General features: G+C 31.9%; 6 protein-coding genes across 14 annotated transcripts in view; 2 read left to right on the top strand and 4 right to left on the bottom strand.

The window, feature by feature from the left end:
• Positions 1-3,124: 3,124 nt before the first annotated feature.
• Positions 3,125-5,391, bottom strand: LOC106752529 (alpha carbonic anhydrase 4-like). Its single transcript, XM_022777155.1, has 6 exons — positions 5,258-5,391; positions 4,159-4,373; positions 3,821-3,927; positions 3,618-3,720; positions 3,293-3,451; positions 3,125-3,211 (listed from the first exon to the last, which is right to left on the bottom strand). Exons 1-6 carry the CDS (start codon positions 5,358-5,360, stop codon positions 3,125-3,127), a joined length of 774 nt encoding a protein of 257 aa, XP_022632876.1. The 5' UTR covers positions 5,361-5,391.
• A 4,627-nt stretch (positions 5,392-10,018) lies between these two features.
• Positions 10,019-18,860, bottom strand: LOC106752567. 2 transcript variants are annotated; one of them, XM_014634277.2, is made up of 12 exons: positions 16,416-18,860; positions 16,040-16,279; positions 15,780-15,909; positions 15,385-15,537; positions 15,022-15,257; positions 14,835-14,904; positions 13,857-14,063; positions 13,418-13,650; positions 12,316-12,394; positions 12,030-12,170; positions 10,574-10,866; positions 10,019-10,475 (listed from the first exon to the last, which is right to left on the bottom strand). In XM_014634277.2, the coding sequence occupies exons 1-11, from the start codon at positions 18,689-18,691 to the stop codon at positions 10,666-10,668; spliced, it is 3,966 nt and encodes a 1,321-aa protein (XP_014489763.1). In that variant the 5' UTR covers positions 18,692-18,860; the 3' UTR covers positions 10,019-10,475; positions 10,574-10,665. The 2 variants fall into 2 exon arrangements, with proteins under 2 accessions (XP_014489763.1, XP_014489764.1); XM_014634278.2 differs by having other exon boundaries at positions 10,019-10,440.
• Positions 18,861-26,063: 7,203 nt separating this feature from the next.
• Positions 26,064-29,674, top strand: LOC106752539. Of its 6 annotated transcripts, none has more exons than XM_014634240.2 (3): positions 26,064-26,221; positions 28,175-28,315; positions 29,143-29,674. In XM_014634240.2, the coding sequence occupies exons 2-3, from the start codon at positions 28,285-28,287 to the stop codon at positions 29,433-29,435; spliced, it is 324 nt and encodes a 107-aa protein (XP_014489726.1). In that variant the 5' UTR covers positions 26,064-26,221; positions 28,175-28,284; the 3' UTR covers positions 29,436-29,674. The 6 variants fall into 6 exon arrangements, with proteins under 6 accessions (XP_014489726.1, XP_014489725.1, XP_014489721.1 ...); XM_014634239.2 differs by having other exon boundaries at positions 29,134-29,674; XM_014634235.2 differs by having other exon boundaries at positions 26,066-26,221; positions 29,056-29,674.
• Positions 29,675-29,823: 149 nt separating this feature from the next.
• LOC106752528 (cytokinin dehydrogenase 1) lies at positions 29,824-33,282 on the bottom strand. The gene is made up of 5 exons (XM_014634224.2): positions 32,601-33,282; positions 32,162-32,289; positions 31,812-32,072; positions 31,451-31,713; positions 29,824-31,178 (listed from the first exon to the last, which is right to left on the bottom strand). The coding sequence occupies exons 1-5, from the start codon at positions 33,259-33,261 to the stop codon at positions 30,854-30,856; spliced, it is 1,638 nt and encodes a 545-aa protein (XP_014489710.1). The 5' UTR covers positions 33,262-33,282; the 3' UTR covers positions 29,824-30,853.
• A 28,157-nt stretch (positions 33,283-61,439) lies between these two features.
• On the bottom strand, positions 61,440-66,708 carry LOC106752521 (protein FATTY ACID EXPORT 1, chloroplastic). Its single transcript, XM_014634218.2, has 6 exons — positions 66,501-66,708; positions 65,043-65,283; positions 62,247-62,414; positions 62,071-62,117; positions 61,947-61,987; positions 61,440-61,823 (listed from the first exon to the last, which is right to left on the bottom strand). Exons 1-6 carry the CDS (start codon positions 66,615-66,617, stop codon positions 61,733-61,735), a joined length of 705 nt encoding a protein of 234 aa, XP_014489704.1. The 5' UTR covers positions 66,618-66,708; the 3' UTR covers positions 61,440-61,732.
• Positions 66,709-67,313: 605 nt separating this feature from the next.
• The window catches only part of LOC106752533 (DNA repair protein recA homolog 2, mitochondrial), a 5,927-nt gene continuing 2,729 nt past the window's right edge, over positions 67,314-70,511 (top strand). Inside the window, exons 1-4 of one of the 3 annotated variants that reach the window (XM_014634230.2) lie at positions 67,314-67,531; positions 68,239-68,299; positions 68,490-68,707; positions 69,730-69,817. In XM_014634230.2, coding sequence (XP_014489716.1) covers positions 67,457-67,531; positions 68,239-68,299; positions 68,490-68,707; positions 69,730-69,817 — 442 coding nt within the window. In that variant the 5' untranslated portion in view covers positions 67,314-67,456. Of the gene's footprint in view, positions 67,532-68,215; positions 68,300-68,489; positions 68,708-69,729; positions 69,818-70,511 lie in introns of all 3 variants that reach the window. The other 2 variants (XM_014634228.2, XM_014634229.2) reach the window with 2 other exon arrangements.

Raw genomic sequence — 70,511 nt, 5'->3', positions numbered from 1 at the left:
TTATTACAAAAGCTTTCAATAATAAGAGATCTTCAATTTGTCTTCTTGGATCATGTGTTGTGCAATTCTGTACATCATCAAAACTCTGTCTTTAATTTTTTGCTAACATTTAAAGTTGTTTTTACTCTGATTAAAGTAATCTTTGATGTATTATCTCTCATTTGAACCGATTAAAATGAGTTTTTGTTGTGTCTTTGCATAGCGTAGTGCACCTTCTCCCTTTGCTAGTTTCCTCGTAAGGAAAACTTGCGTGTTTTGGATTTCTCACGGCATTTCAATCCAAGGACGAACTTGGGTTGTTGCCTATGTCCATTCCGACCGCCAACGAGAAAGTATACGGTGAGAATACACCGCATTCTCACCGTATTCTTTTTCATTGGCGGTTGAAATGGACCTAGGCAACGACCCAAGTTCATCTTTGGGTTGAAATGCCATAAGAAGTCCAAAAGACGCAATTTTTCTTACGAAGAAACTAGCAAAAGAAGGAGGTGCTACTACGTTATCCCAAGACACGACAAAAACCGCACCAAAATACAACGATCACTTCATAGACATCGGTAAATGTACAAATCGACGTCTATGATGTCCCAAAGACGTCGGTTAATGCAATGTTTGACGGCTTTATAGACGTCCCAAGTTTTAAAGACCGACGTCTAAGGTAAGATTAGATGTCAGTTAGCGCATTGTCGGATGTCTTTGTAGATGTCGGGTTTTGAATTTAATCGACGTCTATATCGACGTCGCACCTGTAAAAAACCGACGTCCCATTCACGTCACCCGTATAGACGTTGGTTTTCGTGGTGACGTTAAAAGCCCAAAATAACTGACGTCTAAAGCCTTTTCTGCAATAGTGAATAGAAACCATCCTTTTTTATGCAATTAATTTTTATGATTGTTGATTATTATGATTGTCGTCTATTAAGATAAGTAGAAATTTGTTATCTGAGTTGGTAGATGGGTTGATAATAGGGGTGAGTTTTATTTTAGGGACAAAATTGTTTAGCGTTAGAGTTGCCTATGGTTGGAGAAGTAATATATTTAAATAAAGTTTAGTGTTTGTAGTGTTCCATCATGTAAGTAGTTGCTACAGACATTATGAACACCAACTTTATTTAAATTTATTACTTCTTCAATCACAGGCAACCCTAATGCTAAATCAAATTCTAAATTCAACAATTTTGTCCCTAAAATAAAACGCACCTCTATTATCAACCCATCTACCACATAACTCAGATAACAAATTTCTACTTATCTTAATAGACTCTGACAATCATTATAACACACTTATTTTCACTACTCAACCTTTGGTTCAAACCACCTATGAACTTCGTCTTACAGGAGTGTCTAAAAACTAATTGCATACAAAAATATAGTTTCTATTTAAATACCAAAAAAAAAACCAAACTTTTTCGAAATATAGTATAATCCCACATACTTTCTTCCCTCCATGACAAAATTCACTCTGTTCACCAACTTCCTCCATTACAGCAATACCTATAGTACATCAGATAAGGTCTTCAAAATCAAAATAACACCCAAAAAATAAAGCGATCTCAAAATGATACAAAAATTGAAAAAATTAAAAACAAGTCAAAATAATCTAACAAGAACGAAGGATGACCGGGAAAACTACAAAACTCACATCAATAAAACTCACGTCAATAATGGTTTCGGTCTTAAACAATGCTTCGAAACGATGATTGTAGTGAAACAAACGAGGGTTGAAAGGCTAACAGTGACAGTTGGAGGTTAGGGTGAATAGCGGTTTCTCGTTTCGGGTGAACAACGTCCCAAAACACTCTCTCGCACAACCTGGGAAATGAGATTTTTGAATCCAAAACTATGAAACCTATCAATAACAATACTCCTGAAATCCCTATTTAATCTCTTTCCACATCATTTTCTTTTCTTTTTAAAGTTGACCATCTAGACCAATCACATACTTACACTTGAACACGAAGTTAAAAAGTTGTCAAATAAGATCCTATAATTATTATCCTTTTATAAATGGTCATCTCAAGTATCATATATATCATCTTTCTTAAATATAATCCTTCTGTTTGTTTGGATTGAAAATAGTAATGATAAAAATTGCTTTATTTTAAATTATTCATGTATAAACAGAAATGGTATATGTATGCTTATGTTATGATATTTTTTTTTAATTAAAAACATCTTCTCTTTTTTCTACTATATCTTTACTCTTTCAGAGAAGTAACTTGGTTACTAAAAAAAAAAATCTCTTTTTTACTTACACTTCTTAAATAGTTTACCCCAAACATATGAAAAATTATAGTAAATAGTTATTTTATTAAAAATATTCTTATTTGGAAAAAGGGTTTAAACAAATATAACTAATATTATAACTTCGTTGTAAAAATTAAGGTACTAAATGATTCTAAAAAATAAAGAAACTCAATTGAACAAATTAAAATAAAAAAGAGAGTAAATGTTAATTTGCCATAAACTTGAATTTTTCTAAATTTAGAGAGGTGCTATTTTTAACACATTTTTTTATCTAAAATTAAAAAAAGATTTAAATGAATGAATTAGAAAACAACTATTTATTTAATTAAATAGAATAGGTAAAAGAAAAAAAAAAAGATAAAATATGCAAGATATACTATATTTTTATTTTTATTGCCAATTGCTCTCACTGAAAAGTTCAAGTCCTCATTATATTATCTCCTATAGCAGACAAAACAAACAAATCAAAGACATCTTTATACACATTTAAGTATTATGGTTGTATAACCAAACTTGTCTTCCATTAAGTTCTTGCGTTGGCCTTGCATTGTTCTCGTATCCCTGCGAAACAGTCAGAATTTATATAAGGTTTTTAATTTTCTGTGCTCACTTTCCATCACTTTAGATTTAATAAATATATAATAAAAAATAAACTTTAAATCTAACTTAGTTTTATAAAATTATTTGTTATATATTTTAAATTGATTTTATTTATAAATTCATCTTCAATTAAAAATTTTAAATAACATCTAAAAGATAAATTCACGCCTTTTGTAAAATGCAGCCCAGAGGCTTTTATACTCTAAAGTAATTAAAATTCACTTTATATATAACTGTTAAAGTCATTATATATAATGTGAAAGTATTTTAATTAAATTTAATGGTAAACTTTGTTTGACAGACGGCTTACATGATGAACAGCTTCTTTCAGTGCTCTCAACTGCTCCTTTGATACTGTCTTCACCTGTAATACACATTAACTATGAGTTTACAAAAGGGTGTTTAGTATATATACCTAGTTAAAAAATTATGTGAAAATGACAACCTTCTGCACTATGGTCCAAACAACACCTTCAGTGCATGGTGGAGTTGTAAGAGATCCAACATATCTGTAGTACTTTCTGCATCCAAACTCCATCATTCCTGGGTTAATAACTCCTAAATCTATGTCCTTCTCTCCAAGTGATTGTAAGTTCTTCAGAAGCTGCCCAAAACAACAAAGGTTTTGCTTTTTACAAATAAAAGATTAGGATTCATCACTCATGCACTATACACAATCATTTCATCTGCATAACACATGTCTCAGTAGTCTATATATACTCTCTACAAATATATTCTTTTCACAAGCAATGTTGAGAAATATAGCAAACCTTTGAAAGCAAGCCATCTGGACGACCAATTTTATACCATATTCCAATAACAGCAATCTCTCCTTTGGAGTTTTGATGAACTACATGCAGTTCCAACTCAAACCTACAAAACAAGAGAAGAATCATGTCAATACAATCCTAAAGAGGTTCATCACCACTACACGAAGCAGTTAAAGCAGCTAAATGAAAAACAGCAAACTGACTTTGTTCCATTGAANGTGTGCTCTGAAGGTGTGTGCCAATGACATTGAATCAGTTTGTAGGAAGTTCCATTTATGATAAGCTGCCCTGCATTCCCATTCCATTGCACCTGTCATTATCAAGCAATGTAATGAGTTCAAGTTAATAAGATTTTCCAACGTAAGATGCAACTAATTCGTGGTCTTGAGTTGATTCTGAATTAAAGCATTGTTGTGTTGGATAAAGAATAATACGTTAAAATGATCATAAAGAAGTAAACTTTTGTATGTTTGCAAAAAAGAGTAAAAAATTTGTGTGAAAGTATATTTTTGATATGGAAGTGGTGATAGTTTTGACTCACCATGATGGCATGACCCATATTCTTGAGAAGAGCAGGAGCTGGTTTGTAATATTTTTGGAGTTTACCTAATTGAGGAAACTCGTGCACCACTTTGTCTGAGAGATCAATGGGAGATTGTCGTTTTCCTTTCCCACATACTCTCCATTTTGGGTTGAGACGCCACCAATTCTCCGGCCCATTGCTACTTCCTTCTGTGTAGCCAAAATCTTCATCTTCTGTTCACGAAAAAGAGAAGCCAAGGTCAAGTTCATTAAACCCAAATGAGGAATTGTCAAGGATTCCAGCTGTTCATCTATGTAACCTTGATTTTACGAAATTAACAACAAAATGTTAGAAATGGAAGATCCTTAAAATGTTTCAACAAATGTATAATTTGTCACTTCACCTCTATTTGTTTTCTTCATTTTAAAAATTGCACCACTGTACATGCACTTAATGAAGATATGTAACAAGATATTGTTCATTTAAAAACTCACACATTTGTTTTTTATTACTTTAACATACTTTTTACCAATGAAAATGAAAATATTATATATATATATATATATATATATATATATATATATATATAAATTCATGTCCTTTTCTTATTTTATTATAATGAGACTTTGTATCCTAATAATATAAACATATAAAAAGTGGGAAAATAAAATAAAAGAAAAAGAAGAATATAGCTTCACACATGAGACTACTGATTTTTTATATGGTGAATGATCTGTGATTACTCCAAAAGAAAGGTGTAAATAAATTATGAATGTTCAGTCGTAAAAGAAATGTATAGCGTTTCATTTTATGGTTCTTTTCTCAAGTCCAATTCACATTAGCCAATGGCAAAAGTAAGCCAACTGAATAAGAAAATCAGCTGTAGAAACAATTTGCTGTCATGAACTGCATACAAAGACCAGAGTTGATTATCTTAGTTCCTGAAAAATTCATCACTACATATAATGAATTATAGATAAATGATAATATATCAAACACTTGAATTCTTAATAATAGTGTGATATTATTTTGATACAATAAACAATTTTCAGATCAAGATCTTCAATCACAAGATAAAACTATAGTATAATTAAGATGGTGATTCAATCGCAGATACCAGGTTTAGAATGAGAAAGTGATGATGCAGTGAAGGTAGAGGAGTAGATAACGAAGAGGAAGAACAGAACAAAGAAGAAGTTGAGATTGGTGAGGAGATTCATTGTGCTAGTTGTGACTGTTAGTCTTAAGGTGGTGTAATAGTGATGATGAACACTTATATATATATATATATATATATATATATATATATATATATATATATATATATATATATATGGTGGCTGTAGTTTTCAAGATTTAGAACAATATAGTCTCACACCCTATAACCTAGTTCCATTTGAAGGCTATCATTCACACGTTGCCATTGAATGTGCCTACTTTCAAGAACAATTTACTATGAGCATTGAGCAATGCATAATAAAAAAATGTTTTTATTTTAACTAGTGACTTGTAACTTGTATTAAGAAACATGTAATAACTCTACCTTAAATCAATTATGCCGTGTTAGTATTATGATAAAATAAAGTTATGGAAGCAATATCAACCACTTATATATTTTATCTACCAATATGTTATAACAACCATGAAAAATATTTTGGTCTACATATTTTAATAAATAATCAATAACATTAATGGTCGGATTTATTTAAATTTAAATAAGTATAAATTAATTCAATCTAAGCATGTATAAGTTTAAATGAAAAAGTAATAAAATAATGACTTAAACAAGTTTCATATATCTATTGATAGATTTGTTTAACTATTTCTTAAAATTAAATATAATTAATTGATCTCAAAATATTTGTAATTTTATTAATGGAAAGTTCACATTAATTAGATATATGACTAAATTTGTAATATATAATAATAAAAGTGTAAATTCCTCTGATAATATAGTTTTTTGTGAAATTGAATAAAACTTACAAATAAAATATTTTTTGTGAAGTTGACTTCCAATTTATTTATAAGATGGTATTAGAGTTTATTATAATAAAGTCTCTTAAAATTATTTTGTCACCCATTATCGTATCTCTTTTCATACTCAAGATATTCGATCCTTAGTAGGTGTGTAACGGATTTAATATATCAACTTAGTGAATATATGGATAGTATAATATAGAAAGATAACACATATATACTTAAATCAAAGTTTCTAATTTATTAGTTACCTAATTTGAAGAAGAAGAAAAAAAGTGCTCAAAACAAAAAGTAATTATATAACAGACAACTGAAATACTTTAGTCAAAATTAATATAAATTATTATAATCTAATTGAAAATAGAATACATATTGTTATTTTATTTTAATTTTAACTACAATAAAAATTATATTCTTAGTGTTATCTTTTAAAACATAAATATTAAGTGTATTGTATTTATGTGTTGTAAAATATGAAATTATATAAAATTCATATTTCTATCGTAAAACTTATTACAACGTACCACTGTATTTATATAAAGGTGTGAATATAATAGTTAGGCACTTCCTAACACAAGTTAGGCACCTCCTTAATACAAGTTAGCACTTCCTAGGACAATTTAGGCACTTTTTAAGACAAATAAATATTACATTTCAATATTTTTCTTCAAGTTGATCATACGGATTGTACGAATACACAAACTCAATACAAGAGAATGTTAATAAACTAAATTGGAGTCACAAACCAGTGTAATCCAAAAGACTCTTTAGCAGTATATGGAGAATAATATTGAACAATAATGGACAAGGGCGAAATAACACCATGAAACAAAAATTCTTGAAATTACCGATAGAATTTTACCGGTGGAAATGAATCAGTCGATAAATTTGAATTATCGACTGATTTTACCGACGAATTTTATTTTTTTTACCTTCATTACCAACGGAAATATTATTACCAACGAATTTATCGATGGATTTTTTCGTCAGTAATTATTGATGGAATAAAATATATGTCGGTAAAATTTATCAATAACACTTTTATTGATGGATTTTTTACCGCCAGTAAGTCGTCAATAATTTTGTTTTACTAACGAATTTTATGCATTACCGACGAAATTTGATAGTTGGTAATATCAAATTTTCTTGTAGCTTGGATGACTACCACAAAAGAGATTTCCTATCAAAAGTGGATGATGACCTGTAGCGACAAACAACAACAAACTACACGGATTAGATTGCCATCAGTAGTGGCAAACAACAACTAAACTTCAGGAACTAGAATGCCATCAATAACATATGAGAGGCTTGCAACAACAACAACAACAACAAAACTTCGGGAACTAGATTTCCATCAATAACAGATGGGAGGTCAACAATAACAACAAAACTGCAGGGATTAAAAGGCCATCACTGATTGATGAGGGCCTGTAGAGGCTAACAATAGAAAACCTACAGGAATTAAACTGCCCTGTAGAGGCTAATAGCCACAAACCTACAAGGGCTAAATTGTCCTGCAAAGCCTAACAACAACAAACTTACAGGGATTAAACTATCATCACTGATTAATGGGGCTTGTAGTGGCTAAAACAACATATATACTTGCATGTAAATGACAGAATGTGAAGGTGGAAGATTTGGCTCTTCAAAAGACCATCCTCAATAGGTGCAACTGATGGGGAAATGCAATGGCTGAAAAGTATTCCCCCTCACAAGAAACAATGGAAAAAAGAAGAGGAAAGAATGTGGTGATGGTAGAAACCAAAACACCACTAGGAACCATGGATGGATTGTGTTGAGCATCATAAGGTGACAATTTTGAGGAACAAAGATTGGGACTTATGATGGCATCAAAATGCCAAAGGCGGGTTGGAGGTCCAAAGGTTTTGTGATGGACTACTGCCAAAAGATGATACTTAGCATTGTATCACAAGAAGTACGGGCTAAACAAGTTAAACTCAAGCCCAAGAAGAAAGTGACCAACAACGATTGAAGAAAGAAGTGACGCAGTGGCATCAAGAGCGGGCTGAACATCCCTCTTGAGAACAATTGAGATTTGTCTATGGGTGAATCAGAAACCCCTAACTTCAAACGAGTCAACTCAGCGAGTTAGAGTAGGTCTTGAAGGACAACCTTTGATTTAATACGTGAGTTGTTACAACAAGCATTGGTGGTGCAAAGAGCCTTTCAAAAGAGGCAAGAACAACAACAATATTGCTTGCTTGATAAGACTTAGGGGTTTCAATATTAGAAGGTTATGTGAGACCGAGAGTGGCACGTTCAAGAGTATGCAACAGGAGTTCCCTCGCCAGAGAACGAAGAGAAAATGTGGTGAGGTGGAAACGTAAGGTGAAAATGGACCAAAGAGAAGTTGTGCATGGCAGCGGTGCAGAAGCTTCTGGGAGGAGGATCACTAGGGTTGAGTCGCGCTCCTTGAGGCGCTTTTAACCCTTGTCTTTGCAGGAGAAAAGGACGACTACAACGGCGATGAACATCAGACACATGTGGCGCTCGTGGCGGTGCATGAATGAGAAGTGGCCCTCAGCACCGGTGTAGTCGGTCGTCACTTGAGGAAGCGATCTAGAGCCACTGGTCGCTAGCGAAAGCTGTAGTGGTGGCCGACGGTGGTCAACGACGAAGAACAGCGGTGGACAACAGACTAACAATGAAAAATAATTTTGTAGAAGGCAATGAGAATGCCAATGATTGGGCATTAGAGAAGGGAGCCCATTCTAATGTTGTTGGGCCAAACTTTGGAACATAGCTTGTGTAGCTATTATCAGAGGAAAGAAACTTGTTAGAAATAAAAGTCTGATCTTGAGGTTGAGAAAGACAGGATTTAAAGAAGCTGATGGTTTCGTCCAAGTTAGATGGGCCAACAGAAGTTTAAACTTAGTTAAGGTAATAAAAATTGGACTGCTCATTAAATTACTAAGACATAGGTTGAAAGACAACTTTTTGAGATCGCTAGCAGACAACAAATATTGGAAAAAATTCATATAAACTCTGATACCATGTATAATATAAAATTATATGAAATTTATATTTCTTTCGTAAAACTTATTACAACTTATTACTATATTTATAGAGGTGTGAACCTAATAGTTAGATATCTCGTAACACAAGTTAGATATCTCTTTAACACATTAGACACCTCCTAAAACATGTGAGACACCTCTTAAAATAAATAAATATTACATTTCAACAATATGTCAAATAGTAGGATGAATAAAAGAAACAATAAATAAATGTATTAAGCAAGTTCAATTAATAAGTTACGATATATTTATATGTTGTTCTCTAACATTTTTTTGTTACATATTTAAAATATCATGTAACATTCTCTTATTGAATGTAGTTTTGAAATATATTAAGATACTTATGTATTAAAAATTAAATTAATCTCACATATAGTGATTTGATTAGTGTTTGTCTTTTAATTTTCTTATTAAGATAATCCGGTGATTATAATTTTTATAATTTATATCAAATTATAAACAATGTTAATTGAAAATAATACTATCCCCGGCATTTAGGTTTTTTCACGTAATACATATATATATATATATATGGACGATTAAAAATATTAATCATGATAATTTAAATTATGGTAAATGAATGGTTAAAACTTAGAAAGAAAGAAGAAAAAAACATACTCGTGTGCATTGGGCAGTGTTGTGATGATTGTTGATTAGGACAAAATGTAAGAAAATTTGGAAAGTCTTTTTTTAATTGTGGTTCTAGAAATGTAATATTTGTGGTGCCAATCCGGATCATAAATTTAGAAATGATTTTTAAATAATATAATTTGAATTGTTGAACACTGGAAAAATATTTATTTGGATGAACTTGGTCAAGCATACGATACAGTTCTACAAGCTGTAAAGAATGAATATCAATATTTCATACAATTGTACAAGCTGTTAACTCAATCATATTTTCTGTATTTATTATGACTTGCATTTCTGTTCGGCAGGAAACAATTCCTATTAAGGATCTCAATGATAAAGAATAACAGCACCTGTGACATTTGAGAAAGTAGGGAGGCCCAAATGCATTGGATCCTTTTTTGTCTGAGTTAGCCTGACTGACTTTATCTATGAACAATACCTTTCCCTACGAAAAAAGTTGTCCAGTAATAAGCATGGAGAACGCAGGTAAAGTATACACCATTTAAGTTGGTGATGGTGAAGCACATAAATCACGTTAGTGGGGTCCTGTTCTTGCCTCATTTTCCAAGCCTCGCTTCAGGGAATACTCAGCTTGCATAAATCACAATGCCTTGCTTGCAAATTCTACGTACAATCTTATTTCAGTAATGGCCTGGGCTCCCACCCCAAAAAATAAACAATCATTGCCTGAATTACACCACAAAAAAATTATATACGTATGTATGTATTATTAGTAAAGTTCAGGGTCAGTTTCAGCCAGATTGAGTATAGGAGACATAATTTACCTGCAGAAGCAGATTTAAGCCTCTTTTCATACCATCATGAAACTGGGGCACATCAATTATGGAATCTCTATGTCCATGACCTTAGTATCCTCTTACCATCGAGAATATGAATGTCCATATGTCTTCCAATGATCCCGTCCGTTTCGTCTGTTAGAATTTCTGTCAGAAGAAGATTTGTAACCATCACATGGTCTTCCAAACCCATAAGCATCTGAAGATCTCCTGCTTGTGCCATCTCTGTTATTTAACTTACAAGCTTTCCTTATATCCTCTTCCAAATCATACTCCGAGCGCTGGTATCAATAAAGGTAGAAACTTATCAGTTTCATAAAATTACAAAGAATAGACCCTTGATGAAATTATGGAACTGAACTAGTTTTGAAACTTTAAACAACTTCCACCGCAACCAAAGCAGGAAAATGGATACAAAGGAGAAAACCTTCTGCAGTAATTGTTCGATTCCATAATAAAAGCACATGCATTAGAAGTTATCTTGTGTCCCAAGAAAGCGATGCAGGACATCCCATCACTAGATACAAAAAATTATGCTTTCTAAACGAAAGAGCGTGTAGGCATGTTTCCTAGTTAGCAAGGCCAATCATGTCTTACGGACAACATTAACTGTCAAAGTCACATTTTCACCACAATTCCTAACCCATTAAGAGGAACCTAGTCCAATACTAGCTGAAAGAAGAAAAAAGGCCATCTCAAGGCCACAATAATGCCTAAACTACAGGAAACACCTCGAATTCAGATGTAGAGGAGACAAGGAATGCGAGGCAGAATGCTCCATCACATATTAATAATGAGAAAGAGAGTTAAGAGATATTTTCAAAATAATGCCAACTATATGATTGCATTCTGATTATTAAAGTATTCTGCGAATATGCCTGTATCCCTCACGAAGAAATAAGCTCTGCATAGCCACATGAGCACAATAAATGCCTATCCATAAGATAACCAAAATCAAACTCTGTATGGATGACATCCAACTAGATCAATAAATACATTAATGTTTAGGTTGTTAAAACTCAATAAATCCAATTGAAAACTTATTACAATTATACGCTAAGATAATTGGGTATTATAACCTATCCACTTTATAGGGTTCAATTTCAACCAGAATATAGAGTCAAGTATTGCATATATTAGTTGTAGGAGCAACACAGACTTTACCAAAATTATCATAATGGGCTACATTACACAAGACAACTCGTATAGATGTAAAAGCTCATTAAACTACTGCATAACTACTTGTTAGCTCTGTTGGCAAAATAGCTAGCAACATAAATATGTTTGCTCCAGCTTGAAAGAGAAATGTTTTAAGACAGGAATGAACTTAGGCTTTTAAGAAGAGTATGTTAATGCAAGAATATAGTACAGTAAGCCATTCAATCATTATTTATTAAAAATGCATTCAGATTCATTAACTAGCAAAAATAATCAGGCCCAGAACCTTAGTTGGGTCTGAAAGCACAGCATATGCTTCTCCAATCATTTTAAAAAGCTTATCAGCATCTTTGTACACCTCCTGTGAGATTTCCTTCCAAACTTGGCCATCGTCTCCAACTTCATTTCTTGCCAACAACTGACCAGCCTAGATTCAAACCAAAAACAGATAAAATAAATTTGAAGTACAAAAGTTTTTAAAGTTAAAAGAGTCGCCAGCTCTCTTTTATCCAAAAGCAAATGAAAACAGTTATACAATGATAACTATATTGCAGGTACAAAAAGACTTGAACCTTGTCCGGATGATGTCTGAGAGCTGCCTTGTGGTATGCCTTCTTGATATCTGTTGCTGTATCAACTGATTTGATTCCTCTGGTATTCACATAATAAAACAGAATTTAGATTTGGTCTTTGGAAGAATTTACAACTATCAGCAATAGAAATCTGGAGTTAAATGCATGATTGAACATTGAGACACGTATTGGTATTCATGAGATACAGTGACAATAGAATTGAAAAGAATTTTAGTTGACCAACACAAAATAAATAAATAAATACTCTGAAACGTTGTTCCACGTGTAACTAGTTACATTCGACAATGTATAATACACTAACGGTTTGAGATGAAACTGTGATTGGATCGTGGGATCAATATGATCTAGTGAGAACCAATTTAGTTGCTCATACTCATCACATCAAATGGGTAAGACCTTGATAATTTTGTAAACTTCTGGGAATCCATGACACTTCTACAGGATTGTTTCTTACATTTTACCTTGAGGACAAGGTGATAGCTTTAGAGCATAGTATTGATAGGAAACATCCTACAGTGACAAGGATTATAGCCTGCGGTGGGCAGGGAACTAGAATGACAGTGGGTATCTAAAAACCATTGTAACCATAATATACGAAGAACTACAAAATGGGAGTAGGAAGTAGTGATTATTCAGTGGATGTGAGGGAAAAGGATCACACAGATACCCATTGTTTTTTTTGCAGTCTATTGTAAATCTAACTATACAGTTGTTGATATCAGTGGATTTAGTGAAATGTTACAGTACCTACATAATTTTCTAGTGAAACGATTTAATCTCTACCACATTAGCATCCATGTCCAATGAGGGTTGGCTCAATTAGTATGACCAGACTGTGTCAATGCAAACATCTTAGGTTTGCATTATGCTACTGGTCCTTCATTTGCAGGCTTACCCTCAGTATTACAGTAAACCTTTATTGAGGCTTGAGGCTTGAGCATGCCTTGATGTAGCAATAAAGCAGCCTTCCCTCTTAAACTTTGAATCGATTTACAGGAATTTAGACCACATAAATCACAATTTCATTTGTTGTACGGAAAAAATTTAGGGCAAGTAATCCTTAATTGAATAAAGAACTTACAAAATGAGGTAAACATCCAAGGGTGTCCCCTTTTTGGCTTGATCTTCCACTGAAAGAAGACGTTGACGAGCTTGCCTTGATTCTTTCACACCTTTTGATCCATTGGGTGAGTCAGACTGTTTGTCCCTTTCATTGGATTGAGTTTCAAGAACAGCTATAAGTCTCTTAAGGTCACAAGATGCTTGTTCATAATCTCTAACCATCTCAAGTAAGGTGGCTCTTCTTGAAATTGCCTACAAAATGAGATCAATGAGATCCCCTGTCCCCTCATGAGCAAGTCAAACAGAAAAACAATCATGATTGTTTCAATGAAACTTCTATCCATAATCCATATTACTATAATACACGTATATTTCAATAGGTGAAGCTAGATTTCATAAGAAAATCCAAACAGGCACTCGTTATTTTACCTAATTGAAGGGACATTAGAAAGCCATACCTTTGCATAACTTCCATCAAGAGCAATAGCCACACTACAGTCTGCAATTGCATCGGCGATTTGACCCAAAGCTTGATGAGCAGCAGCACGGTTGCAGAAACATATTGCCATAAAAGGACATGATTTAATATTGCATGATAGAGCAGCAGTGTAATTCTCTATAGCTTCTGTATACTTTCCCACTTTAAAGTTTTCATTCCCTGCCCTCTGTTGTTAAGAAAAATAATAAAGATCAATTTATTAATAGTCATACATTGGGCCCTGAAAATATAAAGAACAGAATTATTGAAATAAAGACATTTGTAAGCAGAGATCTACTGCCTCCTTTTCCAAAATAGCATAAACTGCAAATAATTTCCTTCAAATAACACAAGATTGTCTGACTGACTTTCCACCCCTTTTTAATATTTTCCTCAACAACATCCTAGGTAGTTCTATATTGTTATCAATTTCCGAGGCAATCGTATATGTAGTCAACTTCCTGATAATCCTATCCCAAATCTACATGTCGGAACAAAACAGCAATATATAGCAGTACTTAACAGTCCACAAAGTCCTTATATGAAATTTTGAAAAGAAAAAAAAAAGACAAAGCAGTAATAGATAAGCGTCCTGAATAGACAAAATATTCCAATCTGTTATTTCTTGCTCCACCTAGAGTAGACGTTTCAAACCTTGGGCCTCTGTATCAGCATAATTTCTACAGTTACCTGGAAATACTAAACTAAAATCTGAAAACCATTCAAATGAAAGAATAAGAAGCCAACCTACTTCCTCTATTGTATAAAATCTTGAATTAAATGGATTCAAGATTCAACAATATTATTATTAGTGATTAATAATTTCAAAAAGAACACCGAAACAATCTTATTCATCCAGGTGTCATGGTATTTATGCTTTAGCTCACAGAGAAACTAACTCTGAGGACGGTCAAGATAATTCAGGCACTAATTTAGGAAAAGGGCGTTGTGAAATTACCTTGTGGTCTAGAAGTTCTTTTATTGTAGAAGCTAATGATAATGAGTCTTCAATATTATCAATCACACACCTACAAAATTGAATTGATCATAATTCGCAAGGCATCCCTAGCTTTTGAAAATTAAAACTTATCTTGATTGAAATGAAAAATGAGAAATTAGCCTTGATAAGTAATCAATTGAATTACTTGTCACTGACAGACACGGCATGCTGTAATTGCTCTAGAACATTAAGTGATGCCTCAAGCCTTCCCAAACGAAAGTAACACTTGGATATCAATGACCACCTCCACAATTTTACACCTGAGTAACTATCACACAAGGAACTATCAGAAACCTGAGCATTGTTTGCCAAGACAAAATTTTTCTCTGCAAGATGCTGACTTTGTTCACAAAGCTGAATTGCTGCTTCATACTTTCGTAGCTGCAAGACATTACAATAAACAAACGGCACATTTTACTATCCATTCAAAATAATTCAGAAAAACAACAAAACAACAGAATAAGAATGCAAAAGGATGAGAGGAGAAAACAGTTGGTGTATAAAATACCAAACATAAAGCCTCTGCCTTCATTTGCAGCAATTTTTCTGAGTATAAACTTATAGACAATGCCTTAGAAGCTAGTTCCAACGCTGTTGCAGCTGCATCAGAAGTCCTCTCTTTTAAAAGTTCGGCAGCATTATTTATACACTTGAGAACTTCCTGTTAATATTTATTAACACTTTTTAGACATCTAATAAGATCATGTACACCTTAAAAGTTAACCAGGAGAAATAGCAGAATTGAAGATTAATTGCTCCTTGAAACACTAATAGCTAAGGTAGTAATAGTAGTTGATTGTAATATAAAAATGATAATAATATTAGTACAAGTTCACAAAAGTTCACCAAATCTACAATATCAAAATTGTGCTATCCACATAAAAGACAAAATCATTGAAATACCTGAGCCTTTTGTAAACCTTCAGCTGCTTCAACTATAACCCTCCGATCCAAACAAATAACACTACCTGATTCCATGCACTTATTAAAACACTGCTGAGCATTTTCTACTTCCCCTAGCAAAAGGTGGCAGCTGGACAGGAAAATCATTTCTCGTCACTTGAGTGGGAGAAAAATTCAAGTTCTATATATTTTATGATCTAAATAAAGGTACAAGTACATAAAAAAATAAAAAATAAAAAAAAAAAAAAAAAACCTCCTACCTAGCAGTTCTCATCTGCACTTTCGGAAAGGAAGGATCCAGAGCAGTAGCCATCGTGCAGTCTTCTAGAGCCTCTCTAATTCTTCCAAGACTCATTCGTGTTGCAGCACGATTACTATAGCATAGTAAAAGAGGCTGAAGCGAGCATCCAGATCTTTCTCTTGAAGGTACAGAATTTATTCCTAGTGTGTAGAAACCCTCAGCTTTAGAAAGATCTCCATCTTTGTAGGCCTGGTTTCCCCTAAATAAAATCATGATTTCAGATAAATAAATCACGCAAATTTCAGGAATATTAAACAAAAATCAGCATAACAAAAATCAAATTTCACTAATTAAAATATATTTATGAAGGAGATGATTTCTTTTATGGTCAGTACCTGAGTCTCCACTTGTCACAGGCTGATGACGGAATTGCCTCTGATGATGCAACATCCCCATCCTTGCAATAGCCATTTATCTGAGATCTTTCCATCCCATCAGAATTTGATGACATGTTGGCAGTGCTATGTGGTGAAAATTGTCCGGAAGATACAAACTTCCCATTCACATGAGGCGAGATAACAAAAGAGTTGCACCCCCCTTTCCTCCTAAATTTCTTCTTTTGTTGACGCTTTACTGATGGAGTACCAACCACAGTTGAAGATGCAGAAAACGAAAAATCTTTCCCCTTAGATTCATTCAGACCAGGAACAAAACGAAAAATATCATCCTTTTGCCTTTCAATATTTGAGGTGAAGTCAACACCAGCACCAACTGAAGCTCCTTCTTCACTACCACCGCAGAATTGCTCAGTTTTCAAATTAGGCCAGACTATCTCAGGGCCAGAAGAATGAGAACTGTCAACAGACGAATTTTCAACTCGTTTATTTTTATCCAGATCTCCATGTCTTCTATCGGTTGTACTCATATCTTCTCTCCCCATAGTAGGCAAGTTTTCACCTTTACAATCAGTAGGAATTGTTGAATGCAGATCATTTAATCCTTTAGAAGCATTTACATCTTGACCACTTGCTGTTGTTTCCTGATACGGAGAAAAATCCATTGGTGAGTGGACACCAGAAAACTCAGGGGTTTTGAGTGAACTGTTTTCTTTTGACAAATGATCTGGCCCTGTCTCTTTCTTGTTTAAAGAATGAAGCTTTGATTTTCGCCTTGTACATTTTGATCCTTTTTCCTTACATGATCGACCCTTCTGTGTGGATTCAACTTTTCCATTCAACTTTGGAAATAAGTTATCTTTGAAACAAGAAGGATCCCATATTGGGGGTTTGAAGTCAGCAAAAGATTCTTGGGAAGTCTCTGGAGTACTTGCAAAACAATTATCGCCCTTATCACCATCTGCACTTGAGGGATGGCGCATGGAAGCATAGTTTGGATGGGAATCAAGTCCAGATGATGAGAAGGAAAATGACGCTGCAGCTCCATTCACTTTCGAATCTTCAGACACAAAACATCCTGGATTTTTGCCATTCTGGAAATCTGTGACGCCTTCCTGACTAGTGGATGGCTTAGAATGTATTCCTGTAGAATCAGAGGAAATACCGCAAGCAGTTCCGTTTTGAACGCCAACATTCCCAGAAGCAGCATGGGCACAGAACTGCTGACCACCAGCTTTGGTTTTTGAACTAACACTAGAATAACCAAAACCCATGTCATTTCCTCCAAAAACAAAACCAGCAGTATAACCATTGGCATGTGAATTCTTCGAATTCCTAGTAATATCAGCACCCTCAGAATGTTTGATGTTAAGTTTCTCCATCTCATCTGATAAATTACGCACTGGAACGCCACCAGAAGTAGCAGAAATACCATTAGCACTCCCACATCCACTCTTACACTTAACACCTTTGCCCAAATGATCATACCAATCAGCACCTGTGTCACTATTAGCATTCATTCCCATCTTGACACCAAAAGCACCCATTCCAACATCTGAATTCCACCCACACCCAGCAGGCTCTTTCTTCTCCACCTTAACACTCGACTCCCTACCACTATAGCCACCCCCAAAGCAATCACGTTGTCCACACTCAAATTCATACTTACACTCCTTCCCCGCACCCGAGTCCCCCAACCCCACAAAACATTTCCCCTTTTCTGTACTGAAGCCAGAATCCAAATTATTTATAGAAGCACCAAACACAAACACCCTACTCTTCAACTCCCCCTCCGAATTTGACCCCACCTTCCCTCCCTCACCACAAACCGTCTCCGCTACACTCGCACCGTTCTTTTTCAATCCCTCGTCACTCTTCCCAGCACCAAACACAAATTCCAAACCACCACTCCTAATTCCCCCCTTCAAATCCCTAGCTGAGTCAGACTCAGCCTTCCCAGCGCCAAACACAAAACCATCGTCACCACGAGAGTTCGAAAAACCACCCTCTAATATACTACCATTACCGGTTACCTGATCGGCGCGAAACGGATTGAAGCCAGCGCCACCGTCGTCGGCGCCAGCTCTGTTCCGGGACCTGGCCTGCTGAGACGCAGACTGCTTGCGTAGTTTGACTAGCCTCGGTCGGGGCTTCGTGCGCGCGGCGGAGACGGAAGGGTTTAAGCAGTCAGCATTAAAATGAAGGAAGGAAGAATGCGGCGGCGCCTCCGTGGAGTCTATCGGAGATTGGAAATGGAGCGCGGCGGAAGACGACATTGGAGAAGAGTAGGGTTTGAAATTGTTGGTTCCAACGGGTTTGAGAGTTCAAATTCTCAGTCTCCCACAACACAAGGTGAACGGTTTTGGGGTAATTTATGATTTGGGATTGAATTAGATTAAATAGATGGAAATGGTTTTGGGCTAATGCAATTTAGTTTTAGGATTTATGATCCGAAATTAGATTAAATAGATTTAAATTCAAATAATATAATAGAAAGAGTGAATAAAAAGAATGAACAGACTTTGCGAAGGCATGTTAAAAGGGTCAACCAGTGTGGGACCTACCTAGTTAGATCCTTTTTCTTTTCACTTTCCTATCTTCCTTCTATTTTACTCTTCCGGAGAAAATTTTCAGATTTAAGAAAATGAGAAATTAAAAATATTTATTTTTATTTTTGGTTTCTGCTTTAAACAAACAAATTGAAAAACAAAATATATATTTTTAAGTTAATATATATATATATATATATATATAACAAGAAAAATGTGAAGAAATAAAGATCTAACTTTTCTTAATTAATATAATATTACAATAAAAAATGCATTGGTACTTTTAGTGTATTATTTAATTTCATAACTAATTAAAACATGTGTAAAATTAAGATGTAAAATATGAGATTTTAACCAGTAGATAGATTTTTTTAGTTCAGTGGAGTCAGAAATCCGTTTTAACTTATTTTCTTACGTAACTAATTTTTTTTATTGCATGATTATATATAGCTATGTAATAAAAAAAAGTTTTAAAAGTTCATTTTAAAACAATATTATTTTTATTTTTAAAATAGGATTAAATACGTTTTTAGCTCATATATTTTGAGGCGATTTTGGTTTTAGTCCCAAACTAAAATACAATTTAGTTCTTCAACATTAAAAAACTCTGGTTTTAGTTCTTTTTATCAAATTTTTTAACTTTATTTGTGGCATTATAGCATATGGATGGTTTACAATGTTTGACACATTTTTGTTTCAATGTTAATTGAGAAATGTGTTTGAAACGGTAAATAAAATTAAAAAAACTTGGTAAAAAAAAAACTGAAATCTACCTCTCTGCGGGACAGANAGCTGGAGGAGCACTTTACGAGCGCTTGGCCAGGGGTTCTCTATCAAGAGAGGGTTTCCCAGTAATCAAGTTAGAAGTTAATTCCTCCCTTGCTTTGAAAACTTCTTAGCTTAGGAAGTCTCTACTCAGACGGGGATGGGTTTTGTTGATCCAGGTCGTACTCTATCGGATAACTTCTTTAATCAAAATTATCACCTCTTTCAAAATTTTCAAAAGTTGATGGACTAAATTATACCTTAATTTGATAGAGGGACTAAAACTAAAATAGCCTAGGATTAAAACCATATTTAACCCTCTAAAATATAATAATCATTTTAAGAATTTACCGGTTAAATTCAATTTAGGTTGTTTTTTTAAATAACTCCTTTTAGAACCTTTTATTTTACTGAGTCGAGTATAGTTTTACAACTAGGTTTAGAAAAACATAAATGTTGGTTGAAATTCATAAATATTTGAAAAATTAATGAAAAATACCTATAAAATTTGATAAATAAAATGAAATATAGTACAGAGTATAAATTTAAATAAATATTAGTTTATTTAATTCCAATAAAATTTTCATTTTGGGCCTTAATTAAAAAATATATATAATAAGTAAACTATGTCAACTGATTTATTTGTGGCAGTGAGGAAATTTTCATCAAAGTGTAGCGAAAAAGAAAAATAACTTTCTCTATGGGATTTTCTTCAATTTTATTATAAAAGGATATCATTCCTAAATTTTGACAATTCTACATATTTAGAGTATTATCTTAATAGAACATCTAACTATGACACCTCATAATCAATAATACATTTTAATCAATAATTTTAAAAAATCAAAATAATACACTTAATTTATATATTTAATCATGATCACTAATAAAACAAAAATAAATAATTAGTTAGTACTATATTTCATAATATATAAAAAATTAATTTTTATTTTTTAAAATTTCATTATATATAAAATATTAAATTAATATTTTAATGTCAAGTGAACCAGATGGAGTTTTTTTTTTCATAATAAAAAAAGGTTTAATACATATTTTAATTTATATATTGATTTTTTTTTTCGACATTCGAAAGTGATTTCAATTTTTGTTCAATTTAGTCACTTTTGTTTAAATCATGACACAGTGCTTATGTTAGTAATGAGATGTAAGTTTTTTTATATGTGCGACAATTGTCCATTGAGAGATTGACACATGGCAATTTCATCTTTCACCAAAAAAATTAGGGTTTTATTGTGTTGTTCGAAGATGGAGGCACAAGAGGCCGCGAGATTTGGGATTTTCTGGTCTGGTCTTTTTTCGATTCGCAAGTTGCTCGTAGTGGAAAAGATGACATATGAGATTGTGTGTGGTGATGGCAACTAGGTTTCGTGACGGTTTTGGAAAGGGAGATTTGTGGTGGTGCGAACTGACATTGCGATTTAGGATTGCAAGTTCAGGATGTGATTCGCGATTTTAGGTTTGATTTCTTTTCAAATCTGGAGCTTTCTAATTTGCTAATTTGAAAAGGTGATGGTGGTTTTGTGATGGTTGTTGATGGTGTAATTGAAGGTTGATTGTGATTTTGGGTGCTCGCAATTTTTGAGTTTTTATTTCTTTTCCAATTTAGGGCTTTCTAATTTGCAAGTTTGAACATGTGATGGTTGTTGATGACATAAATGAAGATTGATTACGATTTTTGGTGGGTGTAGTAGTTCACAGTGGTTGATAAAGTGATGTTGTGATTTTATTGTAGGCTGCTCGCGAGGTGGTGATGGTGGCTCGCAGTGGTACTCACGGTGACAAGGAAGGAGATGCAGGTAGTTGTTGTGGTGGTCGAACAATAGGGGCTTGTGGCGTTGTTCTGACATGGTTCGTTGTTGATGGATGGTGATATGATTCTAAGTGGTGTTGTGATTCACAAATTTGATGATGATGAACAATAGTGGCTTGCGATGGCTTTGTTGTTATGTGGTGGTTGACGAAGATGGAAGGTGCAAAGATTGCGAATTTCTGGCGACGATGGAAGGTGTAAAGATTGCGAATTTCTGGCGACGATAGAAGGAAACCACGATGATTTATTGGTGGATACATAAGGTTTTGGGTGGTATGATATTGAAGATGATGAGATAGATATAGACAATGGGTAACCACGAAAAAAAATGAAAAAAAAATGATAACTAATTTAAGCCTAAAACAAAACATTTGAGATATAAAAATATACATAATAAATTTGTATTTAATTTTCATTTTTATCACGTCAAAGGAAGAGAAAAAAAAAATCTTAATAAATCTTTTATTCTTTATTGTGTTTAATTTTATATTTTATTATTTACTAACATTAAATAACATATTTTATAAAAAATAAAGTGAAAAAATCATTTTTCATTTAATTCTCATTATAAATATAGGGTTAAATATGTTTTTAGTCCCTATACTTTGGGATGATTTTGGTTTTAGTCTTTTTTTCAAACTAAGTTACAATTTAGTCTTTCAACTTTAGAAAACTCTGGTTTTAGTCCATTTTACCAAATTTTTTTAACTTTATTTTCTGTTTCAAATGCGTTTCTTAGTTAACATTGAAGCAAAAATGTGTAAAACAGAGTAAACAATCCAAATACTATAATGAAACGTGCTTGAAACAACAAATAAAGTTAAAAAATTTGGTAAAAAGAACTAAAACCAGAGTTTTCTAAAGTTGAAGAACTAAATTGTACCTTAATTTGAAAGAGGGACTAAAACCAAAATCGCCCCAAAGTATAGAAACTAAAAACATATCTAACCCTATACATTATTTATAAAATTTGGTTCACAACATCTCCCAACATTTCTAATAATTTATAGTATCGAATCACATTAGTTTATCCCTTCATTACATATGCTTTTACTTATATATATATATATATATATATATATATTTAATGTTATTTGTAGGTTGATATAAAAATATTTTAAAATTGTTCTACTTTAAATATAGTGACATTGTTTCACGTCATTTATCATTAATACTCCTTTTTTTTTTGTTTTTTTTTACATTATTTTTTGTCATCTTTTCCAAATTAGTCTATCTTAAGAAATTGGATTAGCCATGTTTATATATTTATGGGTTATATATATATATATATATATATATATATATATATATATATATATATATATATATATATATATATATATTATCATTGTAGTTTATTAAAGTGAATTAATTAAGATAAGTTTATAACTAAAGATATACATGTTATGAGATATTAATTATGTGGAGACCATAAATAATTTTGTAATTTCATAAGAATTCAAATTAGAAAAATTGAAAATTAAGGAAATAACTAACGAAAGTTACATAAAAGAGTTATGATCTTCGTCTATACCTACTTTTTAAGTTAATTTTTATAAGAAGAGAAAATCAAGAGAAACCTAAAGTGATCTAGAGTTAGAGATAAGATATCATCCTTCAATCTATGTTTTTTAGTACTCATTTTAATATAATTGAGGATACTTTATTATATGATAAGGTTTGATTGTTCTTCACTATTGATCGGTTTTAGTTTATAATCTAACAATTCATATCAGAATCATATTAAATTTATGATTAAGTTTTGATCTTAATTGCATGAATCCTAATATGTGTTTTTCTCCTAATTTTCATCAAAATCCTAATTATAAAATTTAGGAATTTTAATTTTACATAACCTTATGAATAAATTTAGTTTTGCACTATCTAAGAAATTATATTGGTTGTTGTTACAAAAGTTAAGGTTTGTGTTTATCATATTATGTGTGCATATGGCTAGAATTTGCAATTGGAATTTAGCTTGGTGTTTTTCTTTTAATGAGAACGTGTATGCCTTCATAATGCTTGATTGAATTGCTTTTAGAGGTGAACATTTTTGTGCATCTCGTGTGGTCAATCCAATTCCTATTAGTTTATTCTAACTAAGAAAAAATTTTACCATTTAGGTAGGATTTGATTGTTTAAACATTTGACTAGGATATCATATAACTTATGAAATTTTCATCGTTAAATGAAATAAATCGTTTGACACAAGATATTGTCTAGCCTATGTAAGGGTTTTTACTAAAAGCTCTTCCTTCCTCAAGTTATCTTTGTTAATAATGCGTTTACAACATAACTCATCTGTTTCTACTTGATACTAGATGGTTATTAAAGTATCAGGAAAACCTCCAACGTCAGGAGTCCCAACATCAATTACAAACATAAAATCTCTTTGTGAGATCCTCGGCCAATCTCATATCATGTTCATATTCATCAACCAATTCATCATGCATTATAAATTCCTATCTTATTTCAAAACCAACATAAACCTCCATATTTCATTATAGATTTTCTTACCACTTTCTTAGATATTATACAATCATCATAACAACATATGCATGAACTGTTCGAGACTTTAGAAAGACAATTACAATTTTCACAAAACTAAAATATATATGTTTTTGCATTTAAATTAAATATAATTGAATAAGTAATGCAAACTTAAAAGAATCAACTAAATTAGATAACTATTGAAAAAGTTATGCACTAAACAAATAACAAGGTCAAAGTTATCAACTGTCTAAACTATTGGAATATTATGTAGAAAATTGCCTTAACTATAGGGTTCTAATTAAAGATCCGACCAATAAAAATAAATAACAATATATCTAAAACCCACGATAAAAATTTCAGTTTGATCCTACGGTTAATGAAGTGAAAATCTTATTTTTATCGAGATGGTTTAAAGATAAAACTAAGGTGGTAATCAAGTTCCTCAAAATGCGGAACAAATTTCTCTAAGCTTAGACATCGAATTAATAATCCGAGTGGTCATAGTCAATTAATATGTCTCGGGAACTACATATCCAGATTAATCTAACAGCTAACTAGATAGGAATTAAGGTTTTACTAAAACAACTTAAGGACAAAGTTCAAGTGATTTTCAACTCCATCCAAAATGTGAAATTAATATCTATAAACACATATTTCAAATTAATAATATGAGCAATTAAGATGAATTGACATGCCTTATGAACAATATATCAAATTTTTAAACCAATCTAAAAGTAAATAAACTGAGAATTAAAATTTTAACGAAATAACTTAAAGACAAAATTAAAATGGTGAACAATTTATTCAAAATGCAAAATTAATTCTTCTAAATATATATCTCAACTTAATAATCCAAAGAGTAAAAGTGAAATAATATATATTAGAAACCAAAACCAGAACTCATAACTACCATGTTTCCTTGTTTAACTTCCTATTTTCTTTTATGTAAGTCCTTTCTTCACGTATTCACTTAAAAAAATTAGGTTTAAACTCTTTTTTTGTCTCTAAGTTAGGTTCTGATGTTCAATTTAGTCTCCGCTTTCAAAAATGTCAACCTTTAGTCCCTATGATATTAAAAATATATCAAATAAGTCCTATTCGTTAATAAATCACAAGTTTTTCATTAAGTGATTTGTTGTTCATAACACCTTCCGTTAACAAATCACAAAAATATCATTAAGTGATTTATAAACGAATAAGACTAATTTGATACATTTTTCATATCATAGGGACTAAATGTTGACATCTTTGAAAACGGGAACTAAATTGAATATCAAAACTTAACTTAGGGACCAAAAAAGGGTTTAAACCAAAAGATTATTACTAATAGTAATAATAGAAAAATATTACTATTTATTATTAAATATTAAGGTAATTATTTTTCATGAATTTCCCACAAGTTTTCTACCTTTATTACATTTTCTAATTACAAATAAAATATTTGCTATTGCATATATCACAATGTACAACACCCTCGTAATTAAAAATAAAAATGGACCAAAATATTAATATCATTTGAAGCATGAGGTCTATTCTACCTATCAAAACTATCCTTCACTATTAGTATGCGTTCTCGCATCTTTAATCATTACATATCCATGTTATCTTCGATTATGTAGTTGTACTTAACCCTTATAATATATTATGTGTTGCACAATACGTTTTGGTTTATAACACACACCAAACTAAATAACCATTAAAGCTTATGTTATTTCTCTAATTTATCTAATAAATACATATACTTGTTAATTTAATAAAATATTTTGATTTTTTTACTTTTATTAACACTTAAAAGATATATTTTTCTTTACATTTTAAAAAAAAATTCTACTACAAACAATTAGCATTATACTTTCTTTTTATCTCTTCATGATTTTCAATATAACTCATTATAAAGCACCAACAAAATAAACAAATAAAACCATTTTTATAATATCAAACCAGAAAGATATTTTGTTAACGCAGCACAGCACCACCCACGTTGTCGTGTTTCGAGAGGGTCTCTACACTCACCAGCGTAGCACTGAAGCTGCCCCCGGAAGACACGTGGCGCGTCTCTTTCATTTGGTTACCGACCTTCTTAAACCCTACAATTTTCAATTGAACCCTCTTCTTCTCGCATTTATTTATGCAGTGTATGCTGATGCTTCGATTTGCTTCATTTTTGTGTAAGTTCCGTGCATTATATTTACGATGTATATGCTAATGCATCTATTTCCTGGTGAATCGAAAGTTGCAAAAGTCTGTGTTAAAGGTTCCATGTTCTGTTTTCTTTGCCATGATAGTGATAGATACAAATAATTGAGACAGCTTCTTATTCAAGTTTCTGGGTCTTTAAGTATGTCAGTTACTTTTTGATTTGATTGACACACTTAGTATTTACTTGTTTTTTCTCCTCTAGGGAGTAGTGGTTCTAGTTTCCTCAAAATTGTATAGACAAACAAAGTGTGTGTGTGTGTGTGTGAGCTTTAAATTCAAGCTGGGCTCTCTCCAAGGTGAGTGAAGCTTGCCTATCAGTGTAAAGTAGTGATACCCTATAAGATATTCTCCCAAAAGAAATGGATCATAAAACTGTCTAGATAAACTAATCTGTGAGTGCTCATAGAAGAAGAAAATAAGTTTGTAAAATGAATTGAAACTTTTCTGCGTTTAAACTTAAAACCATGTTATGCTTTTAATAGCAGTTCGACTTGTTTACAATAACAACTTAATTAGTTTTATTTTTTATTTTCTTTTTCTGTTAATATTTGACGAAGATAATTTCTTCATAAATATTGGACGGGGTGATGTATAAATGGATAAACTGGTTTTCCAAACGTAGTTTATCTATTTTATTGAGTTTCGTCCTCTCATGAAAATTGAGCTTGGAGCAATGTCCAACGTTTGTTCAGAATCGTAAGTTAGTTGCACTGCTTATGTTCTATTCTTTTCCAAATTTTTATTCTTAAAGTTGTTGTTGCTAGAAATAATTCAAGTGGGAGTCTAAATCTTTATGAAATAAAAATGAAGTTAAACACCCTATAAAGAAAAGATTCATTATTTTGAGTTAGGCTTATGACTGACACAAACACACACATTGAGGTTTTGGGTTAACACCATAACCACAACAAAGGTTGTCAGATAAATATACCATATGACAAGGATTCGCTTGTGAGAGAAGAATGTTGAGCGGGTAGTTAAATACCATATAAAAGAAAAGACCCATAAATCTATTGTTTCATCCATTTAGGTTTGCATGTTGCAAGCGTCGTGGCCTAATACTTTCTAGTCTGCTTCTGAAAATGACTTGGCAACCACACATTGTTTCTTACTTTATTTTGGAAATTGGGTTTTCTCCTATTACACCTTAATGTTTTGAATATGGCCATTCGTTTAGATGGAGACCCAACTCAATTTTGCATTCGTGTAGGTTATTACATGGGTATGCCCCATATCTTCATATAGGATATTGATATGCAGCTATGATGTATTCCACGGGGTAATTAAACCACTCTAGTGACACTCGCATCGGGCTTGCTGTAACTGACTAAACACTCTTTAGGAACAAATTAAATTTTTGGATAAATCATAGTGAGATAATTCTGTCCCCTTACTAGTCTACAATATTGCTCATCCTTGTAGAGGCATAATGTTCTCATTCCTTTTGTGTAATACACACTTCTATACTTGTTTGCCACCCTAGCAGTAGGGTGAGCCTCTATAACATCAGGAAAATATTAATGACGATTCAAATCCATGAAAGTAAGTCAACATGAGTGTTACCTTTCATCCTTGCGTTATTTATCCCTACAATTCTATACATAGTATTGCAGAATAATTCACTTGTACAACTACATAACTTAAAAAATAAGTACTAATAACTAAAATGGATAGTATTTCAACTGAGGAATCCAACATTCCAATTCCTATTAGTGTTTTGTCTCATTATTAGGCAAATGCCAATACTTTATTATAAATATTGATAGATATTGTAGTCACAGTGGGGTGTTTCTCCCCTTTTACCTTCCATGTCAGTTTTTTCTCCATTGGTTTTGAAAGTCCTCTGTTTTGGAGTAATTGTATTAGGCAATCATGCAACTTGTACGTTGACATTGATAAGTAATTTACTTCTTTCTGTGTAGAAAGACTTAAGAGAATTCTGTGGAACGTGGAGGGTTCGGCTCTATAGAGGCAGTGAATGAACCTACATAGGAATACAACGTAGATCTATTAGTGCAAACTTTTATCTTTCATGGAGAACAAATCAGATAAGATGCTGAATGGTAAGGGCTATCATTATTTTACGTGAGCTCACTTCAACCACTTGTTCATCTGGAATGAATATTTGATATTACTATGTAAAGTTGATACTTGACAGTGCATCCAACAGTATATATTCTGTCAATCAATTTACTCTGTTGAAGCTAGGCGCAAATGTTTGTTATATATATATATATATATATATATATATATATATATACACACACACACACACACATACATATACATATACATATACATATATATATTGATTTTCTAGCAATGTCATGCTAGAATTCTTTTGACCATCCATCTGGAGGCAATATTTGCACTACGGGATTGTTTTTTCTTTCGGTTCAAACTTCCCCTCACTATTTTTGTCTTTTGAATTGTACGAGTTCATTGACATGTATTTTTCCATTTTATTTGCGAGCCATTTGTTCAAATGATATGTAACTGCTTCTCAAAGAGTCAAAGACTATAACTAAAATTAAGAATTTGGATATGCTTTTCGTGCAAACACCTATTTTAGGATTTGGTTTGAGGTAGGGTTATTCTTAAGAGGGAGTGTATAGTCTTCTGCCGCATGATACGTTATTTGAATTTTGTTTCAAATTCAAACTACTTCAGAGACAAGGTTGAAGTGGATGTTTACCTAATACGGCTCTCTCTCTTTAGTTACGCGAGATTTTTTTTTGTACTTTTACTTTCATTTTATGTGCTTGTCATGTTACATGATGCCCTTTGATTGTGAGTTTAACAGATAATAAGGAGAGCTCTCTTGTGGACAATGTATTAGGAGTGGACAAAGGTGTTTTGAAAAATTTTACACAATCTTCAGATGTTACAGAAACAAGGATAGCAGCTGATTGGAAAGGTGGCGAAAGTTGTCCAAAGGGTGCACGTGCGGAGGAAATTGATGCAGCTGGAGATGTAAACATGGAGGCATCCATAACACCTGATGATGTTATAAGGGCTGGAGGATTTGGTGCCAGGGATGATATCAGTAGCTTTCTTCCTGTAGCAAGTGATTCTACTGACTTTGAAGCTTCAATCCGTGATGCACGAGATTATGAAGAACCACAGGGTCAAGTGAGCAGACCCGGCCTTGGATGGACTGGTGCTGCTGCTGAGGGGGAATGAATATTGGTGCTGTTATATAGAACCATTATTCAGAACTTGTTTTTAGCTGGAAGACCATGTGTTTCTGGCTAATAATAGCTGGTAATGGTTAAAAATCAAAGTCCTTTGATACTGAAAAAATCTTGTTAGTACTATCAGCAGATGATTTTTCTCTTAAAAATAGTTGGTTGTTAACCTAATGTTTGATTTGTCTTTGTTAAGTGGGATCTTACATATAAAAATTTCGTTATCCTTGAATCTTTGCAACTCTTTTTATTTTGGTCAAACTTAAATACCGAAAAGTGGTCTACTGCTTCTCCAATTTTTAAGAAGGGAAAGGAGAGATGGAACGAAAATTACGGATTCTATTGGTCGAGGGCTATTAAGGAAAGGTTAGCAGAAGTAGATAATTTTTTTGTTTGTCTTTGAACATGTTTTCTTTTGTGATGTATGACAAAATTTTGTTGTACCATGTACTCGGGTGTTTCGTTATTTTAGGTTAATTTCATAAGGTGATGAAGAATTTAGTGGAATCTTGGTAGGTAGACGAAGTGAGATCCTTTGCAGTTGCATTTCAAAATTGATTGGTCTTAGCTCTTAAATATATGGTTTGTTATATTACATAGTTACTCATTGTGTTAATGAGCCTATTGGATTCGAACTGCATGGAGGACAGTAAAAAAATAACAAAAATTAATGTTTTTCAATGATATAATTATGGTGCAAAAAGTATTACATTATCAATATTTTCTGATTAGATTCTCAATAGATTATACTTAATAATTATTCCATTGAGGAGTTGATAAAATTATGTCGAGATGGTTTGATCACATGATCTAATAGAAAAAGGGAGGAAATAGAAAAATCCATGACTTTTTAAATGACTACTGAAATTTGACTTCTGATTATGAATCAGAATCCATGAACAATATAGCTCACTTTTGGTAGAAAAAGATTACAAGACTCAAGTGCCTAATTGTACAGGCATTTGGGAAGTGATCAATGGAAAATTTGACCAGATGGAGTTTTCCCCCCCTCTCTGAACAAGCTTGCTTTGTGCTATTTGTATGATTATGGCAGTAGAAAGAAAGTTTAAGCAAACGAATGGCTAGTTATTTCAGTTAAAAAATCAGAAGAAAACAATAATTTCTCTTTATTTAACCTTTTCTTTACATTTAATAATAATTTTCTTTGCTGATATTTTTGTCTTACAAGGGTGGCCCTGAATTTAGCCATACAATTTCCTGCAATCAGCTTAAAATATCACCACTAACTGACTATTGGTGTTTTCCTGAGACAATCTTGTAATGATGACCTAAAAAGCAAGCCTCCTTTTGAATAGAAAATGCATTGGCCACGCTCACAATTATTAAGAGGAAGGCCAGGGAAGAAACATACATGATTAATTAGCATTAGTTCACAACCTCACGCACATAAGACTAGCATGAAGCAGACACTGCCTTTTGAAAGATTCTGTGGCCAGGGGCAAGCAGTGCTAGTGGGTCATAGGCCTTTTTTCTTTCCACGAATGCCTCCCATTGTGACCCAAAGTGGGCTTCCCATTCTTCCTGTGTGCTGTAATGGGGAAGGTATTGCTTCACTTTCAGCTGTGCACTGGTGTAGAATTCAATGATCCTTTTGTTTTGGGCTTCAATCTGTTCTAAACTGTTTGCACCAGTAGAATTTGGGACTGCCGAGGATAGAAAAGCCACCAGGTAAAAAACATCTTCCTCTGGGGTAACCAAAGATGTCTTACTGTTCCATCTGTAACAACAAAAAGTACAGAAAAAGACTCGGATCATGAGAGTTCAATTGTTTGACTACAACTTCTTTGGAGGAAATCATATATTTTCAAAGTAAATAATTTTTATGCAACCATCGGATTACAAGTTGCCATATTTGATATGTTCAATGACTCTCATAAAAGACAAACTTTGTAGTTACTCTCATAAACGTGTAAAAAATATTACTCTTAATCCATAGAGTTAAACTGGTTCGTCTGAGTCCTGTCTGAAAAGCCGTATGCATATATATACCTTGTTTGGTTGACGGGGTAAATGAGTATGGGGCCATTACTTGTGTCCTTAAGAATTTTGCCAAATACTTCTTCAGCAAAGTCATGAATCTCACTTCTTGGGATCAGAAGGTTCAGCCAGGGATGGGGGACTTCCCACAAGCCTTTTGCTCTTAGCTTTTTCTCAGAAACATGCACTCTGTCGAGGAATTCCACGTAAGAAACTTCTGATCTGAAGAGAGTTGGTTGGATGTAACTCAGCTTTGATAGTAGGTGATCAATATTCTGCATATGAGCGTAGGAGATGGAGATGAGAACTTTTTCTTTACAACCAATGCTATAATTCTGATCATGCAGTTAATGAGTTGCTTGATGTGGTGTACCTGATTCATGAGTTCTGCTTCATCAGGGTTGAAGTATTTTGCCATCTCAAGACAGTAAAAGGTTCTTCCATCAGAATTGAATTGGCTAGCTTGAAGTGGACTTTTGGGGTCAAAGGATGATCTCCAATTGTTAAGGATGCCAGTTTTGTTTATGATCACAAACCCTTCAATATAATCAAATGTGTTTTTTAGTGATATTAAATGCTCTTGATCCCTAGTAAATATAGAGAATTCTGAGTAGAGCACTCTAATCCATTTCACCTGCCAGAAAGTCATGGATCATGTCATAAATAAATACTAATGGGAACAGATTTTTTTGTCTTACATTAGAGTTGTGAATGTACACTCACCATCTTTGGTGCTGTTTCAAGAGAAATTCTAGCCCTTGTGATGATACCGAATTGACCAAGCCCTCCAAGTACACCATGAAAAAGGTCAGCATTTCGGTTCCCTGAGCAGGTAACCACCTCTCCTTTTCCTACAACAAAATTTTGCAAACCAGATTGATGTGATGAAAACCAAAAGTGTTTGCCACCAAATATGGTTAACTGTCTAGAATGGACCATTTACACTCCAAAGAGGGCACTGCTATTCTCACTAAGCAAGCCAACATGTACCAACTTTTACTATTTTTGAGAAGTAGTTGCTTGTTTTTAACTCTTACTGAGTTATTTCTAACAAAAATAAGTTACTATTTTCAAACTATCCCAAAGAAGCACTAAAACAAAACCTTTCTTACTACAGAATACAGCACCAAATTGAGTAGACCGTGCTTGAGCAGCTAGTTACCTGTGATGACTTCAAGCTGAAAGATGTTATTGATCTGAGGTCCATGTTTGAAGGCTTGCCCGCTTATACCAGCATTTGAAAGAGTGCCTCCAACAGTGAGGTGAAGGTAATCTGTCCATGACTTTGGTGCCAAGCCATGTTTAAGAGTTTGATGCAGAATGTTTATCCACAACTCTCCCCCTGAGACATCCACATAAGGGAACTCTCCAACGTGGACTTTCATTTCAGGACCCTGCAGTGACTCCATGTTAATGACTAGACCCCCATTTGCCTGTGCCTGGCCTTGCAGGGAATGACCATGGCCTCTGGCAGCAACCTTAAGCTCTGAGGCAAACCCCATTTCAAAAACATGCTTTATGGTGCGTGATATATCAGAAACTGTTTTTGGATGCAGCACTGCTAGGGGAGGAAAATGGTGTATGTTGCCAAAGTCCTTGGCAGCATCCTCATTGTTACTTAGGCTAAAGTAGCCATCTAGAGGAAGTGTTTGCAATGATGAGAGAATCTCATGTGGTGGAAATGGAACTAAGGAACTTGAAGAAGAGTTATTGCTGCAGCCTGAGTTGGCTTTGTGAAGTATAGAATGAAGGAGTAAAAGTATGAGGATTTTGATTGATGGAAAGCTCCCTTGTTCATAGAAGCAACCAGGTTTTGACACCATGCTTTCTATTTTGGTGAAACAATTGCTTTGTATGAGAAAAGAAGGTGAGAGAGAGGAGTATTGGTTTGGAAGGGCATGGACAGATTGAAGGAGTTACTCCTTTTATAGCCATTCCTTCTGGTGCTGCATCTTATTGTGAAATGATTCTTTCACACACTTAAATTTTTTACATTCATTTGACATAATTTATTTATTTTTTATTTTTTATTTCTTGAAAAACTATAAAATTTTACACTTTTTAAATCATTTTATCCTTATATCATGTGTCAAATAAGCGTAAAAGTATGTCATAATATTATTATTTTTTAAAAAAACCATTCATTTGGTTATAAAAGTATTATTCTTTTTCCAAAAAAATAGTTTTTAATAATATCTTAAAATATTGAATATTTAACAGTTTAGTCGTGACACAATCCAGTCAAAAGTTAAGGAATTTTTCTTCTTATCGAGACCTCAAATCGAATTAGATAACATTATCAAGATTAATAATCATATTTAAAAACTTATTTATTTTTGAAACATGAAATTTTGTTTTAGTTTTGTCTTAAAAAATAATTTCTAAATATTAAAGAAGAAATATATGTATTTAAATTATTGTTGATCTTGACTTTAAATGATAAGTACCATTAGGTGGTGTTTTGTAAGAGTAACTTATTATTCAAATCTGATTTTGCTTAATCGTTCACCAAAGCATCAAATTTCATTCATAAAAAAAGATAAAAATTAAACCTTTTCATTTTTAAACCTTAATCTTAAATTCCACCTTCCAGTTTTATTAAATCCCTTTGAACTTTTGATTTTCAAGCTTTTTAAAGTTTTCACATTATATATATATATATATATATATATATATATATATATGTGTGTGTGTGTGTGAATGTAAATGTTGATAACAACAATAATAATAATTATTATTATATCATATGTTAGAAAGAACTAATATCTATTATCTTCACATTTAGCAAAAAAATGTTTATTTCTTACCAATTAATTTTTCTATTAATTAATTAAAAAAATATAATAATAGACTTGAAAACTTAATGTACATTTCTTTGTCTGCTAAATGAATCTTTGTTTAATTTTCTTCAATTTGAGTGCATAAATGTATACTATTTTCCTATATCACTTGAGAGATGTATGGTGATGTAATTCCAAATAAAATATACATTTTTTTAACTGAATAACATTATCATGCATGTTCAATTAACACTGTAAAATATTTCTACTTTAAACTTCAACTATAATAATGTCACGGGGTTCAAAATATATTTTACACATATAATTCGATAATATTTATGATAGTTTATTTTGATGATGTATTTCAATATATATATATATATATATATATATATATATATATATATATATATATTGATTTTCTTTTGTCTTGCATGTCGAATCAATTCTTGCAAATTTAATTGCCAACATCAAATTAGTTCTGGCGAGAGAATGATCAATCTTGGGTATTAAACTATGAGAAAAAATGGGCCATGAAATTTTTTGCTTTTTTATATATTAGAAACATATATTTTGAATACATCTTTTACTGGTTGAAATTATAAAAAAAATTATAAATTTTATTGATCTTAATTATCATTTTCTATTTAACGAGTTTTTTCTTCAATTTTCTAGTCTTTAATAACTTATAACTAATATTGTAAAACATATCAGAAACAGTATTTATCATATTCTGATTATAAAATAGAGCTTAAAAACCTATAAAGAGCTATATCCAAATCAGTTTATAGGGACAAAAAGTGGGAGAAATTTTATCAATACTACTGTTTTATCTGTGTTCATATGTGAAGCACACACATCAAATTTTCAGCATTTATCTCTTTCACAAAATATAGACATGGTGGTCTATATATTCTACTACACCAAAACTGTATTTTATATGTTTCTTAAATTACCGGCCAATTTAAACTTGGATGACTCTTTTATTCAACTAAGTGGTTTTAGTTATATTTTGGAAATATATACATATATATATATATATATATATATATATATATATATATATATATATATATATTTAGACACTAATTAAAATATAGCTTTATACATATGTTATTTTAGGTTTTTAACGTCAGATTCCGATTCGACGTCTTTATAGATGACATTAATGGAACGTCAGACTCTATAAGTCAGACGTCTATATAGACGTTAAATTCTATAGGTCAGACATCTAAAACGTCGTCATATTTGACTTGATCTTTCTTCGCTTGAGGCCTCTTAGGTTGCTCTGGCTCATGGTGATTTGAGTTTACAACTTTATATTTTAGTTGAAGAGAATGAATTGTACGTTTTTTTTTTTTGTATTGGATGGTTTTAAAAATGTAGTGGGGGGAATTGGAGGAGTGTAAAACGCAAGAAATCGCCGCCCAAGAATGTCGCCCAAGAACACGAGCAAAATTACACCAAAACCCAATGAAAACGGATTTTAATTGGTTCAAATGAAAGATAACTCATCAAAGAGTAATGTAATCGAAGTAAAATTAATTCTAAACGGTGCAAAAGTGAGAAAACGAACCTGAAAAATGTAGCCCATGGAGAGAAAACGCGAGGAAGATGATGAACAGTGAGTGCGCGTAATTGTTGCCTCACGTTCGCAGTGTTTTAATGCAGACATTTAGATGTCGGTTCCCCCCATAACAGACGTCTATAGAAGTCGGTTCCCGCCACAACAGACGTCTAAATGGTCTTAGAAGTCGGAGTGGCGGGATTAGACGTCTAAATGAAGTCAAAAAATGACTCTTTAGATTTATGGGCTGAGTATTTAGAAGTCGGTTCCCGCCAAAACAGACGTTTATAGACGTCGGTTCCCTTATAATAGACGTCTAAATGGATTTAGAAGTCGGCCCCCATAACCGACTTCTAAATAGTTGTTTTATTTACAGAAAATGCCACCGGTCATTTTTTACGTTGGATATTCGAGGATCAGACATCTAAAGAATGTTAAAGGCCTTTTCTGCAGTGTGGATAAGTTGTCCAATATTGAAAAAAGTCATTCTAGTATATAAAGTAAACTATAGTGATTATTTTTCAGAGACTATGAAAAGCATAATTCAATTTATATAATAAAATTAAGGATAAAATTAAAGATTTTGATTATATATTTTAGAAAGTTGAGAAAACAGTCAAAGTTTAAAAAAAAAATTAAAAAAGGTAATTTTTCGGAAAAGAAGCTGTAACAATTGGATTATTGTCGCATTATATTGAAATAGTAAAGTTAATAACGAAGTGAATATTTAGTATTTGGCTATAGTAATGTTAGAGAAGAAATAATTAGAAAGAAAGTTTGAAGAAATGAACACCCATCACTTTTTCTTTTATCCCATTTCCACTGAAATTTGTTTTCATTTTCTCTTTTCTTCTATCACATCTGTCCCTTTCTTCTTATGCATGTTTTTTCTTTGCATTTCTCTCTTTGTTCCTCTTGAATTCACTCCAAAATAAAGTATACTTTTAACATACATTTTCCAAATGAAAGAAAGAGAAAGAAACATAAAGAAGCACAGTGTAAAGTGAGTGTGAAACCTAACTAAATTCTACCAAAAAGTAATATTCTCAAGTGAAAAGAAAATGTAATGCTTCCCTCACATGAGTTGGATAGGCTTCTTCATCGGGGACCATATACACTTGAGGTTTTTAAGTTTAAGATTTTATGTATGTGGACGAAATACTTATAAACGGTTCTTAGAGTAAAAAAGAAAAAAAAAAACATATAAATGGTTCTCAGAATTTGGCTAGTTTTGGTCAAGAAGAAAAAAAATAGGAAGCATCTTATAAATTGTTTGTGTAAATACTTTATACTTTTTGTAATTTAAAATTTGGATAAGAATATGTCTTAAAAGACTTAAAATTTGAGGTGGAGATAAATAGAAAAGACAAATGTTTTTTTTTTATATATAAACTCATGTTAAAACCTAATTAACACTTGAAGAAAAACTATTAAGAAGCCAAATATAAGTTAAATGTTTTCACATTGAGTATGAATGAAAAAGTTAAAAAACATATAAGAAAAACAGAAAATTCATAAATATTATCCTATAAAATTTGCATTCACTCTAGTATATAATATTGAATATTAATAATATTGACTCGGATAATATGATATGTTGAAGAAACAACAAATAAATCTTGTTAAAATAGATTTTTGGAGGACTCTCATATAAGAAAAAGTAAACTTTAAGTTTAACTCAATATTATAAAACAGATTTGTGAGATAAAACATGCATCACTTATATACGGTAGATCTGTATTATTTCTAATAAATGTGAGTATCTGATATATCTCAAATATAAATCTTGGGTGTTTTCCAATAGAAATTTGCAACATGTGGTAGGGTTTTGAAGTGGGAAGAAGAGGATGAAGGAGGTTGTAGTTAATAACATAGGTGAAGAGAGTATTGTGAGTATGGAAAGAGTGGAATAGAATTCCATTTAGAGTTAGGAGAGTGATTGGCGGGTGAGGCCCCTACTAAGGGTGTTGGTGTTAGAGTTGAGTGAGATAGTCAAATTGGGGTCCCCTACTCTAAAACTAACCTAATCAAAATGTTTCTTCAGTGCTTTTCTTCCTCTTTCTTTTCTCACCATTTCTAACATTATAACTTCTTTCTATGCTTTTAGTCAAACTCTACTTCAAATTCAGATAAACATACTTTCCATTTCTATACTTTTTCTCATCATTCCTCAACAACATTTTTCAACACACTCTCTTCGTCTCTTCACAATAAATTCTTGTATTATTTTTTTCAAAGTAAATTTCAGATTCAAAGTCTTGTAAATGAAAAATATAATAAAAGGTGGGAGACATCACTAAAAACAGCTAATCATAATTTTTGACAAAGATTAATCATTTACAAAAATTAGTACACCAAAAAATTGGTGGCAAAAAAGAATTTACCTTCGAATTGCTATTTCTTTATACTAGAATGACAAGTGTAAACAAGGAAATATTAAATTGAATAAAAATAAATAAATTTGATGAACGAGTGAGAATGATCATATTTATACCTAATTTTTTAAATTTCGAGTTAAATATATATGATTTCTGTTTCATTTGTATATAACTTGTTTATAACATACTATAATGAAGATTTTCTAGTGTTTTATATCCTTTTATTTATAGTAATGTAAAAATTACCTTAATGTTCACTAACAGTGAATTGAAACCCTATTCATGGTGTACAAAGAAACTGTAGACATGATAGAGTATGTTCTAATATCTGGCATCAAATTCTCTGCTATGACTAAGTGATAGACTTTAGATCACTATTGAAGTACAAACAAATTGTGATGGTTTCTTATGAGAATGGAAGTACATATATATTATAAGTCGTGCTAAAATCCAAATCTAATCAACCAAAACAACAAAACTTTGGTTAAGGAAGAACATACACATGAAAGAGACCTGCATGATATGGGAAACTACTCAGACAAGAAGTTTTAAAGAAAAATGTGAGTTATATTAGAAAGAAACTTCAATAATTCACAAGTAATCCATTGATTCAATAGGAAATATGTATCATACATGTATAATTATACATGTTCCGATCCTAGGTTTACTGATTACATTATTAAAATCAATCACTATATATTTAAGATATAGTTCGTTTTAGAACTTTCGAGCCTGTCATAGTTTATCTTTTAAAAAGTTTCTTGGAGGATAAAAAGAGAAATGTGTATTTAAACTATCTTAACTCTCTATTCCTAAACGATAAGAGACTATTGAGTGTGATATATAGTTTTGTTTTTTTCGCAAATGATATTAGATATTGAATCAAATTATAATGAGATGATGAAGATTGAAGGGGTTGATTAGAAGGTGAGAAATTAGGTTGGGTGGTGTGTGATATTTTGTTGTTTTGGTGATGTTGTGTTTTGATGAAGATGTGGATGGGGACATGATTTAGGAATGAGTTTGGGGAAAGGGTAAGATGTTGTTAAGGGGAATCATGTAGGGACTAGAACACGTGATGCTCACAAGGGATCACACGGGCACACAATGGAGTGGAAGAAGAAGAAGAAAGCATCTTCACTCCTAATTTTGATCCTACACAACACAAGTGGACACTCCTGACATGGAGAATACAAAAGGACACCTAACAAGCTAACGTAATCATATACCTATAGCAAAATCCTACTTTTTTTTTTTTATTTTATCAATAATAAAAAAAAATATATTAATAGAACAAATATGTAATACTTGATCTCACCTTCTAATTAAAAATTATTAAATTTTGATCAATAACTGATATATTTATCTTCCTATATAAATATATAAAATGTGCTATTATGAGTTAATCAGAACAAAACTCTATGCTTAGTCATACTTTGCAAACATGTTTATATCTCTCACAAACTATCATGCAAATAAAACACACTAATTAAGCTTCATTCATTTCACATACCAACCATTCTCCTTCTTATATATATCTTACTTTATCACATAATATTAATAAAAAACTATGAACTCTACTCAATTTTATCACACAAAAACAATGTCGTTTTTAGATTTATGTCTTCGTTATATGACTATATAAAGGGATATTAATTCTTTCTTTTTCTTGATTGTTTTTAACTCTATGCATTGTATCATAACTTTATAGCTACATCTCATTGATATATATAGGTGGGTATTCCATGTACTTTTTCTATCAATATATATATATATATATATATATATATATATATATATATATATATATATATATATATATATTTATTTATTTATTTATTTATTTATCGATAAAAAAATAGTTGTACTCTTTCTTTTTAAATAAAATCGTATTTTAAGTATGACCAATAGATAAAACATGATTGAAAATGAAGACTTGGTCGGATATGTTAATAAAGTTAGTTTTATGAGAAGTCGATGAATACATTACATCAAGAACACACTTATAAACAAAATTAAGAGAAAAGAACAGATAAAATTTTGTATTTGAAATATGTTATGGTAGGACTAAAATTTATCTCATGCTGATTAAGTTTTCTCCAATATGATAAATTTACTAGTTAGTATTAGTTCTTCTTTTGCTAGTTGAAAATATTGGAATGACTTATGTGAAAGCCTATTTTTTTTTTCTTTCTCTCTTTTAGTGAATAGAAAAGTTTTATATATTTTTAAAAGAATCCCATTACACTTGATTAATGCACTCAATGTGGCTAAACATGAATTATTTGAATCTATATTTTCAATATGAGTGTTAGATTGAACATACTCGATGAGTGATATGGACAGAAGAAATTTATAAGTTTAAATGTAGATTTGGAATCATTATGAAATTATTGGATTGAAAATGGTTGAGGAATTTAGCAATGATAAATTATTTGTTGGTATTATTATTTTCTCGAACTCTCCCCTACTTTGGATGCTACATGTCTATAGCTATACGTACAAAAGTTTGTATTATATGGATTGATTGAGACAAGAGGCTTAAAGCTCAGTTCACACACTCTTCCTTCTCTTTTAAGAACTTTTCTACGTTTCCCATCCATCTCTTTCTTTATTTGTTCTTCATCTTTCTCTCTTGTTGCCATATTCCCACCGATTGATTTAGACCTCATAATCATAATGCATCTCAATGATGGATACTTCACAACAAGTTCGCAAATAATAGTTACATATCTAGTCGACCGTCTGTAATGTTTTTTATGATTTGTTATCTTTTTATAAAAGTTATTAATTGTTTTTAATTCTTACTTTTAACAAAAGTAACATGATTTTGGATTTTGGTGAGATGCTTACAAGAAATAATATTTTAAGAGCAAAGATAAATGAAATTTTTAAAAATTAAACAAAAAAAGGTTGTTTTATTTCTATTTCCTTGAAAAGTATATAACTAGAACTATTGGAGATCTCATGTGGACTAAAAATATGATGAATATACAATGTATAAGTGGATGAAAATCTCACTTTATAAGTTAGTTTTATAAGATTGAATTAGATTTAAAGTTCATTTTTTAAGATAATATTAAACTCATGTAACACCTATTTTAGTGAGATTCGTTGTTTGCTAGACTTATTAAGTTATACGCGGATCACCCATTATTATAAATATATGTTTGAAATAAATATGTCTTAGCATGAGAGGGTGTTTTGATGATCATTCATAGACTAGAGATGAAACGAATTTACAATCTATAAGTAAATGAAAATCTTATTTTATAAACTAGTTTTGTGGATTAAGTTAGACTTAAAGTTATTTTTTAAGAAAAACCTTGTTTTATTTCCAGTTTATTGCTATCGAATTCTTCATTTACAAAAAATTATATTGAACAAAGTTGCTACAAAGGAGAATTTGGAAAACAAGGGATACATATAGCTAACATATATTCGATCCACCTTTTATTCTTCGTAAGTCTATCTTCTTGTACATATATAGTGTAGATTCTTGTACTATATTTTAGTCTAAATGAATTATTAATCATACAATTATTCAATACTACACAAATATTAAAAAACGATACTTGATCTTACAATTTTATATTATTTAAATAAGTTGGTAGACTTTCGGATGACTTAAGAAGGGTATCTTCCACTCAAAATAATCCCTCCTCCACTCTATGTACTACTCCCATGTATGTATGATGCACCCATCTACCTGACTCTACTATAGCGTTCTTCCTACTTGCATTTGAACTTCATACATAAATCCATGAAGAAAGATATTACATCTTTGGATAGTTCATTATATTTATTTTAGCTAATAGTTTATTTGATCCAATAATCTATTTTTACACCATTTATTAAACATATGAAAAAGAAGACATTAAGAAAGTTGAGCATATTATACATATATATACATTTGCATCACATTCGAATTCTACCTTAAAGCATTATATTATTCAATACAAAACTTCAGATTTACAATTATCATGCTGCATAGTAACTTACATAGAATTGCTATTGTATGAGACTTATTGCTGTCATTCCAACACTGTAGCTTGATTGTTAAGAAAAGATTTATCTCTTCTAATGATGCTTTCTATACGCAAAGAATTCGGTCGGGTCTATACACGACAGCGTGCGATAATATTCTTATCAGATTACTTTTACATTCCTTCTTCTATTTTCAATCTTTGTTTTAACACATGAACGAGTAAGGTATTTATTGGATAATCTAATAACGCATGGAAAACAGATCCACGTATTGCATTACTGCATTTTCCTTTCTCTAATGATTTAAAGGTTGATGAAACTATTAACAAGAATTGCAAGTATGAATTTTCTATTTATAATCGTTGTACCACAATTCTTCCGACCAAATTCACTAAATGGACAGATTCATATACATCGACTATATCAATAGTATTCAATGAATATGGATGAATATGTACCACGGTTAGTGGTGAAGGGCATTCACAAAATGATGGCAAAAAACGAATCATTTTTTCCATGAAAGAAAAAAGCACCATTTTTGTTAAGATAACATTGCATATGGATGATAAGTAAAGTTTGCGACAAAACATATATAGTAAGGCGTGACAGGTGCAAATGCAAATGGAAAAAGGTCCTAATCAACCTTTGTGCTAGTGCTCCTCACATTCAAACTAGATGAACATATTATAACGTTGTTTTTTTCCTTGAAATCATATTATTCAGATGTTGAAGAAACTATTAAAAGTCACATGAATCGAATCTTTCTTTATTTATCCTTGTTGGACCACAAATTTATTTTGACCAAATGTCGCTATATTGACGGATTTCTGTATTGACTATTTTCTTGTCATTACCAATGAGCATGTACCACTGTTAGTGCTAGAGAAGGATATCCATAGATGACAGAGAACAAATAATTTTTTCCACGAAAGTTAAGGTACCATTTTTGTAAAAAACATGGCGCATGTGGTGCTAACTAAAGTTGTGACAAACATAATAAGGTGAAAAGGCAGAAACAAATGGAAAAATTTCCTAGCTAGGTTTTATCTTTGTTAAGATTACACATAGACTAAGTGCTATATATAATGTGACATTATAGTCTTTATAGGGCTTCAGTGCTATTTTACTTGTCTTGCAAGGTAGTCTCGTGTGCAAAGTTGAACTAAACCTTAACCTAAATTTTGTAACTTTGTTTCATACTTTATGTCAGATTCGTGTTATGGGATGATGATAAGTTTTATTGAACAATAACATTTTAGAGGTACTTATAGAAAATTTTACAACCCTAAGTATATTTATGTTTGATTTGGAGAATGTTTAAGAAAATAGCAGAGACACTTACTATTTGCACTTGGTTGCAGTTCTATTAGAAACAGTAACTCTAATGCAGCCATATTAGTAGTTAACAGTGTAGATGTATTGGTTCTTGAAAGTTGAGTTTATATTGTTGAAACGTCTGGTGTGCAATCCTTCTCCACAGAGAAAAGAAGGGCGAAAACTGTTTGATGTGCAAGTAATTGTTGCTCAACTAAGAAAGCTTCATTATCAATCTATTTCAGAGCTTCATTTTAGAGAATGTGATGAAAGGTATGACTCCACTCACTTACAATTGCAACAAAGTCAAGAAACTTTTATTGTCATGACCTATTAGTGTCAAGAACCTTTCGACATTATAGCTTTGGAAGTGATTGTTTACCACTTGTGCCTCACTCCTAGAAAAGGAATCATAATTCAAATATTTTCTACTATAATATCAAATTCATCTTAACAAAATTATTATTCAAAAGGAACCTGCAGCATACCTTCTCCTATTTTATGCACTGCACCAAATCCATCAGTAAAAAAGAAGAAAAGTGGCTTTCACAGCAGCTTCTGCTATGACAGTATCAGATGCATAAAATATCACATCTAAAGACAAAACTTGCAACGACAAAGCAAATGACTGTATTTCAATTTCGTTTCAAAAAGATGCTGTTAGCAAGGTTCTTATATTCCTTCTTATATACCGTATTACATATATTATATCACTCACTTCACTGCATATCATTGAGTTGATGTTATTATAGTAAAATGAATCACCATTCATTCAAAGATTCATTTAGTGGGACATTCATGCTTCTACTTTGAAGTACCTATCTACACAGAGAAAATACTTAAATCATATTATTTTCTCCATAACTAATTACTTCTAAATATTTGATTTCAGAAATTATTAATTTTCACAATTAGTTATAAAACATCATAGAATTTATATTCTTGTTCAAATATTTACAGCACGATACTAAAAAATTAACTTTTCTCGTATCAATATATACAAATAAAAAATAAAATAATTCCGTATTTTTAATTATTTTATAAATAAATATTTTTCTCAAAACCTCTCTAAGAGATGGTAAAATATATTCATATATTATAAATTAAAATAAATAATTTAGAGAATATGGTTCTATTTTCCTCTTGATTAATTATTTTTCATATTCTCTTTTCTGTATTTTACAACTATACAAAATATATTACATTTGTATACTTAAATATCTATCTCTTTTAATCATTTTTTTATCTCTACTTCTAAGTTGAATTTGAATATTTATTTTAAAGAAGTTTTTAATAATTACGAACCTTAAAACACATTCTTTAAATGGTTTAGTTGTAATATATTTCATATATTGAAATGATTTAGTTTTATAAATTTAAATTATATATATATATATATATATATATATAAGATTTCTATCGATTAAAAATAAAATAAATTTAAAATATATAAATAGATGTGAATTTCATTTTAATTATAAACTAATTTTATAAGATTAGTCTAATTTCTTAACTAAATATATATTAATAGTGATTATATATACAGAGGATATATTAAGTTTACATAAAATTTTATACTAATTCAATATCTCATTTGGACACAATAAAAGTATATTTTAGTACAAATTGGTGAGTTCAACCACTATACAGTTTCATAAAGATCTACACTGTTAATCAATTTAAAATAATCTTTAGTATGACTTTTCAAATGCTTTCCATTTCAATGATCAAATTTCAATAATTTGTGATTAGATATTGGAAAAGTACTTTAGATTATTTACATGCATTTCTTATTTTCTCCTGAGGGATTCTTTCTTTGGAAGATGTTTAAAGGAGAAATAGATATGGTACTCTGACTTTGGAGCAAATTAATACAATTCTTGTATCTGATTCTAAATTTTCAAAACAAGTTTTGAAAAGCTTGTAGACCAATTTGGGGTCACTAATTGAAAGTAGTCGAACTCACTAAAAAAGCCATTTGAAAGCATCTTATTTTCTTGCATTTTATTTGTGTTGATGGATTCCAAATATAGAAAAACACATGAATATCCTAAATTGTTTAGGAAGTTGCTTTAAATCCTAAAATGGTTAATGCACCTCTTTTTAATTATTTATTATGTATCATTTTACTAATAAAATAATTTTAGGTTCAAGGAATTGTCCGAATGAGTAATTCATCGTATTTCTTGCCTTCATGTTATTTAATACTTTTAGTGTTATTTGAATTAAAAAATAAACGTCATATTTTTTGAATTATTGGAAGATAAATAGACTTAGTAGGGGATCTTCATTTGTTACCTTTTATTATTATCTTAATTGTTATTTTTTTACTTTGTAATATTATAAGTCACATTTTACGATACTTTTTCTTCAAACTCCTTTTTTTTTTTTTTTTCACAACATGCTAGTTAATTATGTATGTATCATTTTATAATTCATGCCCTATTAAACAAAGTATTTTCTTCGTCTTTATAATGCTTGGGTAACGTATTTTCTACGGGAAACATATCCTTTCATAACACAAGTAATTTCATGAAACTTATTTTAGTCTGATTCATTAACTTTTTTTTTTTTTTTCAAATTCATTAACTTCTAAGAAACTAATTTCTTCAACCCTTGTCTTTCTACCATTTAAGCACTTAACATAAGGATGCCTAAATTTTCCTCATTCAACACCAGTGCAATCATTTTCTTCAGCAAACTATAAAAATTCCTCCACTTCTTTCTTACTCATTAGTTATACGAGCTTTCTTAATCAATATTTAACCCGTATTTAACTCTTATATGTATGAGATGGAGATTTCAACTCACTTCAATTTCACCTCTTAAATCAAGGTGTGACTTGATTCTATGGGTGATGACATACTCTCTAGTCATGATTAAACATTTTCAAGAAAAATTGAAGTCATTTGTGGAAGATGGACCTAAACTCTATCTTTTGGAGCATCTTAGACCATCATGAAGCTTTTAGAATAAGAATAATTTTAGGTCTTGTATTTTAGGCCTAGTAGTCTATGATTTATTTGGACTTTGTATTATGGATCTAGTAGTATAAGATTTAATTTGAACTTTGTATTTTGGGCTAAGTAGAATATGGCTTTGACCACCTAAGTCAATAAAGCGCCAAGGTCTAATGTTGACCAAGGTGGACTTCCAACCCAAGAGTTGACTAAGGGGTCAACATTTTTAGCTAGCTTAGTGGACAAGAAAGAGTGGATGACCTTGACAAGTGTCATCCTCTTATGAGAGAGTTTGTCATCCTGCTATTAGAGACTTTTTCCTCCTAAGTAGTGGCCACATGTCACTCTTAGAATGGAGAGTATTTTCCATAAATAGTGGTCACGTGTCACCTTCTCATTTGAGAGGATTTCCCTCACTTGTCTCCTTTCTATTGGAGAGGATTTCTCCTTGCTCTCCAAGTTAGCCAAGTTGACTATATTTAGGTTAAAGTTTTGCCTATTTTGAGAAACCTTAGCCTATAATTAGAGGTGTCTCTCCTTCATGTAATTACCTTTGAATTTGAGTAAATTTATGTTGCCATTTTTGTGTCATACTACCCATTTTAGGTCACCAAAGGCTAAAGCATCCCATGTGGTCTCCTCTAACCACCTTCCTTTAGAGTTGACCTAACCTCTCTAAGAACACCATTAAACACCACCTCCATCATCACCAAGCATCACAAAACCATGAGCTTAGCTCTCTATTCCATCAAAGCTTCCACACCATATCATCCTTCACACACCTCCATGACTTTTCTTCTAATTTTGATCTAACCTAGCTAAGAAATTACCATCAATTGAAAAAAAAATTATAGTTGACAATTATGTAATTATTAATAAATATTTATTTTCATAAAATTTTGACAGTATTTTGTAGCGATCTCCATAAGACATCAAATGACAATAGTGATATTAAGTCAGTTATACTTAAATATGCATATGAAAATTAATATAAAATGCAATCATCCAAAATTTAATGAAATATAATTAAAGCATATGTACTAATAAACTAATAAAATGTTATCGATCTTTTCAAACTATTCAACCACAAAGTTTAAAATTCAATACAATTATTGCTACTATATCATTTTGTTTTTATTTAAAATAAATAGTATCATTTGAAACTAGATATAACAGTTAATTTTGTATAGAAAAATCCATTTTTTGTACCATGAAAAAAAAAAGAAATCAAAGTCGTGCTATAAGTACGACTTCCATGACTTACTCATTCTCGTAATATGTTTAAAATATATTTCTTTGTCTAAAATACAATTAGAAATATATTTCTTTATCTAAAACACAATTAGATTTGAAACATTTTAATAAATTAAGACAATAAAATGTCAATAAACAAATAATGTAGTAAGAGACATACATGTAATCCATATATTATCAAACAACTTAACACCCTCAACCATTATAAAGGCATTGTTTCCTTTTTGCGAAATTATATCCAAAATTGAATGCTTATACACAACTTCATCCTCTTATAAAAGATGTGTCAAAGTTTGTAAGTTTCTTTCTGAGTTCAAAACCTAAATGAAAGAGTGTGAATAAGATGTTTTAAAAAGTGCCAAAACACAATTATCCTATATAGTACTAGACATCTATAAACTAATTGAATCGAGAGGAGGGAAATGGTTTGACTCCTATAACGTACATGATTAGGAGGAGGGAGGTTTCTTCATCTTTCTTCTATTAGTTTGTCTCATTTTTTGTTTTAAATAATTTCTAGACTCATGTTTTCTTGTGTTTTGTATGGTTATAAGTGACGCCTCCCATTTTGTGGTTGTCACCTTTCTAGAAGAATGAATGAAAAATGAGTTTCTATAATGAGTTTTCTAAGAAGTCCTCTTGGAAGTAGAAAAGAAGAACATCTTAAAAGTGGACAAGAGAGTATCTTGGAGTGGGATCACTATGAGAAGAAAAAATGTACCTTTTTCATGAATTTATAATGAGTGCGAAATATTCTCTCACTCCTTTAACATTAAATTTTAGAAGATATTTTTTTATTTTGCCAAAGTGTCATCTCTCATTTTGTATTATTGCTAAGAAATCTATTACTAGTGTAAAAAGATTATTTAATTTTGTCTAATAGACTTCGATTTTAAGAAAAATGAAACCTTTCAAAACATGGAAGCAATTTTGAAATTATTTGCATAACTATATAGGATAGTGATCCTTTCAAAAGCTTAAGTGATTAAAGAGATCCTTATTCGTCATTCCTTCAAACTTATTTGTAGTGATCAATGACAATAGGTTAGATTTCATTTCCACACACTTGACAGGTCAAACTGTGCTTGAAAATTTCCTTGGTTCCTACTGCTCAACATAATTTTTTAACGATTTCCTTTGTTCAGTACGTTCTTCATTTGTTCTTCTCGGTGTTATTGAATTGGACATAAGGTAATTCTTTTCTGATTTGTTGTTGTTTAAGCTTCCCTTGTTGCTTTTTCTTCCTATACTTATTATTATTCCTCTATGTAGTATTCTCAAAATCAAACAAAAAGGTTGTTTCTTGTCTTCTTCTTTATATATATATATATATATATATATATATATCGTAACATTTATGTAACTATTTATAACATATGGATATATCTTTTTTATTATTTAAAAGGAAGGAAAATTTTTATTTATTCACAATTCTATTTTCATTACCTTATTATTATATTCTAAGTTAAATTAAGAACTGCATATAATCATAAATTTAATAAATAAAAATAATATTTATTAAATAACATGAAATAAAATCAAACAATAAGAGATTTCACCACCGAACAATAATAATTATAAATAACATAAAATATTTAAATAACACAAGATTATGAACATTCAAACCAAACAAGATATATATAAATAACATAAAGTAATTAAATAAGATAAAATTAGAGACTTTGTTCCCTTATTTGTAGACAACTTTTTCATGATTTTACATGTTTGAAATTGAATTTAACTTAGTAATTTAAATGTTGAAAGTCATGAGAGGATTGTTGGAGTGTGACAGAAAAGAAAACGGGATATCCTTTTTTATAAGAAAATTTGTGCACCCCGTTGTCTACAAGATTGAATACAACAAACTGTTCACGATTCAAATTTCAAAATGATCAGTTTGCTACATCACATTATAGAGTTTTTTTTTTTCTTTTTTTTTGTCTTTTTGCATAATTAATGTTCAAGAAATTGGAAGTGTTTAATATTAGTCTTATACGATGGAATATTCGACTATATATTCTCGTAAGGGTGGAAATCAATCTGATTTTGGTATTTAGTGATAGAAAATGTTAAAAACTAAATTTTAAATCTAACTTTTTTATAAAATTAGATTACAAAATGAAGTTTGCTCTTAAATACGTATTAAAATTATCTTATTTTAAGTGGATGTAAATTTTTAACAAGAAAAAATAGAATATCTTAAATCCTTTTGAGTTTATTATGCATTTCTCTATGAGAAAATTTTGTCACAAAAGCAAAACATTATACAATCCAGCAATTAGAAAGTATCTATCTATTTAGTAGAGTGGGTAATTTCTAAGAGTGGGCAACCATTATTGTCTATGAATATTATTAGGACACTTTTGTTATGTAGGTATGTTTTTTCTTCCTTTAGACATGCTTACTTTGCTAAAACATCTTTTCACTGGACTTGTTGCACATGCCACCATCTATTTCACTTTCATATTCCACATAATGTTGCTCAAACACCTTTGCACCAGATCAAAGTAAACAGTAAGATATTTATATATAATATTCAGAAATTAAATCAGCAATGAAAAAATGTGAGTTTCAATGATTTTGCTTTACTGAATTTGGAACATTTAAAATATCACTTGTAAATACATCTTTCCAAAGTTCAAAACAACAAATTTTTGTTTGCATATAGATTTTTTTTTTCTCTTTTCAATGTAATTCCTTCGCATGCTACCATGTAAAAAAAAAAAATTATTTTTCAATTCAATTCTTTTAATAATCATCAATATAGTTTTAATTGCAAATATGTTTATTAAGAAGTGGACTTTGCTTAACTCAATTCCATAAAATCGACTTATAAAGTGAGGTTTGTACCCACTTATATATATATATATATATATATATATATATATATATATATATATATATAATTTTATATATTATAAATTGACCTTATCTTTTATCGATGTGAGACTTCCAATACATCCCCTCACGCCGAGGTATATATATCACGAGCGTGAAGTTAGACATTAATGGGTGGTCCGATAGCGGTTCGATAGTGGGTGGAACAATATGTCCAACAAACAACAAATATTGTTAGAATAAGCTCTAACCATTGCTCTGATACTGTGTTAAGAAGTGAACTTTAAGCCCAACTCAACAAGTTTGTCTTATAGCAGTGCCCTCTAGTATCTCACCTTCACCCCCCTTGACATTTCATATGTTGTTCAACAAGTTTGTCTTCACATGCATGCCCCTTGTGCCAAACACATGCTAGCATTGAAACACATTTTGCGTTATTTTTAGTTTACTCGACAATATGATTTACATCTATATATGACCTCTATTGAGAAAATTATTGCTTATACTAGTGTTGATTGGTGTGGATGTCCTAACATTAGACACTTCAGATTTGGTTAATGTGTGTTTGTTGGTGATAACCTTATCTCCTAGTCTTTAAAGCAACAACACCCTCTTTTTCATTCTAGTGAAGAGACCGAAAACCGAGGTATTGCAATATGTTGTTGTTGAATCTTGTGGCTCCACAATCTCCTACCGGAACTCCATTTCCTCTCCCTCATGCTACCTTGGTATATTGTGATAATGTTAGGGTCATTTATATATTTGGTAGTCCTATGTAGCATTAGCTACAAAACATATTGATATGAATATTCACTTTGTTTAGGAAAAAGTAGCATGTGGTCAGGCATGAGTTTTTCACATCTCTTTCCTCTGTCAGATCATTTGACATCTTCACCAAGACTTACCTCAAGTTCTTTTTTTATGATTTCTAGACCAGTCTAAGAGTCCTTGAACCTCTCACTTAGACTACGCGAGTGTGATAGAATCCAATCATTCTTCTGAAATTAAGTTAATTGACAATTAATCTCCTATAATTAAGCTAATCAAATTCTTACAATTAGGTTATTAAATCTCCTATAATTATATTATGCATAATTACATACCAGGGTTATATCATATTATTATGTATATATTCCTATCTATAATACACAATAAGACACACATTCAAATTATCTTTCTCTCATAATATTACTAAAACTTGATTTATTGACTTCAGCCTTCGAGTTTTTACTTCTCAGGAGAGCTTTTCCATTTTAAAAAATATTGTAGTTCTCTTTTGTGATTATTATTGTCATTTTCTATAGTTATTGTTCCATATAAATTCTTGTAAGTTTGGAGAAATTATTTTTGCCACATATATACTTTGGTATTTTGGTTGTTATGTTGTTGTTTCCATTGTAAGAATGGTATTAGAGCCAATCCTTTAGACAAATACAATATGGGTGTATAAACTTATATGTGAGGGTTTCTTGTATTGAAAGTATTTTTTTTAAGGATTTCAACCAAGGTGTCCTATTTGTGATAAAACAATAGTATAAGAAGGTCATTGAAATACTCATGCTTGAAAATTCTTCCATTTGAGGGAGAGTATATCAAGGTGAAAGAGACTTATCATTGAAAGAGAGATTGTTATTAAAAATTCAAAAGTGAGTTCAAGTCTCACATTGCATAAGAAATGAAAAAGTTAAGCATCTCTCGACCAATTAATTGGTCATAAATAAAATGATGTGAAATATTTTACACGTTTTCGAAGAATAGCATTGTTTGTGAGTGGGGACATAGATTAGAAGATAATACAAGGTAGGAAGTGGTTGTCACGTGGTGAAGGTGACTACAGCTATTCTGAAAATGATTGACAAAGAGATCTCAAACCCTAAAGCTTTTGGCAGACAAGTGCTTGCGTTGATAGAAAATCTACTCATTATTATGCTTTTACAGAAAAAATATTCTGTGTTATGGAAGAGGACCATTTTTACATTCAAAGTCTCTGGACTCAAATTTAACTTGTGATAGCGAAAGGGTTCCTCCTGCTTGTAACTTTGATAACATAATTTATCTGATCCCTGTGTGATCTAACTCACGTACCTATTCTCTTACTCCTCAACATCAAACATATATATTCTGCGAATCTATGTCCAAAATAAATATTACAGAGGTACTTTGGCTAAAACAAAGAATCAAAATCTTCTAAACACTCACTTCTTTCTTTGACTGGCAAAAGAAAATGACAGTTGATAGTGTCGTTATTCTAGTTAATGAGAGACATTAATTAGTTTTAATATTAAAAGATGTGTATGTAGTGATTTAATGTTACTATGGGTACATGATCCAACATCGAATATGATTTACACCATGCTATCTTATCTTGTAGGAAGCTTAAGAAATAGCCCTCTTCTCTTTTTCTGTCATTATTTGCATATCCCATGTGTGACCACTATGTGTTGTTAAAGTTCACCACACAAAGTTTTCAAGAAGAAAATTATGCAATTCTATCGTACTTAGCTAGGGTTTTGCAACTTTTTCCCACAAAATTATTCCTTTATTATAAAAGATAACATTTTTCTGTACAGATTTTCTAAACTTATCCTTCTCGCCTTTTAACATATGAATTTTGCTTCTGGAAAATCACATTTTGATTGCTACATCGAGCATATATATGTATGACATAGTCAAATGGTTAATTATAGGAAGAATAGATGAAATTTTACGAATATATTAAAAGTATTTTATGAATACATTGGTAACTGTCACGAGAAGTGAGCAAGAAATTAAAATGTCCAGACAAATCTTCGGCTACATTTGATAAAGATAAAAACACCACAACTAATTATTAGAAGTGCTTTTTAGACTTAACTCAACCTTACAGATACTGTTTGTAAGGTGAGGTTTATACCTCATTTTTGATAGTAAAAATTAGATGATCCAATAATGGCCCGACAACGGGTGGAAATAGAAATGCCCACTTAGAACTTTAATCATGGATATGATACCATATTAAAAGTGAGTTTTAGACCTAACTCAATTCTACAAAACCAGCTTGTAAGATGAGATTTGTACCTAATTTATATATTATAAATTGACCTTATCTTCAGTCGTGAGAGTTCCAATAATAAAAATTTTCCAATCATTGAATAAAAACCTGTTATTATGATATATGTGTACCTATTTTATTTTTTATCCTTTTAAGTGTATGGAAAACATTGCCGTTAAATTTTACATTGGGAATGAGGAAAGATATAGCGATTTTTGAAGGGAGAGACAATCATGGAAGCCACCTTTAAGCAGAAAAGAATTTCACATCCCATCAATGCTCGAGTGCAGTGAGCAGTGTCAAGCATGAAAACACCAGTTAAAGAGGATAAAGAAGAACAACAAAGAAATAACTCCATCGTTACTACCACTGTACGTTAAAAAATTGACTCTTTTTAAGAGGAGGACTTTAAAAATTTCTCACTTATATATTAATTTTATCTCTAATTAATCATCAAATTCTACAATTTCTTCATAAGTGCCTAGTTACCATTTTCTATCAAACATGCTTTTCAAAAGTATGCAAGACCTGAACTTTCAAACACCTACGCAACTTCAATAGTACCATACTTCTCCTAACCTGATAGTATAAAACCGGACTTAAAAGACCTGATTGTCCCTTTTGCCACTCCTAGTGGGATCCCTATCATCATCTTTTCTTTCACCATCTCCAAATCAACAACATGGGTTACGCATATACATACATATATAGTTGTGTCAGATCTCATCAAACCCTACATATTTTCACAATACATCCACAACAGACAATGTTCTTTCATATATATATATATATATATATATATATATATATTTGTGTACATTATTGTAAATCTTGGTATACAAAAATATAGGACACGCTCAAAACTAAACAAAATAAAATGGTTGATACTTATTACGGACAAAAAAAAACGAAAATAAATGACACTAAACCATTTAAAATCCAATTTATTATCAATTTCAAGATTGTCAAAACATCAACATAGCAATTAACTTCTCATTAATTTAACTTCTCATTAATTGTGCAACAACTATATAATAACAACCAATAAACTCAATATAAAATAAATTCTTAATATGAAGACAAGAAAAGAAGTTGCCAATGTAATCACTTTGACTTCTAAAAATTTACCATAAGAAGTATGACTCAAACACTTACTAGTAGCCCTATCAGTATTAATCCACCCAACTTTAGGCGTCTTACATATCACATGTAGTGACATAATTTCTTTTTAGATATAAAAAAAGCTTCAAAATAGTAAAGGTAGTAATACCATTGTTCATACCTTTTTAACAAGAATTACCAAAGTTTCAAAATAGTAAAGGTAGTACGTAATTAAGGAAATTATTTTGTGGTGATTATAAAAACTCTACGCAAATTAACATTATTCTAAATGATTATAATGAGTTGTTTGAAGGCTGAAAATAGCGAGAAATTTAATTATTTTTTCAAGAAGTTTATGACCTCCACAAATTATCAAAATTTTTCACTTTTTTCTAATTTTTTCACGCGACACATTTCATATTTTCTATTCTCCACTGCACGTTCTAAGTCCATGGTTCGTCAATCTTTCTCAGTTTATCAATCGGCAAAATTGTCGATCTTAATTTATTCTCTTCGTCATCACTTGTCGCCTAGGGTTTACTTGTGCTCATTATTGCACTCGTGGGTCTAGGTTCAACTGAGCTAGTTGTTCCCACGTTTTCCCTAAATTTCCCAAACCTAGGGGTGAGACCTTTCAAATTTCCTATAAAATTTCTTCACATTCTGATTCATCAAGGTGGAAATCCAATCTTTTCCTAAAATTTCCTAAACTTTTTTCTTATATTTTGAACAGAATAATGTTGGGTGGTGTTGTGACATCCCAAATATATGATAAAAATATATATAATTAAGACATCATCATGCATAATAATATAAAGTCGTTACACAAATACTTAGAGTATTAAGCTTACAGTCATCCAGTATGGTCATAATTTTTAAAACTTTAAGTACAAAAAAGTGTTAGGATTACAGTCATCCTCAAAAGACTAGGAATTTAAAAACTTAAACATAACAGAGTTCTTCAAAATGACATAATACCATATGGATGAAACCTAGGAAACTAAGCTGCAACATCATCCACTGCTTCCAAAGCTGTCTCCAGGGGAATCTCATATTCCTCTGCTCACATCCAAGTGGATGATCATTGCAAACACAGACAAGCAAGGGTGAGCTAGGTATAAAAAGCATGTTATACAACCACACACAACATGCAAAGTTCACACAAAGCATAGTAAATGACACCACAAGACTTGTTGCACTATAAACTGACTCGTCTGGACTAGAATGATTGTCGAGCTACGGCGGGTTATGCACTCGTGGTGGCCTCTACTGCTTTGCAAAGCCATTGCCAATGGGTTCCACCCCACACTCACGAGGTTAGTTCGTTCCGTGCCTTGGAGCATACTGGAAGCCTAAAAAACTAGGACCTCCTACTACTACTCACTACATGATTCAATCCTCTCTACTTGAGAATGATTAATCATTGTAGTTTCAAGAAAACCCTCAAGACTGAGCTACCATGTAATCATTCTAACACTAATAGGGTACCGCCATGGATCCTCTCCTTGAGGATCATGAAATTACGTCCATGAACCACACTTGTTACACTTACACCAATCACAAATCATCAAATTTATAACATTAATCGCAATAAGATACATATTACTCAATAACATGCATTATTCACAATCACAAAGTTTATAGCACAATCTCAATATGTTCCACACTTAACCTCAATAATCAACATTAACTCATCAAACACAAAATTTTACTACACCATATAAAACACAACTTCGTATACAACACCACAACATCTTATAAACATACTACTACATCAAATAAATCACCACAAAAACATATAAAATTACTACGATAAAATATCACCACAACACATAAAAATATTAAGCTTTTATAATTTATTTTACATACATATTAATTCCCCAATCACTCAGATTAAATTATGGAAATCACTCGTGCCATCTCTTAACTTATTTTAATAACAAAACTATAAGTATTCCAACTAAAAATTAATCTCATGCCAAACTTAATAGTTTTAACACATATATATAATAATATAATAATAGATATTACTTAACCACGTTAAGTTTCTATACGGTCATCTCCGTAATATAATAATTTGTATAAAAGTTATATATATTATTATATAATATACAAAAAGGTCCGTAAAAGATATATATTAATATATATACAAAGATCACAAAACAGAATGAATGTAGTATAATATATTATTTATATCAATCTTGATATTAAAAGGAAACCTAACAAATCCATAAACTCATCATCCTATTTCCTCCTCAACAACCCAATTTCTCGCACATCTTCCCAAACCCCAAAGGCTAGGTTTTGCCTTCTCCCGAAATGGGTTCCTCCAAGGAAAATCCCCTTTTAATTATCTTCATATTATATTGGAAAGAAAGTACCATGTAGCCCCTTGATGAATTCTCTCTGCACCAAAAACTTAATTTCATCAATTAATCATTGCATTTCCTTCATTACTTCTCTCAGAGTCCAATAGCCCATGCATACGACCCCTTCTATTTCTTTTCTCTCTTTCTCTACCTTTCACTTTTCTCTTTCAACCAATACTACTAATATTAACTTCTCCCCATCTATTCCATTTTCCTCCTCTCAACTACACATCTACAAATACACATTCTCCTATATCTATTATGCTACAACAAAACCACTAACATTCTCACCTTATCACCATTTCACTCTTATAAACCTCACGTCCAACACTTACTACGTTACCCCATCTTCTTTTCTTTTATTTTCTACTTCTTTCTTAAAACCTGCACTTAAACTCATACATTTACTAGTAATGCAGCCCCAACCTCACTACCTCTACGTCAACCTCTAACCCTTCTCCTCACTCCCAAAAATCACGACACTCCCCAAACCTCTCTCTTTCAATTTTAATTTTGAAAACTACTCTTTGCCAAGTCCCTTACAATCAATATTTGTTCACTCACCCGAAACTATGCCATACCACCTCATTCCAGTATCCAAAGCAAACTCCAACCTCTCTATACCTCCCTATCTCCTAGCTCCTCACATGTAAACATATAATACTCACCCTTAACACTTCATAACAACGTACCCACGCTTTCTTTCTTTCACAAAACAATTGCCCAAGGTTTTCTACTTATACACTAAACTTCTCTTCGCTCTTTATATCTCTTAACTTTCTAACAAGAACCACATTCCCACTCCACTAATGCTTACTCTTATCCCCCCCGGTTCTATCTAGGGTAGGACCGTGACACTCATAAGGCACCATTGATATGTAGAAACTCTTGCCGTTCTAGCCCAAATCTCACAGAAGAACAACGTGCTCAAGGATAATGCATACACGCAACTATATATAACCTCAAAACCAACCCTAGCTACACTATACAATGAAAAGGAAAAATAAGAATAAGAATAAAATTTGGAGTATATCATACAACCCAAAAACGCAAAAGATATCTTAGTCACTCCCCTTACCTTGACTCAAAGTGAATGTTAGCTCACCCAAATGCTTTTACAATGATCCACACAGCTAGGGCACAATAGGACCTACAAATCACCGCATTGGCGGTAGAGGACAACTCTTAGAGTTACGTTCTAAACGAAAATATGAAGAAGGATGTTCTTAGTTCCACGAAAAAAGTAGAATGGCAAATGCCCTAAGCTACAAAACAGCGGAGAATGGGAGAAAACTACTTACCGGTCTGATTGGAAAAATGTTCGACTCAAAAGGAAGCCTTCAGTGTGGGGAACGCTTGAGCACATTCAAATCCAAGTTTGAACGGTTCAGTGAATGGAAATTTTAGAGTGAAGACAGAGAAAATTTAGGGCAAAAGAGTTTAAGAGAGAGAAGGGGAAGTTGGCTGAATGAAATCTGAATTTTTGAAAAGCCTCCTTCTAAGGCTGAGGTACCCTTAGTTTTTATGGGTCTGACTGCCTCAAACAAGGTCCAATAGCCCCTTTATTTCTGCAGGCCCTTACAAGTGTAGATTTGTACCATGTGGTGATTATGGTGGTGAAGGGTAGTATAAAAATGTTGGTGGATGCGATTAAGATCCATGTGAGGTGGAGGTGGTTGCAATTGTTGTGGTGGATACTATAAATGTGATTCTTAATATGAATTTTCTCATATATATGATAGTAGTGATAATTGTGGTGGTGATTATGGATGGCAAAAAAACCCATACTCGTGGATATCCGCGGATAAAATCTGATAAGGGTATTTAGTACCCGCGAGTAAGAGGTACCCGCTGGTAGTAGGTAGCAGGTATTTTAATACGTGCTTGTTAACGGGTCGGGTTTGGATATCACACTATTTGTACCCAGGTACCCGTTGCCCGTTAGAAAAATGAAATCACAATTTTATCCATTAGGTTTTATTTTTCTAACTTTTTAATTAGGCTTTTTTTTTCTGTTAAATCTGCTGTAAAATTGGGCCAAAGCCCAAACCAATCCCTTTTTTAGGGTTTCATCCTGTCGTGTGTACACATAAGCCATGCCTTACCACATCAACAACACACCATTTCCTTTGTGCAAAAATCACGTCTCATTTCCTCCCTTGCGCAATAGACTGTTTTGCGCGTCTTACCATTCCAAATCAGGTATTATCCTCACAGATTCGCATCTCCTCTACCACTTATTATACTTTCACCAATTAAAACGTATTTTTTCACCTTTCCCACCGATCAAACACTTCTCCACCGTGGTCTTTGATTTCCACCTTCAACCTCTTCTTTTCAACCCGGAGTGCATCGATGAGGCGTGCATGAAGATGACGACTGAGTCTGTGATGAGGTGGCAAAGGTGGTGGACAAAGTGGTCGACAACGTGAGGAGACAATGACGAGTGGCAAATATGAGATGCTTTAGTGCAAATTCTGAGATATTTTGGTGCAGATCTGAGATGCTTTGGAGCAGATCTAGGGTTTGTGAGTTTTGAAAAAAAAGAAGAATAGAGTTTGGACCATTGGGCTTAGATAATAAATAGGTATCCGTAGATTGAAAAAATTTTGTGGATTTTTTAATGTGGATACTCGACGAGTAACGAGATGAATAATGGGTATAATTTTTACATACGGGTCAGGTTCAGATATGACATTATCTGTGTCGGACCCGTTGTGATTCCTAGGAGTAATTGTGTGGTTAGGGATGAGAAATCAAACTAACCCAACCCATTTAATATGTAAACCATAAATTTGAGCAAATTGATCCATATTTACAGAATATGTTGAAAATCTTTACCTGTCTCATCAAAGGACGAGCCAACAAGTTAACAAATTAGTTCGTCAACTTTTTTTATATTATTAATTTTTAATTTAAAATTTCAATTTTTTATATACATATATTAAAAACACATTTAAGCAAATAAATATTTTAAAAATTTTCAATTGATTGATTTATATCTATAATAAATAAATTAAAACAATTATAACTTATAATATTAACAGCCTCATAATACAAGAGGGCCAGGTGAGGTTCCTAAGGCCATGGAACTAAGTCGAAGAGAGACTAAAAAAGTGATTACGCTTAGTCGCCAACTCGAATTTTCTTTCAATTCTTAGATTCTTTTTCCTGTTCTGAACCTTTGCACCTTTTCTCTTTTCCAATAAGAAACTTTTAAAGTAAAAGAACAATACTATATAAGTGCATTGTTGTCTAGTAAAGGGGCATTAATGGAATCGAGTATTTTCTTTCCTGCAAATTCCTTTTCTCGTTCCAAAACCCTAGAGATTGTAACTATAACATTGGTGCTTTCATTTTCCATCTAATACTTGTTAAATCAGATTTATAACCTAAAATTTTGATATTCAATGTGACAAAGATGTCAATTGTTTAGCTGCATTGTATTGAAAAATACTTTTGTAGAAAAGGAGACAAGAGATACGAAAGATGACAAAAGTGGTGCAAACAATGAAAGATTATATGCTCCCGAATAGGCCTGGAAATCCTTTACCATTGCATTTCTTTGGTACAAAATCATAACTTGAATATTGTTCACCATTCTTATTACAAACATTAAAACATCATACTTTAATGCATATGATCGAGAATTTATTAGGTGTTCTTAGACTACCATTTCTTCATGATTCAAATAAATCTTTATCAGACACGTAATTAAGCATTATTAATTATTTTATCCTAATTTAAAACTTAAGTCATTATAGTTTTCATTAATCTTTATATAATACATATTATATGTTAATAATTCTTTTTACAAGTTTGGCAACTAAATTCAATTCAAACAATTTAAATTCAGTATTTTGAATTGTCGATGAAATTCAACCTAAAATATTATAGTTTAAATAGTAAAATGAATTTGCATAAATGAAAGATTATGATTAAGTAGGAAATATAATATCATAAAACTTACCAAATGATATGATTTTTTTTTTCTGCATCTTTTGTTTGCTTAACTAAGTAATTCTTTTATTTTGTTCCATTTATGGCTATTACGAATAATTGCATTGATGGCAGTGGTTGTCGGGTGACAGTACTCTGTTTGTTTCGAATAATTTTGTCCAGTTAACTCCATCACAGTTCTTATGGTCATTACAATATCAAGGTAAAACAATTTTTGAAATAAACCACGAATCGAAAACAAGGAGATTGGTACATTTTTTTTTTCTTTTACTTTTAAGTTTTGACTAAGTTTAGGTCTTCATATCTTCATTTCCCAACCTTAAGAAACAAGAAACGTAAGGCATATTTAAGCTTGCAAGAAAATATTTCTATTGAGCATAAATTTTGGCCTCGATTTATGTTCAATAATTTCTTTTAATCCCAAACACATTGGGCAGAAAGCACGAGATTCATTCTTAATCATAGCAAAATTAATAATTACAGGATATTTATTCATTCCACGTGCCCTGTAAGCAAAGTATCGAAACTACGTAGTTGTCACAAACAAATGATCTTTTCCATCAAATTTCATATTATAAGTGTATACTCCACAAAAGCCCTACGAATCTAATGCAATAATCACAGTTGTACCTCTTGGCTGACCTATTTTCGAAAGCAACGAGGCCAAATTAGCTTACAGCCTTATTTTCAATTCACGGAAAAATAAGATATTATATCTCCATATTTTATAAGCTGGTATAATCTTGACTATCTCATCATGCAGTGCTGGAAGATGGCTTCAATTTCTTAGGTGGGGGATTTCCTCCAGAGATAAGCACATAGAAATAAAAGCAGAGCATTGCAGAACTGCGAAAAAAAAATCTCGAAGCATAAATGAATCAGATCGAACACCATTTTTGAAAATAGTTTGAAAACGAAAAAACATATTTAACCCAACTAAATAGGATAAAAAGCAATGGATTGAGATACCTTATAATAGCACTAAAACCAGTAGGAAATATTTTCTTTGCCTGCATTATCCAGCAAAGTAAATAAGTATAGCAATTAAATGAGACACAACATAAGAACAGTTTTACAAAAATAGATGTACTACCAATGAGTAACTCTGGAAGTTCTTCCAGATAAGAATCCCTGACAATGCTGCAAAATACCGAAACAAGTCAAGAGAGTATATAACAATTATTCAAATAAGATCGGGCTGCAGCCTTTTTAGCTTCTTTCTTTTTCTTCCAAGACCATCACTATATTAATACTGCTTAAATCACATACCTGCTTGTCCTAGAATAAATGGTAAGCTCGATTTTCCTTGCCTCCAGACCTTCAAGCTAAGGGTACTGAGGAACAGTAAAGCACCACCAAAGAGAATACCACTGCTCAGTGTTGCAGGACTCCGTGAAAAAAGGAACCCAACAATCCCTCCAGTTAAAACAAATCCACCTAAAACAAAAGATAAAGATGGGATATAACATCTTTAAGGGGAATAAATGATTTCCTAATAGAGTACGATAGATGTTTTCTTTTAGTACTGAAATAATGTACCACACCTCTATATTTTTTATGCCACGGGTCACAAAGAAATCAACCACAAATAATATATCCAGTTCAGAATAGCGTTCCGTTTAAACTGCCAGGTAGGTGGAAATAGTTTAATAAGTCATAATCTAGGTAATACTAAACTTCATAAAGCCTATATGGAGGTCAATTTTTGGACGACCCAAGGTTCAGATGAATAACAAGTATCGGTTGGTGAACAATAGAAGAGATGGAACAAGGGCCTAGATAGAAAGTATACGACAAGAGAAAGAACGGACATCAAGAAGCAAGTTAGTTAGCCGGCGTAAGTTGAGCTGGCAATAGTTGGATTGACACTGTTGAGATATGACCAGTTAGTTAAAACTTAAAAGCAGCTGCGAGCATGTAGGGTTGATCAGAGACTTCTAATTTTGTGGCAGAGATACAATCTCTGAAGGAGCCTTAAGCTCTGGTTTTCTTCCCAAGCTCTTATGTAGTACAGTACTTCCAATTTTTCTTCCTAATATTAGCTCGTCTCTCTCTTTTTGCTTTATCCTTGTGACTGGTATGCCAACATTGGAGAGCATCAACAGAAAAGAGAAAACGGTTTCATCATCTCTTTTACCTTGAGTTCATTCAGTGAAAAAAGGCATTTGCTTTCATTGTGGTGAGAAATTCCACCCTCTTCTTACCTGTCCTAATAAACAGTTTAAATTGATAATTCTAGAAGAAAATGACTGGCCTTGGTTGGAGAGAGGACAGGGAAAGTCAAACCTGTTCTACTGCTATCTCTTTTGGGTTGGCCAGGGAGATGTCCAGGACTTTGTGAGGTCCTGTGATGTCTGTGAAAAGAACAACTATGAGGCTACACGTGCTGGACTCTAATAGACTCGAGATTCCTAAACAGATTTAAGTAGACACAGATTTTTTGGGTTTACATAATATTGGAGGCTTATACAACCTATTTGCGTTGATGATAGGGGTTTAGTTACAATATAGCTCTTTTTTGGTTGCTTAAGCCTCCTGGTATGGACAAGACAGTCACTGAGTTATTCTAAAGATATGCAGTAAGGCTAAACGGTATTAAAAAATCGGTGGTTAGAGACTGATTCCTTTTTCATTAGCTATTCTTAGAAAGAATTGTTTAAGTTGAGGGACATTAGTTAGATGAGCTCTCTCATCATCCTGATTCAGATGGTCAAACCAAGTCTTAAATAGGGATTTGGAAACCCAACTTGAGCTGCTTTAGCTCATTGATGAAGTGAGCTTAGCAATGATGAGAAGCCAATAGTTAGTTGACATAGGCACTGTTCAGAGCTTCCCAGACAATCATTCTGAGTGATGTTCTAACATAAATCAATTCACTATATTCAAATATCTTTCACCTAGTGTACTACACTCTCTGAAACATGAACAGAAGGTATAATCGTTTTCTATCTCCTTTCAACGGGCTTTAATTTCAACTTACCTAGATCAGACCTAATAAACGGGATAATCTAACATCTTCCATCAGATTCAACCTAAGTAGTTAATCTTTGATAGCAGCATGGAACTGTGACCCCCGCAGAACACTATAGTTGGGATCTCAAATGGCAGGATGGTCTCTATTGCGAAGTTTGGAAAACAATATGCATATTTAAAAATATTATATCACACATGAATATTGAAAAAAGGGAACAAAAGTCTTCACGTTCACACATTTTCGTACAAAAGGGGGACTTAATAGGGGAGACTCAAAAGTGTTACACTTCAGAAAAAAAGAGAGGAAGAAAGAAACATTACAAGGGGCATTTTTGTTAACCTTTACAGTAGGAAAATGTAACTGATCAATTTATAAGGGAATTTAATTGAAATGGTTTAAAAAATAAAAAGAAATCAGAATGGCAATCTCGCGGCAAAAAGCAGCTGCACCTGCTGCATAATAATAAGAACATGCCGCACCAGTGTTCGTGTCACGCAAAGTTCAGAAATTGCTCCTGATTTTTGCCGTAGACACGGTGCGATCAACTAATGATAAATTTTCAGGGAACAAAAATAAACAGTGTATGCCAGACTTAACTTGTCAACAACAATCGAGTCACTTTTTTCTCTTTTTGTTTAGATTGACAATTAAAGGGGATAAAAGAGCAATTAAACCAAACACCGTCACCCACACTACTAATGTATTTTGTTCAAAGTAAGGGAGGGGAGGGAATGATCACCTTATTTTGTTTGCAAGAGAGGGGGAGAGAAAATACTGTCAGACCCTAATAAACAGTAATGGTGGAGATGAGAAGTAAATAAATTGAGATAATTCATTCTACACTGTTCAAAAACTATAATTTAGCTTCCCTCTCCTTCAAACATCCCCCTCCCCAATATTGAAGGTATGCAGAGAGGAATTTTAGCTCTCCCATTTCTTCTACTTTTCACTAAGTTTCTGAATCAAATAGGATAAAATAAAAAAAAAAAAAAAATCTCTACCCCTCCATTTCCCTCCAAAGTTGCAGAGTATGGGAAATGCATCATATAACTTAACTAATGTGCAAATAATCTACACAAGGAAACACTTACCAAAGGGAATGCCTAAACAGAAGTCATGGATTTTTGCAGTCTTTTTCGGTTGATCAACACTTCCATGTATTTCCTGTCCAACCCCTGTTTTTTCAGTATCATGGTCCTCTTTTGTTGAATACGAGTTCTGCTTTTCTTCAACATGTAGCTTTGACACATCAGCTGCATAACTCAGTGTATTTTTGGTATCAGTCCCAGCAGTATCTGTGTCATGCCTCTCCAGACTCATAACAACTGATAACTAAATGAGATATGCTTCCAGTTCAGTATCAATGTCAAATAACTGCTCTAGAAAACTTTTATTTAACAAAAATATTATTTATGCAGTTATTCAAGCCTGTCCATATTGTCTAGCACTACGATTGCAATATCAAAGTAAAGATATGTGCAAGCACATAGACTTAATATGACTTTCCCTAAATGTGGAGAAACGTGCCAATCTATCAAATCATCAACAAGGCCAACTTAATACTTGATCATATTGACTGCCAATACTCTGCTATATGCCTTTTAATTTGGGTATTCTCACTACAATTACATAAACCAATACAAGCATATATATATATATATATATATATATATATACACACACACACACACACACACACACACAAATAGTAATGGGCGCCAAATCTGAAAGATGTAGATTATGTGTGCATAGCAGCAACAAAGTCAATAGTAGAAGGGAAGCAAGGCATAGAAGGGCTGAGTGATACCCCAAAAGGAAATAAGTCACAAGAGGAACGTGGATGATAGGTATGATGGAATGGGACACACAGAGTTATAACTGTCATACATCCATATTAAAAAATAATAAAAACCACATAATGTGAAAGAAACTCGTCACAAAATTTCCAAAATTTCCGGTTATTAAAAATATATTGCTTATGATAACAACATACTGCTTCCTTTTTTTCTACCGAATTCCAAAATATAATGGATCGATGTTAATGCTTCTTCTCTTCTTCTAGTAATCTGGTTTGTAAGTAATACAAATTCAAAAATTCCTCTGACTGAAACCAACAAAATCAGAAAACCAAATGTATGAACAGAAAGCACCATATTCAACACTAAATCATGTAAGGAAAAGACTGGTTAAGAAGTAATCATTAAAACAACCACCGAGAAGCCGCAAACAAAACACGATAACATTTTTTTCGCTAACAGAAACCAATTAGTTCAAACACGCATTAAAAGTTAGTCAATCCATAATAAGAACCTAAAATTGCGATTCTAACATAAAGTCACTCTGGACACAAAGTCGTCGACGTGATTTAGCAACGACAGCTACTTCAAACTTCCCTTGGTAACGTGTTATTTAGCAAGCGGCGCTTTAGATCTGCGCAATACCTAGTACATTCGCGAGCCTGATGCACGCAATTTTTCTTACCACGAACCCTACCAAGTTACAGTGACGGTGGCAATAAACTATTTGGAAATGAGAAAGAGGAGAAATACCTTGGAGCGAGGAGAAGGAAATAGCAGCGAGCGGCTGCGGAGGTGTATGCTACGGTGGACGGCGGAGAAGCATCCGAGCTGAGAAATCGTGGTAGCCGCGGCCATGTTTGCACTCATCACTGCCTTCGAGTTGGTTCGGTACAGAACACAACCAAGATTTTATGGAAAAGAGAGTGAAAAACAGACCAGTCAACGATCAGCCTTTGGCTCTATTAATTTAATTGGTTTACCAAAACAACTTTTTGGTTTACCAAAACATATTGGAAGTAAAATATTAATAAACAGTTATTCTGAATAAATATAAATTTTTGTTTTCAAAATTAGTTCAATATGTTTTTAGTGATATCATCATATTCAATTGTTAATAATCATTATAAAATACTTATAATAACTAAAATCCACACTTAAAATGTGTAAGTCTCTAAATTTTTATTTACATTGTTATTTTATGTATACCTGTAATACTTTTTATAATAATAAATAGTAAAAAAAATATTATTATTATAATTATAAAAATAAATATAAATAACTTGTATAATTTTATTTAAGATATTTTTTATTTATTTTATAAATTTTATCATAGGAAGTAATTTTATTTTTAGAACATGATTAAATTAAAAATATTTAAATAAGAAAAAAGACATCAAATTTAAAAAAATATATAGAGTAAAATTAGAACAGAAATATGCATATTATGAGAAATTTTATAGATATTATTTATTATAAAAAGTAATTTTAGTTTTAGAAAATAATTAAAAGTGGAAAAAGAAAATAGACGAAGTTTTAGTTGTTTTATTCTTTATCTCTTAATTTTAGCTAAGTTGAGCGCCAAAAACCCTTGTCTTGTTTTCTCCTTTCATAGCTAAGCTGGGATCGAAGAACATCATGAGCAACAGCTAGTTTCATGTTGTGCTGTCTCAGCGAGTGGCACCGCGAGCCTCCGTTGTCTCATCAAAATGTCTCTTTTGCCTCGTCTCCGTGTTTTCGCCACCCCTTTACTTTCATCTTCTCTCCTCTCCTCCTTCTCTCAGGTCCTCTCTCTCTATATACTTTCATTATCGTTGTTTTTGTTTTTGTTTTCGTTTTCCGAAACCTCTTACCCGGATATTTTGTTTGCAACAACTTACCCATGGACTGAACATAAACGTGTGCTTATTGAATATGATAGGGGCTAAGTCTCGTCTATTAAATATGTAGGTACTATGTTCAATTAGAAGGCGAATTTGAAGTGTAGTTATGCTCTATGCAATGGATTTGTGGATTTGGTTTGATACTTCCATCGAGCTGGGTGCTTCTAATGTTATTAATTCATAGATTGTTATTGGTTCAGTTTCTGATAGGATAAATTTCTGTATAAGCACTTAACTGGAGAAGAAAGTGAGAAAGAAAAATAAAATAAGTTTGAACTAAACTTTTACATTAGCTAATATCTTTGGCGAACTATGATTAGATTATACATGAACTAATTTATGGAAGTTCTGTCGTGTTTTAACTTATACATGAACTTTTTGGCTTATGGGAGGAGTTTATTTCCTTGAAGTTTATCGAAACTTGGCCTTAGTGAGTTTTTTATTTGGGGTTCTTTCAAAATGTTAATGGGTTTTTGCATTTCATTTTTCTTTCTGTCTCTCTAGACTGTGTATATGTTTGTATGCTTTTTCCCTTTCCCCCAAATGGTCACTGTCTAAACGATTTTCATCTCCTTTCGTGACAAGTTATGCCTTCTTTTTCCACCTAGAATGGAGGTAGACAAATGATGACAACAATTGGCATCAATACCTGCTCGCTTTCTTCCACAGGTATTAGTTCCATGTTATCTCTAATGTACCTGTGTGTGTCTATCTGGCATTAACTCGTGTTTGTTTTTTTCTGCGGGCATCTTTTTTCTTTTTGAGTATAGTATATATGTATGAATAGAAGTATGGTTTCATCTTTGAGAATAGAATTATCTTAAACGATGTGCTAATAATAAAATTGGAAGCATTTCAGCTGAAGCTTCAGATTTAGAATGTGATGTGACTCATGATGATGTCAAAGCAGCAGAGAGAGCCAATGCACTTTGCATGGCTGTATCACAGCTTGCTAGTGAGTTTAGCAAGGAATCAATGTTGTCTCTGCAGAAGTTTTTTGGTGTACGCCGTGCTCGGGTGATATCTACAGGCTCCTTGAAGCTTGACCTAGCCCTGGGAGTAGGAGGATTGCCAAAGGTAAAACAGGATTTCTACAGTTCCTCTTTAAAGTTTTGACAATTGTTTGGCGGAAGAAAAATGTGTTTTACATCCATAAGATGCGATATGTATTATGTGCTCATAGTTTTCTGGTGGATGACCCAGTGATATTTGTGTAGCAGTAGCACTGGAACATGTATATACTTTTACTCTGATATTTAGATGGCCTCAAATGCCCCGAATTTACTAGTCAATATTACCATGAAACCAGAGCTTGAAAAAAATTCTTTGCAATATTTAATTTAGCACCTAAAAGTGTTGAATATTGATATTTAAGTGTATATCCATATATTCAGATTTCATACAAGGAATCTTGGGGTCATATTCCTCATCCTAGTTCCCTTTTCCACTTAATAATATCTCATTATTAATCTGCAAAAGTAAAAGCTTAGAATGGTTTCTCTTTCTGTTGTTTAGTATTTATGATAGACTTAGAGAGACTCCTTTTATATTATGTATCTTATATTATGTATCCTATACGGATGTTTTCTACTGAAGTTAGAAAGTTTATGTTTATAAGAGCTTTGATTCTGCAAATGGAGCTGTAATGATTCTTTCAGAGTAGCTCCTGAAAGGGTTTTATTTTCCCCTCTTTCGACTCAGCTTTCTGCTCTTGAGACAGCCGTTAAGATTCAGCTTTTATACCTTTTGCAGCCAAAGGGAATTTTTCTTTAAGCCTGATAATGATAGTATAAGAATTATTCACTTTCAGAATTTCTCAGCTGCGAAAAGCAGTAAACCACATGAACTTGACTAATAACATATAGTTATTTACCTATAGCAGCCTTTCGCTATTTTTGAAATATACTTTCTTTCTTATTCCTTTTAATTTGAAATATGTAGCTATCAATAGTATATTATTATGGTTTTTGGTTGATCAACTCATTACAGATGGGCACTTTACTAGCTTGGCTGGAAATGACGATTCTTACTTCTAGTTTAAGATTCTTTTTTCCATTATATTCTTGAATTTTTAACGTAATTGCATTTCACCATTTTAGGGTAGAATTGTGGAAATTTATGGACGGGAAGCAGCAGGGAAGACTACACTTGCTCTACAAATTATTAGAGAAGCTCAAAAACTTGGAGGTACTTATCGGCATTTCAGCTTGTTAGACCTTCTTCGAGTATCTAATAAGTTCTCAATTAGTAATATAATATTATCAGAGAAAGACAGTCTGTTCATGGAGATTTATGTTTGAGTTTCTTAGGAGTACTATTGATGTTGTTAATAAGGGTAGGAATTATGACCAGTTCTTATCAATGGAGTAGTTGTGAACTTTTGGAACTTGCTATAGAAGATTATTTTATTTGTACTCTACTCCCTCCGATTTTTTATTTGTTCTGTTAAAGAATCTATATCAACTAGATATATGGTCAAATTATGATATATATAAATAGATGCAAATCTCATCTTACATATCAGATTGTGACAATGAGTTAGAATTAGAGTCCACTTTATTAAGATGTTCACACGAGGTTTCTTTTCCTTCTATTGATCTGTCCTCTTAGAAGTTCAAGAGTACATTAATAACTATTTCTCAATCATGCCCGTATCCTAACTTAATTCTTAAATACTTTACACGCTTGTTATAAATGAGAGAATAGGAAATCAAAAGGAATTAATATGAATGAGAGTATCGATTGCAATTCTTAATACGCATTCCTAAGTGAACAGACTAAAAAATGTAGGGAGATAAAATAATGATGCTTTAGAGGTCAAATATTCATCAAAGCATATACATACACTTCCTATCAGGCTACATTAAGTTTCAATGTCTGT

This window comes from Vigna radiata, unplaced genomic scaffold (assembly GCF_000741045.1).
Source record: "Vigna radiata var. radiata cultivar VC1973A unplaced genomic scaffold, Vradiata_ver6 scaffold_154, whole genome shotgun sequence".
Lineage (NCBI taxonomy): Eukaryota > Viridiplantae > Streptophyta > Magnoliopsida > Fabales > Fabaceae > Vigna > Vigna radiata.
Note: the sequence above shows the minus strand (reverse complement) of the source record. Positions and strands in the feature narration are given on the sequence as shown.

Coding starts and splice junctions, on each gene's coding strand:
- LOC106752521 (XM_014634218.2), bottom strand. CDS start 66,617: ATGAGTGCAAACATGGCCGCGGCTACCACGATTTCTCAGCTCGGATGC. Junction 61,988..62,070: donor ACTTCCAGAGTTACTCATTG/GTAGTACATCTA, acceptor TGGATAATGCAG/GCAAAGAAAATATTTCCTAC. Junction 61,824..61,946: donor GGTTTTAGTGCTATTATAAG/GTATCTCAATCC, acceptor TTTTTTTCGCAG/TTCTGCAATGCTCTGCTTTT.
- LOC106752539 (XM_022777157.1), top strand. CDS start 26,182: ATGCAGTGTATGCTGATGCTTCGATTTGCTTCATTTTTGT. Junction 26,222..29,055: donor TCGATTTGCTTCATTTTTGT/GTAAGTTCCGTG, acceptor TGAGTTTAACAG/ATAATAAGGAGAGCTCTCTT.
- LOC106752567 (XM_014634277.2), bottom strand. CDS start 18,691: ATGTCGTCTTCCGCCGCGCTCCATTTCCAATCTCCGATAGACTCCACG. Junction 16,280..16,415: donor TGTGACAAGTGGAGACTCAG/GTACTGACCATA, acceptor GATTTTATTTAG/GGGAAACCAGGCCTACAAAG. Junction 15,258..15,384: donor AGGCAGAGGCTTTATGTTTG/GTATTTTATACA, acceptor AATGTCTTGCAG/CTACGAAAGTATGAAGCAGC.
- LOC106752528 (XM_014634224.2), bottom strand. CDS start 33,261: ATGGTGTCAAAACCTGGTTGCTTCTATGAACAAGGGAGCTTTCCATCA. Junction 32,290..32,600: donor TCAGCTTGAAGTCATCACAG/GTAACTAGCTGC, acceptor ATTTTGTTGTAG/GAAAAGGAGAGGTGGTTACC. Junction 31,714..31,811: donor AAGCAGAACTCATGAATCAG/GTACACCACATC, acceptor GCTCATATGCAG/AATATTGATCACCTACTATC.